At 44.2% G+C, this 72,089-nt stretch overlaps 1 protein-coding gene across 2 annotated transcripts; it reads left to right on the plus strand.

Moving 5' to 3' along the window:
- Positions 1 to 11,772: 11,772 nt before the first annotated feature.
- On the plus strand, positions 11,773 to 52,915 carry LOC122941300 (C-type lectin domain family 2 member A-like). Of its 2 annotated transcripts, XM_044298420.1 has the most exons (7): positions 11,776 to 11,953; positions 16,794 to 16,844; positions 24,965 to 25,021; positions 36,158 to 36,241; positions 39,364 to 39,584; positions 40,484 to 40,593; positions 51,179 to 52,915. In XM_044298420.1, the coding sequence occupies exons 1-7, from the start codon at positions 11,896 to 11,898 to the stop codon at positions 51,285 to 51,287; spliced, it is 690 nt and encodes a 229-aa protein (XP_044154355.1). In that variant the 5' UTR covers positions 11,776 to 11,895; the 3' UTR covers positions 51,288 to 52,915. The 2 variants fall into 2 exon arrangements, with proteins under 2 accessions (XP_044154356.1, XP_044154355.1); XM_044298421.1 differs by lacking the exon at positions 16,794 to 16,844 and having other exon boundaries at positions 11,773 to 11,953.
- The last annotated feature ends 19,174 nt before the right edge of the window (positions 52,916 to 72,089 follow it).

The raw sequence follows: 72,089 nt of genomic DNA on the forward strand, positions 1-72,089 counted from the left end.
TTTGGGAGTAATGGGTCTTTTGTGTATGTAGAAAATGTTTCAGATCTTTGAGTTCAGCTCATGCAAAATGGGAGCAAAAACGAAAGTGTTACGTTTATATTTTTGTTCAGTGTAGGTTACAGCTAGTGATGAGCGAAGTATTTAAAAATTTGATTTGGCTGCTTTGCGAAATTTTACAAAAAAAATTGATTTGTGACAAATTACTTCATCACGACATTTCTCTGTAAATAGGGGGTGCAATGATAGGGAGTGGAAATTACACCGCTCCCCGTTATTATACCACTCAAATGCTGCATTCATAGCTGATCGCAGCATCTGACAGTAATACAGTAAAAAAAAGATCATACTTACCCTCATCCATTTGAGTGCGAATAGTCAGTGGCCACCATCTTTTGTGGTGCTAGCATGATGACATTATACGTCACCGCACACTGGATTTCGTACAAGATCTTTAATCAAGATGGAAACTGCCGTCTCTTTGCGATCAAACGGATGAGGTAAGTTTTTATTTTTTACCACCATTCTGGGAAAATTGATTTGCTACTACGAAGCCCGAGGAAATTCGGCCTTGCGGCAAATCGAATTTTCCCTGAAATTTGGATAGAATTTTACTTCGTCCGGATCAGTTCGCTCAACGCTAGTTACAACCACATTTTTATTACTTGAAAACAGTAACATGTTTTTAAAGGGTTAACTCCTTAAGGACACAGCCTTATTTCACCTTAAGGACCAGGCCATTTTTTGCAAATCTGACTTTAAGTGGTGATAACTTTAAAACGCTTTGACTTATCCAGGCCGTTCTGAGATTGTTTTTTCGTCACATACAGGGAGTGCAGAATTATTAGGCAAGTTGTATTTTTGAGGATTAATTTTATTATTGAACAACAACCATGTTCTCAATGAACCCAAAATACTCATTAATATCAAAGCTGAATATTTTTGGAAGTAGTTTTTAGTTTGTTTTTAGTTTTAGCTATTTTAGGGGGATATCTGTGTGTGCAGGTGACTATTACTGTGCATAATTATTAGGCAACTTAACAAAAAACAAATATATACCCATTTCAATTATTTATTTTTACCAGTGAAACCAAAATAACATCTCAACATTCACAAATATACATTTCTGACATTCAAAAACAAAACAAAAACAAATCAGTGACCAATATAGCCACCTTTCTTTGCAAGGACACTCAAAAGCCTGCCATCCATGGATTCTGTCAGTGTTTTGATCTGTTCACCATCAACATTGCGTGCAGCAGCAACCACAGCCTCCCAGACACTGTTCAGAGAGGTGTACTGTTTTCCCTCCTTGTAAATCTCACATTTGATGATGGACCACAGGTTCTCAATGGGGTTCAGATCAGGTGAACAAGGAGGCCATGTCATTAGATTTTCTTCTTTTATACCCTTTCTTGCCAGCCACGTTGTGGAGTACTTGGACGCGTGTGATGGAGCATTGTCCTGCATGAAAATCATGTTTTTCTTACCTTGCAGACTTCTTCCTGTACCACTGCTTGAAGAAGGTGTCTTCCAGAAACTGGCAGTAGGACTGGGAGTTGAGCTTGACTCCATCCTCAACCCAAAAAGGTCCCACAAGCTCATCTTTGATAATACCAGCCCAAACCAGTACTCCACCTCCACCTTGCTGGCGTCTGAGTCGGACTGGAGCTCTCTGCCCTTTACCAATCCAGCCATCTGGCCCATCAAGACTCACTCTCATTTCATCAGTCCATAAAACCTTAGAAAAGTCTTGAGATATTTCTTGGCCCAGTCTTGATGTTTCAGCTTGTGTGTCTTGTTCAGTGGTGGTCGTCTTTCAGCCTTTCTTACCTTGGCCATGTCTCTGAGTATTGCACACCTTGTGCTTTTGGGCACTCCAGTGATGTTGCAGCTCTGAAATATGGCCAAACTGGTGGCAAGTGGCATCTTGGCAGCTGCACGCTTGACTTTTCTCAGTTCATGGGCAGTTATTTTGCGCCTTGGTTTTTCCACACGCTTCTTGCGACCCTGTTGACTATTTTGAATGAAACGCTTGATTGTTCGATGATCGCGCTTCAGAAGCTTTGCAATTTTAAGAGTGCTGCATCCCTCTGCAAGATATCTCACTATTTTTGACTTTTCTGAGCCTGTCAAGTCCTTCTTTTGACCCATTTTGCCAAAGGAAAGGAAGTTGCCTAATAATTATGCACACCTGATATAGGGTGTTGATGTCATTAGACCACGCCCCTTCTCATTGCAGAGATGCACATCACCTAATATGCTTAATTGGTAGTAGGCTTTCGAGCCTATACAGCTTGGAGTAAGACAACATGCATAAAGAGGATGATGTGGTCAAAATACTCATTTGCCTAATAATTCTGCACGTAGTGTATTGTACTTCATGACACTGGTAAAATTAAGTATAAAAAAAAATCATTTTTATTTATAAAAAATTACCAAATTTATCTTTTTTTTTTTAAATTGCTAATTTCCAAGTTTCAATTTCTCTACTTCTATAATACATAGTAATACCTCCAAACATAGTTATTACTTTACATTCCCCATATGTCTACTTCATGTTTGCATCATTTTGGGAATGATATTTGATATTTTGGGGATGTTACAAGGCTTAGAAGTTTGGAAGCAAATCTTGAAATTTTTCCGAAATTTTCAAAAATCCAATTTTTAGGGACCAGTTCAGGTCTGAAGTCACTTTGTGAGGCTTATATAATAGAAACCACCCAAAAATGACCCCATTCTATAAACTACACCCCTCAAGGTATTCAAAACTGATTTTACAAACGTCGTTAACCCTTCAGGTGTTGCACAAGAGTTATTGGCAAATGGGGATGAAATTTGAAAATTTCATTTTTTTGCCTAATTTTCAATTTTAACCCATTTTTTCCACTAACAAAGCAAGGGTTAACAGCCAAACAAGACTGTATCTTTATTGCCCTGACTCTGCCGTTTACAGAAACACCCCATATGTGGCCGTACACTACTGTACGGCCACACAGCGGGGCGTAGAGTGAAAGGTGCGCCGTTTGGTTTTTGGAGGGCTGATTTTTATGGACCAGTTTATTTACACCATGTCCTGCGGTTTTCTTGGGATTATTTTTATGGTACATATGATTTTTGGTTGCTCTATATTACATTTTTGTGAGGCAAGGTTACCAAAAATTGAAATTCTGAAATGTCATCTCTATTTGCCATTAACTGTTGAGGAACACCTAAAGGGTTAATAAAGTTTGTAAAATCAGTTTTGAATACCTAGAGGGGTGTAGTTTCTTAGATGGGTCACTTTTGTGGAGTTTTTACTCTAGGGGGGCATCAGGGGGGCTTCAAAAGGGACATGGTGTCAATAAAAAAGCCCATCAAAATCGGCCTTCCAGAAACCATGTCGGTCCTTTCCTTTTGCGGCCTCCCTTTTACTGATACAGCAGTTTACCACCACAAATGTGGCGTTTCTGTAAACTGCAGTATCAAGGTAATAAATATTAACTTTTGTTTGGTTGTTAACCCTTGCTTTGTTACCGGAAAAAACGGATTGAAATGGAAAAGTGCCATAAATAGCTGTTTGTTTTTTTTTACAGTGTTAATCTGGGGTATTTTTATATAGGAGATTCTTACGGACGTGGCGATACCTAATAAGTCTATTTTTTTACAATTATTTAGGTTTTAGACTATATTATCCTTTTTGACACAAAAAAATGTTTTTGTATCTCTAAAGTCTAAGAGTAATTTTTTTTGTTTTTTAGCCGATTATCTTATGTAGGGGTTTTATTTGCACTATTTAGGGGGCTATACGACTTTATGATCGCTTGCTATTAAAATTTTTGTTATGTAAGGTGACAAAAAAAGTTCTTTTTTTGCACCGTTTTTTTTTTTTTTTCGACCGTGTTAATCTGGGGCGTTAGGTCATGGGGTATTTTTATAGAGGAGATTATTACCGACGCAGCGATACCTAATTTGTATACTTTTTTTTATTATTTTAGTTTTTTGGGGTGTCTCAAATCTGAGATCCATTTTTTTTAATCCGATGTCAGTGATAAATTGGGATATCAATTTAGTACTCCATGGAAGTGTGGTACTCCCTGAAGCAACCGTCAATGCAGAGGCCCGGATGATCGGGGCACGTGTCGCACTGAGTAGTGGTGTCCTTCCGTATCCCCCTCCTGCGAAACACTCTGCACTTTTTTGGGGTTCGTCCCTTCTTTCCAGTATGGGGGACCACACCTGGAAAGTGTTGGCCAGGGACGATCAGGGCGCCTCCAGTTCCCGAGGTACTCCGGCCTGCTCTTTCCCAGCCTGAAAAGATCAGGGCCTTGAGGACTGCCTCATAGAATTTGAGGAATGTCTCTGTGCTGCCAGCGCTTCGGGATATTACAAAAGCGTTGTACAAGGCAACCTGTACCAAGTAGACTGCAACATTTTTGTACCATGCCCAGGTTTTGCGCATGGCGTTATATGGCTTGAGGACTGGATCAGAGAGATCAACTCCTCCCATATACCGATTGTAGTCGACGATACAATTGGGCTTGAGGACCGTTGCCGCGGTACCTCGCACAGGGACAGGGGTGATGCCGTTACCATGAATTGTGGACAGTACAATGACATCCCTCTTGTCCTTATATCTGACCAGCAACAGGTTTCTAGTGGTAAGGGCACGGGTCGCACCCCTGGGGATAGGTACCTGGAGGGGGTGGGCAGGGAGGCTGCATTGATTTTTCTGCACGGTCCCACAAGCGGACGTGGATCTGGCGGCAAGGGACTGGAACAAGGGGATACTAGTATAAAAGTTATCCACGTAAAGGTGGTAACCCTTATCTAGTAGTGGGTGCATAAGGTCCCACACAAGTTTTCCCGCTAACACCCAGAGTGGGGGGACATTCTGGGGGTTGAATACGGGAATCTCGCACCTCGTATATGCGAAACTTGTAAGTGTACCCTGAGGTACTCTCACAAAGTTTGTATAGCTTCACGCCATACCTCGCCCGCTTGGAGGGCACATACTGGCGGAAACTGAGTCTCCCCTTGAACACAATGAGAGACTCATTAACTGCAACCTCCCTTCCAGGTACATAGGCCTGTACAAATTTGTCCCCAAAATTATCGATGACCGGCTGAATTATCTGAATAATGCAGACATTTCCGGATGGCCTCAAACCGGGAGCACGTCATGGCCGTACTGTAAAGTGGGGCCTGGTAGAGGACGTCCCCACTCCAGTAATGCCTGACACTAGGTTTCTTGACCAGGCCCATATGCAGCACGAGGCCCCAAAATGTCCTCATTTCGGCTGCACTGACCGGCGTCCAGCCACCGCGCCTGGGTGTTGAGCGACGAACTGTTGGGCGTACAGGTTCGTCTGCTCCACCATCAGATTTACCAGTGGGTCACTGAAAAAAATGACAAAAAAAAGGCATATTCAGTGTAGCCCACTGTGGAAATCTGGATTCCTGATTGGCCTATAAAATCAGAAATCACGGGCTCGTATTGCTCTAGGCTACACCAGACAGGTTCACCGGCAGGGTGCTCCGGTGGATTTAACTGGTGGGCCGGAAAACTAGTACGAGCCCCAGAGCTGCTCATACTAGGCTGGGCCACAGGGTCCCTAGCATGGTGTGTGTGTCTGTCCCTGTGTGTGTGTGTGTGCGTCTGTCCCTGTGTGTGTGTCTGTCCCTGTGTGTGTGTCTATCCCTGTGTGTGTGTCTGTCCCTGCGTGTGTGTGCCCCTGTGTGTGTGTGTGTGTCTGTCCCTGTGTGTGTCTCTGTCACTGTGTGTGTGTCTGTCCCTGTGTGTGTGTTTCTGCCCCTGTGTGAGTCTGTCCCTGTGTGTGTGTCCCTGTCTGTATGTCTGCCCGTGTGTGTCTGTCCTTGTGTGTGTGTGTATGTATGCCCCTGTGTGAGTGTCTGTCCCTGTGTGTGTGTCTGTCCCTGTGTGTGTGTGTGTGCCCCTGTGTGTGTGTCTGTCCTTGTGTGTGTCTGCCCCTGTGTGAGTGTCTGTCCCTGTGTGTGTGTCCCTGTCTGTATGTCTGTCCCTGTGTGTGTGTGTCTGTCCCTGTGTGTGTGCCCCTGTGTGTGTCTCTGTGTGAGTGTGTGTCTGTCCCTGTGTGTGTCTGTCCCTGTGTGTGTGAATAACACCCCAGAGTTGTGTTACTACACTCTTCTACCCCGCTACTATCTGTTAAGAACCTTTACATTGTCATCTGATCTGATTTTACATTGTCTTCACAAATGTGCATAAACCATATTAAATATAAGTGTTTCCTTGTAATTTTCATGTTCACCAGCAGGTGGCAGCAATGGATTGGTAAGGATTTAGTTCTAGTTTAGTTTATCTAGCCTGGAATGGTTCATTCCAGCTTAGCTCCCCCTCTGTGAGCAAAGTGGGCTGCACCCACATCCTACAGCTTGGGAGGAGAAGGAAGTTAGTTGGTAGTGTAACCCACCCCCTGCTAGGGGTAGGGTGTGTGTGTAAGGAGTTCCCCTACATAGGGAAGAAATCCAGGATCTCGTCTCGGCTGGTACATTGATCAAACCCCCAGCCTGAGCCCTGCAGCCGCAGCTGGATGAAACAGCAGACAAACTCCATTTCCAGGAAGAAAGCATTCTCTGAGAATATAACTGTGAGTAAAGTCCAGAGCCCCAGGAGAAGCCATATTCCTCCTCAGCTAGAAAATATATAGAAGTGCAGAAGCTAAATTCCTGCCACAGTTATAGAGCTAACGTCCTTTCAGCTTAAGCAGACGTCCTTTCCTGCAAGCTCCAGGTTGACAGAGCAGAAGACTTATTCCTGTCAACCATTGCCAATACCTGCTGGGGCCCAAGACCAAAGTTGTACCTTGCTTAGAGGAAAGTTCCTTAGTAAAGACAAGTTTGAACTTCACCTAAAGGGTGGATATCAATTTCTGCTGCAAAGTTCCTCTATTACTCCTACTATCACTACACTCAATTTATTGCAAGTGAGCCAGGAATCCAGCTGTACCCAGGTAGGAGACACCATTGGCACAAATACCACTAACATACAAAGACTTTATAGGTTATTACACCACTCTGTCATTCCTAACCTGGGACATGCGTTATAACACCTTGGGAGGGCCCTGTAATACTACCCTGCGCATGCTGCAATTGGCGTCACGAACAAACTATAGATTATTAAATACCCGTATCCTGGCCCACTGCATTGGTGGCATCAGCGTACCCCGTTCCTGGCCATTGCATTAAAGTGGTGTCACTGTCACGGTAGGTAGGTAAGCGGGGAAACAATCAAACACAGGAAAACAAATAGAACAAACGACTAGGCCCAAAAGCTAGCGATCCCTAAAAGCTTTCCTTAAACTGCTGTGCCCATGTGCATACCCTAATGGTGGATATGTACATGCCCATTACCCACTGCTGGAATAAAGAAATCGTCACTCAAAGATTATAGGTGCTGGAATCCTTTCATTTGTTCACATGCCCTTGTGCCTAAACCTATAAACGCTGGGCAAACCCTAAGCAGTAGGGAAAAGGGAAGAGGCAACCTGCTTCTTCCAACCCGGAGGAAGCAAGTGTCTCCCTAAAGGCCTAGATAAAAGACAAAATGGGAAATAACAGAGAGGACTTATCTTAAGCAGAGCTGGAGCAGACGATCCACCACACATGCAGAGCTCACAGGAAAGAACTATAACCCGCACAGGCCACTGGGGGAAGGAGGGATAAGACTGACGACATCTGACCCCTTACAGAACTAACCCTGTCTGTCTGCCCAAAATAAAACACAGCAAGCTGTTTTTGTGGGTGGAAAGTCGGTCACAGATTTATTTATTTCTCAAATTTTTTTGTTACTCTTTAACAACCATCCAACTGTTAAATGCCGGAGAGCGAGAAGCACTATGCCGCACCAAACATTGATGCGCTAGTCCGCCTTCTCCTCCGCTGTACCATTTTCTTAAACCACCGACCTCCAGCTGTGACTTAATTAGAAAAGCAATAAAACATCAAACAAACAGCACATTCTGCATAACGGGAGGGAGGGCGGGAAAGCTTCCCACTGTTAGGTGCTGGAGCAAGAGGACAAAACACAGGAGACCCTCCTTTTTATTATCTCTGAAGGGGAAGAGGAGGGGCGCCCTGGAAACCTTTACACCCTTTACTGCCCTGCACTAACTTGGTCAGCCAGCCAGAAAGACAATATAAAAAACCCCTGCTGCCTACACTTCATCCTCAGTCTGAAACGCCTGCACTATATGCTATGGCGTTTTATAATAGCCTCACTAACAATCAAACCCAGTACACCTGAGGGAAGGTGGATCCAGCTCAAACCCAAACCAAAACAAACAGAGAAGTCAGACGTGCAGTCAGTCTGACAGACCTCCGCACATTCACAGGGCAAGGCATGACAGTCACTGGAACAGGATTGGATCGAACTATGTGCCTACCAGGATCGGATTGTGTGCCCATCCCTGCTACAAGGCCTACAGACTGTGCCAAAACCCTGAAAATTTACTTTGTTGCTTTATTGCGGTGCCAGCCAGCGCTAAACTGTCCGCACCTGCACCTCAGAGGTTAATTCGCCATATTCGTGTAAAGGCGCCGTTTCTTCATGCCCTTTGGAAGCGGAAAAACGCAAGAATGCCCTCTCAAAAGCGCGAAAATTATGTCTACGCCCCTCTAGAAGCGGGAAAACTAAAGACTACCCACCAAGAACTCTGTAATGTGAGCAAAGGGAGTGAAGACTCCTCCCTCTGGACTCCACCCTCATTCCCTGTACTAAGTGAGAGAGGAGATGCAAGAAAAATGATGCTCCCATCACCCAAGTGGAATCAAATGGCGTTCCGGGGAGAACCAGTCTATGAGATTTACCTGCCAGCGATCTGGGTCTCCCAGCTTGTGAAGAGAGCTGGCCCCAGCACTTCATCAAGATGGCCGCCGTTCCTGAACCAGCTCCCGCGGATGATGACGTCCTATCTACAGTCCGGACCCCGGAGGCTATGGATCCCTCCGCGATGGCTGCACAGATGGGCAAGACATCCCCCAAGATGGCCGCCAGCGATGAACCTGTTCCCGCCGACCAAGTCGCCCAGGCCCTGGACATGCCTGACGGCATCTGCAGTCCCAGAGACAGCCACGATCAGCCCAGATGACCAGCAGGAGGAACCGTAACTGGCCGCCCGGCCGCGACACCAGGTAGGAGCAGTCACGCTCCCTGAGGCCCCGGCCCCTGCACCATGCACGGTGGACTCTGACACCCCTCACAGGCCCGAACAGGCTCAACTATGCACACTTGCTGGTGCGGCGGAGGCGACCGAAGTTTCCACTCCGCCACCCAGAACTGACACCCCTGGGTCAGGACGCCTCAACCCTGAGGTCATGGTCGAGATCACCGCTCACGCCCAGAACGTGTGGGAGTACAAATCAGCTATTGAGGAGTGGGTCAAACAAGTGCTAGATGACCCCCAGGCAGGTGACCCAAAAGTAGTCTGGCGCACAGGGATGGTCCTGTGTTTTGCTGTGGAGAGAGGAGTGGGCTTTCTCCAAGACAGTCATCCAGGGGCCGAGATATTTGTGGGCCGCCGTTCTGTCAAGCGTTCTTATTTGCCCCAGGCATGTCACAATCTATATGTGGGTGACCAAGTAGAGTACACCCCAATGCGCTCTATTCAAGGCCCCTTCACCGCGGGAGTGACTGTACTCGCCAATCCCTTCCCCTGCCTTAACACCAGAGACCTGGCAGGAAGACCCAGGCTCTGCAGGGAGAGTTTGCTGCCTACAGGAGACCCCAGGCGGCAGGATGAGGTTCAGGGAACAAACCCAGCCAGAGCCCCTCATCCCTGACCTGGCCGCACCACCAACACTACGGGTGGGACAGATTAACAATTCGGTTTTGACATTCAACCGCAGGGTGCAGCCATACGTCCTACCCTGGAAGCTGCCCCAGACACCATCCGGAACCTTGCCCTTACGCTACTTGGCCCTGTTGTGCCCTTAGCTGTGTATCAGGGAGCTATATATCAAGAGACCTCCCTGCAACCCATATTGCCTTATATCTTTTGCATTAGTCCTGATACCTAATGGAGCCCACATTATGGGCTACCATCTGTATTTGATGTAAGTGTCCTCTGCTTTCACATCTGAATATCCTCAGTGTTAACTATTTAATTATCTGGATTAACACTATGTTATTCATGCCCTGCTCGATTGCACAATATTCCCTTGATGATTGTTACATGAAACATGCATGTAGGGATCAGCTGCACTAGGGCACAACAGGGCCAAGTAGCGTAAGGGCAAGGTTCCGGACGAGGTCGTTCTTCTCAGGATGGGTGCTCCGTGGTTAGGACGTTAGGGTCATGGTAGCACCCCTATCCTAGGGTGATATAGGGACTTAGAGCCCACCATCACCCCCGTTTTGTTCCTGCCATTTTTTTCAGCAAGATCAACATCTACTGAATATCTGTAAATACCGGAAGACACTTGGGTTACGGTAAGACAACCGGTTATATTTTCAGGTGCCGCCGTGTACCAATAATTTAATGTGTTAGTGTGCACTAGATTGATTATATGTGTTAAATTTAGGGATTTTTTCTATCTTTATACCAATTAAAAGTTACATTTTAATCAAGATCACCACTCTAACGTTCTTTTGTACTTTATAAATATAGGTGACCTAGCTCTAGACTATCCAATACCTTCTCTTTCATTAAGTAGATGAGGTGAGTTTAAAGACAGGCATCCTCAAAATGCGGCGTGTGTCATGATCTGTACAGCGGCGCCCAGGGATCTCACTGCACTTAATATTATCCCTGGGCGCCGCTCCGTTCTCCTGCTATGCCCTCCGGTATGTTCGGTCACTTGGTTATAGTAGGAGGAGACTCCCCTTGTTCTTCTGGGCGTCTCCTTCTCCTAGGCTGTAGCGCTGGCCAATCGCAGCGCAGAGCTCACAGCCTGGGAGTTTTTTTTTTAGAAGGAGACACCCAGCAGAACAAGGGCAGTCTCCTCCTACTATAACCAAGTCCCCTAAGTCTCCGCCTACTATAACCAAGTGACCGAAGATACCGGAGGGCATAATGGGAGAACGGAGCTGCACCCAGGGATAATAGTAAGTGCAGTGAAATCCCGGGGGCGCCGTTGTACATATCATGATACTTAGTTAACAATGTTTTGCCAGATGAAAGGTTCTCTTTAAATATTTTTTTCGTTTTTTTAACCCCTCCATTCCTAATTTACTTAGCATTCTGTAGTAAGAATGCTATTATTTTCCCTTATAACCATGTTATAAGGAAAAATAATAATGATTCGGGTCCCCATTTCGATTGTCACCTACAAACCATGCGTGAAAATCGCACCGCATCTGCACTTGCTTGTGGATGCTTGCGATTTTCACGCAGCCCCATTCATTTCTATGGGGCCTGCGTTGCGTGAGAAAAAACGCACAATATAGAGCATGCTGTGATTTTCACGCACAGCACAAGTTATGCCTGAAAATCACAGCTCATGTGCACAGCCCCATAGAAGTGAATGGGTCCGGATTCAGTGAGGGTGCAATGCGTTCACCTCACACATTGTACCTGCGCGGAAATCTCACCAGTGTGAAAGGGGCCTAAGGGTTGCCCTGCTGTCACTGACAGCCAGCAACCTGCTCTGTAGCTGCACGATTAGCGTAAAGCTGCTATCTCTGAATAGACGTTCCAGAACGTCCATTAAGAGTTAAACATCCACCCATAGGACGTTTATATCCTAGGGGCGGATGTGAAGTGGTTAAAAAAAAGCAGCTACAGTTCTGAAAACAAGATTGTAAGAAAAGACGTCACGTGAGGCGTGGTGCTGACTGTTTGTGTGTGAAACGAAACCTATGCACTCCGTCTGGATTCTTCAGCAGAGAGAATCGGGGAAATAAGCATACTCTGTCACTAGAAGACGGCAAAATCATAAACTATGGCAAGGATTGAAGACAAAAAAGCCGATGTGAATTCTCTCATAGGAGACAATGCCGGTGAGACTCACTGAGTGTGTGTATGAGTGTGTGTATGAGTGTGCGTCTGAACAATAGATCTCTCTATACATTTCTGTCCGTCTCCTCAGCCTTCACTCAATCTCTAGCTCTACGGTGTCTCCAGAGATGGCCGTACACATTAGATAGAAGGCGGCTGAGGGTTATACAAACACAGAGAAGAGAATGGTTGGCACTCCACTGGGTCGTGTGGTGGAACATACAGATGTAGCAGGGGTAACATACACACTCTTAACTCAAATTTCTTAACTCGTCGCGTTATCTTGAAACAAAAGCCATTGAAAAGCAATTGCTTAGTTGCATTTAGTTTAGATAACATGTCTCATAAAGCATGTGGGTTAACCCTGCTACATCCGTACATTGCCATACGAATTACCCTCTATATTGTCATACGTGTCCAATGATATCAGGAGACTCCTCATCTTTCGGGAATTGTTCTTTGATGGAAAGATTGTAGAATTGTGATCAGACACATATGACGGTCTGTCATCAATTGGCTAAAATGATTGGTCACTAATTAATATCACCCAAGGGACATTTGTTAAAAAGTGTAAATTTTTATTAACTTTAGGGCTCATGGGCACGACCGTTGTTTTTGTCCAATCTGCATTTTTTCGCTGATCGTATGTGGACCCATTCACTTCAATGGGGCTGCAAAAGATCCTGCGTTCCACAGATGTAATAGAACATGTCTAGTGTTGAGCGAACTTGTGTTTTAAGTTCGGCGTCTAAAGTTTGGGTTATCGAAGAATCGCGTTATGGATTCCGCTACCACGGACCATAACGGCATTTAGAATCCATAACGCGATTCTTTGATAACCCGAACCCAATCTTTAGACGCCGAACTTAAATCACAAGTTCACTCAACACTAAACATGTCCTATTCTTTGTCTGTTTTGAGGACGGCAAAAATGGCTACGGCCGTGTCCATGAGCATTTAGTAGAATGGGTTTGAGTACCTTTAGTTTACTTACTCTCACGCTCTCTTTGTGCGTTTCCTCTCTTAACCCTTACAACTCCCGTGGACTACATACTGAATCTAGACCCCGCTATTGCTTGATATTCCCTATCACTATTTTTTATTATGTTGAAATAGCTTTTTAAGATCCAACTTGATGTGGACGTGCGGCTTACATAAATAAAAGGTTGACTGCAGTGTTCCTTGAGAGGACGATGGACAGAAAGTCCAGAAAAGTTTCCAAAACCAAGATGACTTCTTTATGTCATGTATCTCCTGATAAATGTATAGATGAGACGGATATGAGCTGCTGCGTTTTACTAACTGCTGTTCCTTTAATGGATTCCGGGAATTCAGTACTTGTGCTTCCGTGAAATACAATTCCTCTTTGTATCCGCCCTGTTCTGTTAACCCTTAGCTAGTCACGTACAGCATTTATATAAGCAGCTTTTGGCCAATATCTGACGCCCATAATAAAGGCACATTTTACGTCCCCTTTATAGCTGCAAAACACTTCCCTTGGTTCAAATGAATGAGACTAACGCTGGGTTCACACCTGAGCGTTTTACAGCGCGTTCCTACGCGCTGTAAAACGCACAACAGGCAAGAACCAATGATTCCCTATGGGAAGGGTTCACACCTGGGCGTTTTACAGCGCGTACGATCGTGCTGTAAAACGCCCGACGCTCAAACAAGTACAGGAGCTTTTTTTGGCGCGTTTGACGCGTGTTTGGGCCATAGACTCTTTGGACAACACTGCTGTCAATCACCCAAACGCGCGTCAAACGCGCGTTCACTATTAAAAAAAACGTGCATAAAACGCGCGACAAAAACACGCATAGAAACGCGCGTTTGAGAAACGCCTAGGTGTGAACCCAGCGTTAGACCATAGAAGCAGTGATGTCCAGTTCACATAAACAGTGGAAGGTCCTAATGTTTTTACAGATGCAAAAATGGGCCCATATTCAGACGGTCTGATATTCACCTCGGGGTATGTGGGGTACTTAGGGGGTTTGTTTAATGAAAAAACAATAGACAAAAGGTAAAACCACAAAACCTGAAACTAAAGAGAATGAAATCTGATCACTTTACTATAACATATGTTACTAAACGTCAGAAAAGACAAGAGTCTGCAGACCATCCGGTGTAAGTTTTCTTCTGGATCTACTGCAGCATTCTCCAACCTGTGGTTCTCCAGCGATATTGGACATGTTGAGAGTTGTAGTCTTACAGCTGCAGAGCATTAGGTTACAGAACACTGATACCTGGAAGGACTTTGCCCTTGTTATATTGTCCTAAGGGCAGGAACAGTCAGAGCAGCTGAGACCCTGTGGTGGCAATGGCTGTACAATATAGTACTTATGCTTTACTCACAATGCTCTGCACCCATTGACTACCACATGTGGGCAGGGTCTCGGCCTCGTGGCAGCTGCTCCATCTAATTTTATCATCAGGGAACAAAATTCTGGAGAGAAGTCTACCAGCTGCTCACCCCTCCAACCACAGTAGAAATGAAACTGGATTAATTCACAGTTTTTTTCCTTTCCACCATTTTTCTCTACATTTTTTTATTATTTTTTTTGTGTTGCCCAAAAATGCTGTGGTCAGATGTTTCTTTAAAGTCTGTAGTAAAATATGAGAATGGCTATATTAGCATGGTTTTATTTTTGGTCTTTTTGGTGCTTTTGTGTCATTTTCCCCCTATTTTGGGCTTTTTTTTAAGGCTGCGTTCACACGGGCGAGATTTCCGCGCGGGTGCAATGCATGAGGTGAACGCATTGCACCTGCACTGAATCCTGACCCATTCATTTCAATGGGTCTGTGTACATGAGCGTTTTTTTTCATGCATCACTTCTGCAATGCTTTAAAATCGCAGCATGTTCTATATTCTGCGTTTTTCACGCAGCCCTGGCTCCATAGAAGTGAATGGGGCTGCGTTAATAACGCATTGCATCTGCAAGCAAGTGCGGATGCAATGCGTTTTTCACTGATGGTTGCTAAGAGACGTTGTTTGTAAACCTTCAGTTTTTTATCACGCGTGTGAAAAACGCATCAAAACGCATTGCACCCGCGCGGAAAAAACTGAACAACTAAACGCAATTGCAGACAAAACTGACTGAACTTGCTTGCAAAATGGTGCGAGTTTAACTGAACGCACCCTGAACGCATCCGGACCTAATCTGTCACGCTCGTGTGAACTCAGCCTTAGACAGTATGGCTAAGGCTACATGCACACGGACGTATTTTGTTTTCCGCGTCCGTTCCGTTTATTTTGCGGATAGGTTGTGGGCCCATTCATTTTTATTGAGCTGTTAAAAATGCGGATAGTCAACCGTTTGTTTTCCGTGGTTCAATTCCACAAAAAAAAATAGAGCATGTCCTTTTCTTGCACACGACCGTTGTGTGTTTTGCGGTCCACAAATTGCGGATCTGCAAAACACGGATGACAAATTGCAGAACGGCACGGACAGCCATTGATATAACTGCCTTTTCTTGTCTGCAAAACGGCCAAGAATAGGACAGGTTATATTTTTTGGGGCGGACCATGGAACGGAGCAACGGATGCGGACAGCACACGGAGTGCTGTCTGCATCTTTTGCGGCCCCATTGAAGTGAATGGGTCCGCATCCGAGCCGCAAAAACTGCGGACCAAAACAACGTCCGTGTGCATGAGGCCTAAGGCCCCTTTCACACGGGCGAGTTTTCCGTGCGGGTGCGATGCGTGCGGTGAACGCACTGCACCCGCACTGAATCCTGACCCATTCATTTCTATGGGACTGTGCACACGAGCGGTGATTTTCACGCATCACTTGTGTGTTGCGTGAAAATCGCAGCATGCTCCTCTTTGTGTGTTTTTCACGTAACGCAGGCCCTATAGAAATGAATGGGGTTGCGTGAAAATCGCATGCATCCGCAAGCAAGTGCGGATGCGGTGCGATTTTCACGCATGGGTTCTAGGTGACAGTCTATTCACTGTATTAATTTTCCCTTATAACATGGTTATAAGGGAAAATAATAGCATTCTGAATACAGAATGCTTAGTATAATAGTGCTGGAAGGGTTAAAAATAATAAAAAAGTTAACTCACCTTCTCCTCTTGTTCGGGTAGATGCCGGTCTGTTCTTTAGCTGTGGGCTGAAGGACCTGTGGTGATGTCAGATCACATGCTCCATCACCATGGTGATGGACCATGTGATTGGAGCATGTGATCTGACGTCACCTCAGGTCATTCAGCCCACAGCTAAAGAACAGACCGGCATCTACCCGAACAAGAGGAGAAGGTGAGTTAACTTTTTTATTATTTTTAACCCTTCCAGCACTATTATACTAAGCATTCTGTATTCAGAATGCTATTATTTTCCCTTATAACCATGTTATAAGGGAAAATAATACAATCTTCAGAACATCAATCCCAAGCCCGAACTTCTGTGAAGAAGTTCGGGTTTGGGTACCAAACATGCGCGATTTTTCTCACGCGAGTGCAAAACGCATGACAATGTTTTGCACTCGCGCGGAAAAATCGCGCATTTTCCCGCAACGCACCTGCCTCTTATCCGGGCAAAAAACATGACGCCCGTGTGAAAGAGGCCTTAGTCGGATGTGTTTGTGTCCCTTTAGTTTACTTCTCTGCCTGGTGCAGTCTTTCTGTATATGTCTCTCTCACTCTCTTTGTGTCTTTCCTCTCTCTGATCCGTTTCTTCTCTCTCCACACTGCCTCGTCCCGACTAGATGTTCCTCACAGCGTTAACCCTTACATCTCCTGTGGACTGCATACTAATTCTAACCCTGCTATTACTTAATATATTCTATTACTATTTTTTTCTATGTTGCTCTTTAAGATTTAATTTTACATTTTTTTCCCAGGTTATACAATAGACACACAGAAAATGCCTTGGTCCTCATCACCTTACAGAGGTACAAAAATACATGATGCACCGATCTAATTGTATGTAACCTATTGTGTGAGTTGAATTAAACAAAGGTTGACTAGAATGTTCTTTGAGGGGGCGATGGACAGAAAGTCTAGAAAACTCTCTAAAAACCAAGGTGACATATTTATATGCTATGTAAAACAAAAAGAGGAGCGCAACGGGTGTGACTGGGCGCGTAAGGGTTAAATGCCAAATGCCGTCTCACATGGATCCAGTGCGGTACCAGCATACAAAGCTCTGTGGCTGCAGCTTGTCTCGGCCCCTGGGAAGCGTCAATTTTGACGTAAATTTGTTTTCCCTTAGTCCTAACAGCAGCACAAGTGGGGTATTCGCCCCTGTGAAGCTGGTCAGGACAGGCGGAATTTTTGCTGAATAAAATTCTGCATCCCTAGTAATTAATTAATTAATTAGCTCCCCCCTCCATATATAGGCCGCCCTACACAGGGCTAGTTGCTTTTTAACAAGTAATCCTAATAGCATAGAGGGAGGGATATTTGTGTGCTGCTGTTAGGACTAAGGGAAAACAAATTTACGTCAAAATTGACGCTTCCCTTTCGTCCTAACCAGCAGCACAAGTGGGGAAGTAGCAAGGAACCTCACACAAATCTTGGGAGGGCAAAGGACTAGCACTAAGTAGCTAATAATCCCACAGGAGTTAGAGAGCTGACCTATGGACGAGCAGCATCTAACACGGACCGTCCAAAGGCTGTTCCCTCAGAACGCCTATTCTCTAGGCGGTAATGGGCAATAAAGGTGTTTTGCGTGCTCCACGAGGCAGCCGCACAAATTTGCTCTAAGGGGACTAGTTTCCTCTCCGCATATGACGCAGACACTGCCCTTGTGGAATGGGCAGATAAGAAGGATGGCGGTAGTAAGTTTTGGGACGTAAAAGCCAGCTTAATAGCGTCCTTAATCCATCTGCTCAAGGTGGGCTTGGAAACCTTGAGCCCCTTATTGTTCCCCGAATATGAGATCAGCAGATTTTCTGATCTCCTGAACTCTTCCGTTCTATTCAGATAAACTCTAAGGACTCTTGGGATGTCCAAGGAAAGTAATTTCTCCTCCTCAGGAGAGTTAGAGGTAGGAGACAACACCGGCAGTGTTATTGTCTGATTGGTGTTCGCAAATGAAGGAACCTTGGGTAGAAAGGTAGGCAGAAATCTTAACAGGACCTTGTCCTGCAGAAACCTTAAATATGGTTCCGCTGCCCCCAGAGCCTGGAGCTCCCCAACCCTCTTGGCTGAGGTTATGGCCAAGAGAAAGGAAACCTTGAGGGAAAGGTACTTTAAGTCTACCTGTTCCAAAGGCTCAAAGGGGGGGGAGCACAACCCCCTTAGGACCACTGGCAGCTCCCACTCAGGGATAGGTCTCTGGATGCTGGGCCTAAGCCTCTGAGCACCCTTAAGGAACCTTTTAATTAGGGGGTCCTGAGAAATCGGCTTACCAAGGCATGCTGACAAGGCAGCAACATGAGCTCTCAATGTAGATGGGCTTAGACCCTTGTCTAGACCATCTTGCAGGAACTGAAGAATCTCAGAGAGAGGAGGATCTGAGGAAACTACCTCTCTATCCCTGCACCATCGCATAAATATTCTGAATATGCGGGAATACTTCTGATTCGTAGACTCCGCTCTGGAGTGAGAGATTGTTCTCAGGACCTCCACCGAAAGCCCTCTAGCTTCTAGAAGGGACCGGTCAGTCTCCAGGCTGTCAGACTGAGCCTCCTCAGATCTAGACAGGGACCTGTGTTCTGGTACACCAGGTTCTGTATTAGGGGAAGTCTCCAATAATTGCCCTGACTCATCTGCATGAGCTGGGTGAACCAAGACCTCTTCGGCCAGAATGGGATGATGGCTATCACTGAGGTCTGGTCTTGCTTGATCTTCATCAATACCCTTGGTATCATGGAAATTGGAGGGAATACATAGGCCAGCCTGAACCTCCATGTTATGGACAGAGCATCTATCGCTACCGGATTGTCCTCCTTGTACAAGGAGCAGAATTTGCTTACTTTGGCGTTCAGACGGGTTGCCATCAAATCGATCTCGGGAGTCCCCCAGCGTTGGACTATCCTGGAGAAGATGTTGTCGTTCAGGGACCATTCTCCTGGTACCGGAAGGCCCCGACTTAGACGATCTGCTACTATATTGAGATCTCCTCTGATGTGAACTGCCACTAGATGAGATAGATTGCTCTCTGCCCAAGATAAAATTAGTCCCACCTCCCTCAGGAGGGTCCGGGATCTCGTTCCTCCCTGTCTGTTTACATAAGCAACTACAGTCGTGTTGTCGGTCCGTACTCTCACGGCTTGACCCTGGATGAGGGGTGAGAAGTGATTGAGGGCTAATCTCACCGCCCTCAGCTCCCTCAGATTGGATGATAGGAGTCTCTCCTGAGGATTCCAGGTATTCTGAACTGTATTGTGTCCCAGATGGGCTCCCCAGCCTAGAAGGGAGGCGTCCGTGGTCAGGATCACCCAAGTAGGTTGGGCTAGAGGCATTCCATCCACTAGGTTCTTCCACCACCTGAGGGAGGAACGGACTTCTGCAGACAGGGAGTGATACCGATCTAGGTCTCTGGGTTTGCGATTCCAAACCGCTAAGACTTCCTCTTGTAGTGGCCGAAGATGCCACAAGGCCCAAGGTACTGCCTCTGCAGATGCTGACATGTGGCCTAACATCCTCATGAGAACCCGAATAGACACCCGTCTGGGGGGTAGGAGAAACTCTGCAGCTCTTATTACTTTGTCTCTCCTCTGGGGAGATAGATATAGGGTCATTAGTTGTGAATCTATCACAAACCCCAGAAACCCTCTTGTGGTAGAGGGGACCAACTCTGATTTGTCCCAATTCAGGAGCCACCCTAGGTTCTGCAGAGTGTGGAGAGCTAGTTGAAGCTGAGCTTGTAAGATGTCTGCGGATGCGGCTTTTAAAAGCCAGTCGTCTAAATAAGGGACGACTTCTAAGCCAAGGAGCCTTAGGTGGGCGACCACAGGAGCCACAACCTTTGTGAAGGTGTGAGGAGCAGAGGAGATGCCAAAGGGCAACACAGCAAACTGGTAGTGCTTCACTACGTCTTTTATGCAGACAGCAACTCTGAGAAATTTCCTGTGGGCCGGACAGATAGGAACATGAAGGTAAGCGTCCTTCAGATCTATCGTCACCATCACGTCTGCCGGGTTCAGGATGTTTAGGACTGAGCGGATGGTTTCCATCCGGAAACGCTTCTTTCTGATGAACCGATTTAGGTAACGCAGATCGATAATCATGCGCCAGTCTCCTGACGGCTTTGGAACGAGAAAGATGGGAGAATACACTCCCTGACCGAGTTCTCGAGGAGGAACCTCCTCTAAGGCCCCTTTGGTAATGTACTGGAGTACAGAATCTTCCAGGATCAGTTGTCTGCTGGGTGTTAGACGCCCTGTAAGGTTGGGAACTGAAGTCGATCCTGTAACCGGTGCTGATAACCTGCAACTAGCCCTGTGTGGGGCGGCCTATATATGGAGGGGGGAGCTAATTAATTAATTAATTACTAGGGATGCAGAATTTTATTCAGCAAAAATTCCGCCTGTCCTGACCAGCTTCACAGGGGCGAATACCCCACTTGTGCTGCTGGTTAGGACGAAAGGGAAGGTCCTGGTCCTACCATGGAAGAAACGCACAATGTTGTCCAACGCAGGAACAACAGAAGACACCCGTTTTCCCTTTGTCACTCTCTCCCTTCTGTGAGGGAACGCTCCTCCACTGACAAGAGAGAGAGAGTAACTCCAAAGGCGTTTTCTGTTGCTCTGGCGTTGGGCCGTTGGGCGTTGCCTCCCGTTTCTTCGCTTTTATTGCTGCTTCTCTGAAAGCTATATACAGCTGTGTATGTGTCTCTCACGCTCTGTTTGTGCGTTTCCTCTCTAGTCTCAGTTTCCTCTCTCTCCACCCTGTTTGCTCTGATGTTCATTGCTGCCTTAAAGGGCCCCAGTCAGCAGATTTGTACCTATGAAACTGGCTGACTTGTTGCTTGTGCGCTTGGAAGCCCTTTAACCAGGGGCATTGCTAGGGTCTCAAAAGATCATCATCTTCTCTGTAGATCTTCTCCACTCGGTCCAGACACTTCTCTCAGCCGCCTCGTCTCTGCAGTGTGACACACAGACATCTTAGCTTCCTCACATTCTATCATTATCCCCCAACTGGAGTCCCCACAGTGTTATCCTGCTGCTTGCTGTGAACCCCCCCCCCGGGGGTGTAGCTATTGGGGGTACAGAGGTAGCAGTCGCTACCAGGCCCAAAGACACTTGTGCCGCATAAGAAGACACACAAAGCACTGAGGGAAGGGGGGCCCAAGCTGAACTCTTGCACCGGGGCCCATGAGCCTTTAGTTACGCCCCTGCCCCCCCCCCCAATACCCCCAAATACTATCCTGAAGAAAGATTACTGCCCCCCATAGTAATAGTGCTCCTCATAGTCCCACCAATAGTAATTCTAGAATGCCTTCATTAGTAACACTGCCCCAACCGTGATAATGCTCCTCAACAATGCCCCCATTATTAGAAGAGCCCTCCCATATTAATAATACCCTCACAGAGTCCCCAGTAGAAATAAGGCCCCCTATTGTTCCCCCAGTGGTAATAAAGCTCCCTACAGACCCCTCAGTAGTAATAAGGCCCCCATAGTGCAGTTAGTAGAAATAAGGCGGATCTATAAGACCCTCCTATAGATCCCCCAGTAGTAATAAGACCGCCTATAATGTCCCCTGGATCTGCAGTGCCCCCTGCAGTTATACTCCTCCCTCCACCATACAGTCCCAAGTAAATAACATCACCTCCTCCCCAGCCGCCTCCAACGCACAATCCAATGTAAACATCACCCCCTAAAGCTACTTTCACACTTGCGTTCGTGCGGATCTGTCCTGTACTTGTACGGGGGACGGATCCGCACCGATATAATACAAACGAATGCATCCGTTTAGGACCGATTCGTTTGTATTAGATTTTAATTTCTAAGTCTCAATACGGATCCGTCCTGACTTACATTAAAAGTCAATGGGGGACGGAACCGTTTACAATTGCACCATTTTGTGTCAATGCAAAGGGATCCGTCCCCATTGACTTACATTGTAAGTCAGGACGGATACGTTTGGCCCTGCAAGGCCATGCGGACACAAAATCGCTGCGTGCAGCCGTTTTGGAGACGGACCCCAAAATGCTGCACGCAGCGTTTTTGTGTCCGCATGGCCTTTCAGGGCCAAACATATCCGTGTAAGTCAATGGGGACGGATCCCTTTGCATTGACACAAAATGGTGCAATTGTAAACGGTTCCGTCCCCCCATTGACTTTCAATGTAAGTCAGGACGGATCCGTATTGGGACTTAGAAATTCAAATCTAATACAAACGAATCGGTCCTGAACGGATACATTCAGAATGCATTGGGGTTAAACTGATGCATTTGGGGCTGCTTGTGAGAGACCTGAAACGGATCTCACAAGCGGATCCCCAAACGCAAGTGTGAACGTAGTATAAACAATAATTCCCATGTACATAAACATCATTCTCCCCCACCATCCACTTTTAACATACAGTCCCATGTAAATAACATCACTCCCTTCAGCCCTAACATACATCCCAGTTATATAACTACAACTCCCAGCATCTGCCTCTCCCTTAACTTACCTCTCCTCATGTACAGATGTCACCATTAGGCTCCTTCTCCTCTTCACTCTGGTCCAATCCTGCACTGGTCACATGATGGTGACATCATCCAGGTCATCCTATCACAGCCTGTTTTGCTGATCACATGACCTGTGATGTCACCACAGGTCCGTCGCCTCTTCCCAGTGTAAGATTCAATTGTATTGCCGTTCTGTGTACGGCAATACAGTTGTATCTAGCAGGCAGGCAGGACATTCGGGGCCTGGGACAAAACATCCGGGGCCCAGGCCCCGAATGTTTTAACCTTTTAACCTAGCGACGCCCCTGCCTTTAACCCTTACAACTCCCGTGGACTCCATACTGAATCTAGACCCCACTATTGCTTGATATTCCCTATTATTTTTTTTTATTATGTTGCAATAGCTTTTTAAGATCCAACTTGATGAGGACGTGCGGGTTTACATAAATAAAAGGTTGACTGCAGTGTTCTTTGAGAGGACGATGGACAGAAAGTCCAAAATCAAGATGACTTCTTTATGTCATGAATCTCCTGATAAATGTATAGATGAGACGGATATGAGCTGCTGCGTTTTACTAACTGCTGTTCCTTTAATGGATTCCGGGTATTCAGTACTTGTGCTTCTGTGAAATACATTCCCTTAGTCCTAACAGCAGCACAAGTGGGGTATTTGCCCCTGTGAAGCTGGTCAGGACAGGCGGAATTTTTAATGAACAAAAATTTCTGCCTAAGTATCCTAATTAGTAATTAACTAATTAAGCCCCTACCCCATATAACCCGGCCCCTAACTGGACGGGGTTGCTTTTTTTTTTTTTTTTTGTCCTGTGGACTCCAGGACAGGCTAGACTCCTTACTGGAGTCTCCCATTGTAATTTGTAGCGTTATAATATTGTTATATTATGTTTTAATTCTGCAGAGCTCACGTCGCTGCCTTATCGGCATGCCTTAGCAGACCGATAAGTCTACCCGGAACCCATTAAAGGAACAGTAGAAATGAAACTGGATTAATTCACAGTTTTCTTGCTTTGCCACCATTTTTCTCTACATTTTTTTTTTTTTTTTTTTGTGTTGCCCAAAAATGCTGTGGTCAGATGTTTCTTTAAAGTCTGTAGTAAAATATGAGAATGGCTATATTAGCATGGTTTTATTTTTGGTCTTTTTGGTGCTTTTGTGTCATTTTCCCCGTATTTTTGGCTTTTTTTAAGACAGTATGGCTAAGGCTACATGCACACGAACGTATTTTGTTTTCCGCGTCCGTTCCGTTTATTTTGCGGATAGGATGTGGACCCATTCATTTTTATTGAGCTGTTAAAAATGCGGATAGTCAACCGTTTGTTTTCCGTGGTTCAATTCCACAAAAAAAAAATAGAGCATGTCCTTTTCTTGCACACGACCGTTGTGTGTTTTGCGGTCCACAAATTGCGGATCTGCAAAACACGGATGACAAATTGCGGAACGGCATGGACAGCCATTGATATAACTGCCTATTCTTGTCTGCAAAACGGCCAAGAATAGGACAGGTTATATTTTTTTGGCGGACCACGGAACGGAGCAACGGATGCGGACAGCACACGGAGGGCTGCCTGCATCTTTTGCGGCCCCATTGAAGTGAATGGGTCCGCATCCGAGCCGCAAAAACTGCGGACCAAAACAACGTCCGAGTGCATGAGGCCTTAGTCGGATGTGTTTGTGTCCCTTTAGTTTACTTCTCTGCCTGGTGCAGTCTTTCTGTATATGTCTCTCTCACTCTCTTTGTGTCTTTCCTCTCTCTGATCCGTTTCTTCTCTCTCCACACTGCCTCGTCCCAACTAGATGTTCCTCACAGCTTTAACCCTTACATCTCCTGTGGACTGCATACTAATTCTAAGGCCTCTTTCACACTACCGTTTTTTTTTCCGTTTTGCGGTCCGTTTTTTGCGTTCCGTATACGGTCCGTATACGGAACCATTCATTTCAATGGTTCCGCAAAAAAAACTGAATGTGTTCCGTATGCATTCCGTTTCCGTATTTCCGTTTTTCCGTTCCGTTGAAAGATAGAACATGTCCTATATTTGGCCGCAAATCACGGTCCGTGGTTCCATTCAAGTCAATGGGTCCGCAAAAAAAACGGAACACATACGGAAATGCATCCGTATGTCTTCCGTTTCCGTTCCGTTTTTTCTGAACCATCTATTGAAAATGTTATGCCCAGCCAAATTTTTTCTATGTAATTACTGTATACTGTATATGCCATACGGAAAAACGGAACGGAACAACGGAACGGAAACGGAATCACAACGGAAGCAAAAAAACGGAACAACGGATCCATGAAAAACGGACCGCAAAACACTGAAATGGACATACTGTAGTGTGAAAGAGGCCTAACCCTGCTATTACTTAATATATTCTATTACTATTTTTTTCTATGTTGCTCTTTAAGATTTAATTTTTAATTTTTTTTCCCCCAGGTTATACAAAAGACATACAGAAAAAGCTAAAGTCTTTCTTTACATCACCTTGCACAGGTACAAAAATACACGATGCACCGATCTAATTGTATGTAACCTATTGTGTGAGTTGAATTAAACAAAGGTTGACTAGAATGTTCTTTGAGGGGGCAATGGACAGAAAGTCTAGAAAACTATCTAAAAACCAAGGTGACATCTTTATTTGTCATGTTAAACAAAAAGAGGAGTGCAACGGGTGTGACTGGGCGCGTAAGGGTTAAATGCCAAATGCCGTCTCACCTGGAACTGTTGTGCACATGGATCCAGTGCGGTACCAGCATACAAAGCTCTGTGGCTGCAGCTTGTCTCGGCGCCTGGGAAGGTCCTGGTCCTACCATGGAAGAAACGCACAATGTTGTCCAACGCAGGAACAACAGAAGACACCCGTTTGCCCTTTGTCACTCTCTCCCGTCTGTGAGGGAACGCTCCTCCACTGACAAGAGAGAGAGAGTAACTCCAAAGGCGTTTTCTGTTGCTCTGGCGTTGGGCCGTTGGGCGTTGCCTCCCGTTTCTTCGCTTTTATTGCTGCTTCTCTGAAAGCTATATACAGCTGTGTATGTGTCTCTCACGCTCTGTTTGTGCGTTTCCTCTCTAGTCTCAGTTTCTTCTCTCTCCACCCCGCTTGCTCTGATGTTCATCGCTGCCTTAAAGGGCCCCAGTCAGCAGATTTGTACCTATGAAACTGGCTGACTTGTTGCTTGTGCGCTTGGAAGCCCTTTAACCCTTACAACTCCCGTGGACTACATACTGAATCTAGACCCCACTATTGCTTGATATTTCCTATCACTATTTTTTATTATGTTGCAATAGCTTTTTAAGATCCAACTTGATGTGGACGTGCGGCTTACATAAATAAAAGGTGGACTGCAGTGTTCTTTGAGAGGACGATGGACAGAAAGTCCAGAAAACTTTCCAAAACCAAGATGACTTCTTTATGTCATGTATCTCCTGATAAATGTATAGATGAGACAGATATGAGCTGCTGCGTTTTACTAACTGCTGTTCCTTTAATGGATTCCGGGAATTCAGTACTTGTGCTTCTGTGAAATACAATTCCTGTAAAACAAGTTCTCCTGCCTTCCTGCCTCTCTCTTGCAGCTCTGCCCTGTTAACCCTTAGCTAGTCAATTTCTGATGGGAATAAGCAGATTTTTACTGCAAAACACCTCCCTTGGTTCATCTGAACTAAACTTAGACCACCATAGAAGCATCAGTCCAGTTCCGATAAACCATGGAGGGTCCCAATGCTTTTACAGATGTAGAAATGGACCCATATACAGACGGTCTGAATCTTACCTTAGAACATTTGGGGTACCGAGGGGGGTTTGTTGGCTCTGAGATGTCTTGAGATGAGTTCTAGTGAAAAAACAACAGCTAAAAAGTTATGGCCGGACTGGGAGCAAAGCTTAGGGGAGGCCAGCATAACGGGGGTTTGGCTCAGGGAGACCCCAGTAGTAGTGATAGGTTAGTTAGTTAAAGGGGGGCGGATTATGGAGATCAGGGGGTTAGGGATTGGTTAAGTGGAGTTTAGGGGTGGGGGTTGAGGGGATAAAAGAAGGAGACAGGGAGAAGAAGGGTGCCATTTTAGGTGAGGAAAAAAGAGAGTAGTGAGTCCACGTTATTTAATCTAAAAAGCGTACTGATGGAGCAACTGGATGTCACCATAAGGTGTCTGCGGGAGGCTGCGGAGGTTCGGGGTCTTGGCTAGGTCCAAGAGCAGCTGCAGCATCTATTCAGGGGGGGGGGGCGGCTGAGGCTTCTGCACCGCCTCAGCACTTGGCGTCCCAGCCGCGGTAGACCAGGCCGCCGGCGCGCTTTAGCCCATAGTCCTCCACCCGGGCTTAGCGCAGATGACAGAGCACTACCTAGGACCCTCCACGCCGGGGACCAGCGGGGACACTATCCTCCCGCACCCCCCCGGCGTGGGAGGAATCCGACCTGCAGGCGGAGCCTACGAGGTGGCCGGGCCCGGTCACCTCCTTCATCTGGATGTGGCATCGATGCGGGACCAGGAGCAGTAGGCACCTTCTCATGTCCTGGTGAGGGAGGTGCCCCCCCACGTGATCATGGTGGCAAGAGACACAGGGCTGCTGTGGTGCCGGTGGAGGTGTGCAGCAGGCCCCCATCACTATCTTCCAGCCTGCAGCCAGGGAGAAGCTCCGCCCCCTCTGTCCTGTCCATGGAGGAGAACAGCCCTAACGTTCCTGGTAGGAGTGGAGCCAGGGGGGACAGCGTCAGGATGAAGTTGAGCGGTGCAAAGGACTGGACATCTGGACTTAGGATTTTTGGATGGTGGGGTCACAGCACCCAGGTGAGATTTCTTGGGGACCCTTAGCGCAGGTAGCGGCGTTTAGTGTGTGAGGTGGTGGGCCCCAGGCGGATTTGGGTAGGGGCTTAGGGCACATGCTGGGGGGATTGGCAGGCCTACTGGCGGGTTGGGGTATGGCAGGGTTGTCCCCGTTACCGGCGTGGGGGGTGACAGGGGACCTGAGGGGTCTAACATGGGGTGAGGTGGTAATGTAGGGTCAAGGAGCACTGTGGTGTCGGTGCAACCACAGGCAGGCTGGGGAGCGGACAAATAAACGGTGCGGTTGGATGATAAAGCAAAGATGGAGGTATATGTCTGCTTTGAGGGTCCATTGGGGGCTCATTTAAAGCAGGAGGTAAGGGAGCGTATTTGGAGGGGGGAGTATGTGGAGATTTTTTCTTTGCTTCCATTGGATAAGTTTAACCTGTATATGTTACGGAAGGAGGAAGAGAAGTGTAGATATCGTATGATACCGCTGACTTTTCAGAACTGGCTGCAGGCGTTTGCGATATTAGAAAGTGTGATAGGGGAGAAGGCGCCGGAGTGCTGTTCAACGTTGTTTTGTTATCTGGACACGATCAGGGAGGTGTATAGGGTATATGGGGGATAGCTTGGCTGAGATACAATGAGCAGTTTAGGCACAGAAAGGCAGTACGTCAAGAGATAAGGTGGGACCACAAAGATATAGCTTTGTGGCTGAAGGGGATGGCACCTGTTAGGTCAGGGCAGTCCTTTGGGGGGAAATCGGGGGGCAAGCCAGTATCGCTGTTGCGTCCGCAAAGGGCCTGTGCTTCTCATTCAATGATGGGAACTGTAAATTCGGAGCTAAGTGCAAATTTAAGCACAAATGCTCCACATGTTGGGGATCTCATGCAGCGGCGCGGTGCTTTAGGGGTAATGGACAAAGAGGGGGGATGGCAATAGCAAAGGGGGAGACGCCGGTCCGCCTGGAAAGGATGGAGCCGTTCTTAGATAGATATCCAGATAGGGAAGGGGTGGCGTTGTTGCGGGAGGGGGGGGGGGGTTTGTGCAGGGTTTTCGAATTCTGTTTGTTCCCGGGGAGGCGCTGTTGTTAAAGAAGAATTTTAGGTCGGCCAGGGAGCATCCGGACGTAGTGGCAGAGAAACTTAGTAAGGAAGTTGCGTTAGGCAGAATGGCGGGTCCTTTTGTGGATCCGCCATTTTCGAATTTGCAAGTGTCTCCGCTGGGAGTGGTTCCGAAGAAGGAGGCGAATAAGTTTCAGCTTATTCACCACCTGTCTTTTCCAAAGACTACGGTTTTGCATTGGGTAGTTCAGGTTAGTATTCCAGAAGGAGGTGTTTTACATTACTTGAACTTGATTTTCTGTTTGTAGTTTTTTTTTGGTTCTCAGTTGTGTTCTAAGTTGTTACAATGTTTTATTGGTATGTCTAAGCAGTTTGGTATCCCTATTGCTGAAGCAAAAACTGTTTACCCTTGTGTTTGTTTATAATTTTTAGGTATTGTTATTGATAGTGTCAAGATTGAGTTTCGTTTATCTAAGGTTAAGTTAAATTCGATTAGATCATTATAGTGAAGTTATTAGCCAAGAATAAATGCACCTTGAGGGAATTGCAATCTCTTTTAGGCTCACAGAATTTTGCTTGTAGAATAATTCCAATGCGTTGTGTTTTTTCTGAGTGGATGTACTTTGCTACAAGAGGTTTGCGTTCCCCTGCAGCACATGTTAGATTAACTAGACCTCATAGGGCTCATTCACACAACCACGGTTTGGTTCCGCATCCGAGCCGCATTTTTTGCAGCTTGGATGCGGACCCATTCACTTCAATCGGGCCGCAAAAGATGGTGCTGTCCGCATCCGTTGCTCAATTCCGTGGCCCCACAAAAATTATGAGTCATGTCCTATTTTTGTCCATTATGCGGACAAGAATAGGTATTTCTATAATGGCCGCCAGTTCCGTTCCGCAAATTGTGTAAGGCACATGGGTGGCATCCGTGTTTTGCGGATCCGCAATTTGCAAACCGCAAAACATGGCACGGTCGTGTGAACAAGCCCTTAAGGAGGATATGTCTATGTGGCTGGAATTCTTTACTAAGTTTAATGGTAGGAGTTGTTGGCAGGAAGAATTTAGATTCTTTGAAGTTATTTACTGATGCAGCAGTGAACTTTGGTTTTGGAGCCTTCTATAATAATAAATGGTCTGTAGGAACTTGGCCAGATTTTTGGGTAGAAAAGAAATTTACTTCTAATATTGTGATCTTAAAATTATTTCCGGATTTAGTTGCTATATTAGTTTGGGGTTCGTTTTTTAAGAATAAGAGGATTTGTCTTTTTACAGATAATAAAGGTGTGGTTTTTGCCATCAATACACTGTCTTCTAAATGTGAGAGGACAGTGTGATTGTTGAGGTATTTGTTGTTGTGCTGTATGCCCTGTAACATTTGGTTGAAAGCAAAGCACATTCCTGGTAGAAACAATGATATAGCCGGCTCTTTTTTTCAGTGGAGGAAATTTCAGGAGTTGGTTCCATCGGCAGAGCAAGTAGGGACCCATTGTCCTCCACACTTATGGGACCTTCTGCTGGATTAATAGCTGATAGTATCCTTAGTTCTGTTGCACCTAGAACATGGGCTTCTTATGCAGCCGCATGGAGGGATTGGTTGTTGTTTAGTCAATCAGTTCAAGAAAAACCGTCAGGTAATTTTGAAAAGTTAGGTCTGCTTTTTGTTTCATCGCTTATGTCCAAAAAGTTTTCTTGCTCTCATATTGCTAGGATAGTGGCTAGAGTGTCATTCTTTCAGAGGTTATTTGGTCAGGTACCTCTCTCTAATTTATTTCTAATTAAGCAGATGTTGAAAGGATATCACAAGGCTAATGCAGATTTGAGACCTCCTATTTCTTTGGATTTGTTAGGAAAAATGTTGGTCATTCTTCCTAATGTTACTAAAGATCAGTTTGAAGTGATTTTGTTTAGAACGGTTTTCATCTTGGCATTTTTGGGGGCTTTCAGGATCGGGGAGTTAGTAGCTAGTTCTAGGTCTTCTGATTAGACGTTCTAAGATGGACCAGTTGGGCCGGGGTCAATTTGTCTAATTTGTTTTTGTGTCCAGTCAGAGCTGTGACAGCTTGGCTGAAAATTAGACTGTTATTGGACATTGGGTTATTGGACATTCGTTCATATATTGGGCTCAGAAGAGAGCCGGGAAGAGACTTTACTCTGAGAACTTATACTTTGAGTCCAATAAAATGCATATTTTTTGGTTCGGTGTAAGGGGTTTGAAATAGAAGGACCTTCTAAATGAGATTAAAAGACTAGCTGTTAGAAGGCCTGCCCCGTATGTTTTAGTTTTGCATCCTGGGGGTAATGACATACATAGGTCGTATTAAAACTTTGGATTTAATATGGGAAATGAAAAAAGACATGGCCCTGTTGAAATGCTTATTTCCGGATGCCACTCCGTTTTTTTTCTGAGATCGTCCCGAGATTAATATGGTCTTGCTAAAGATGGTTTGGTTTTCAATAAGATTATAAAGCGGATCAACAGTACCATGTCAACATTTTTACCAGTTTTAGGAGGTTTTAGTTATAGACACATTGATTTGGAAGGCTCTGTTCCAGGACTATACAGATCTGACAATGTGCACTTGTCAGAGGTGGGTCTGGATATTTTTAACTTGGTCTTCAGAATGCGATTGAGAAGTGGCTGTGTTGCTTTTTTTGGGGGGCCATGCTCTTTTAGAGGCATGGCTTGTGGGAATTTGTCGCCCAGGGTGGACTTTGCTGGGTGGACTTTTGTTCAAGATTCATTGGTTATTTATGAGATTATCTATTTATGGTTATTTATTCTTTATGGATTATTAATTAAATATTTATTGGTGCAATTTTATGGGTAACCTCAAAATAAAGCAACACGGCCTTATTTATCCAAATAAAAGTGTTATTTATTTAGAGTATTTAGTGTGTCACCATGGAAATGTCATTGGAAAAACAAAGCTCACTATTCCCATCCCATATCTTCTTCAAGCTGGAAGATTTTCTTGAGCTAGACACTTAGGGGGGGGGGGGGGGGGGGGTCATTTACTTTCAGAAATACATCTAAATTAGGCGTCTTTCTGGCGCAGCAATCTGCGACTTTTTCTCGCTCGCACCAGGTCTACACTAATCATTTTCTACACCTGTTTTAGGCATAGAAAATAGTCTAAATCTACGCCAGTTAATTAACGTACCCCTTATTATGTAAGAAAATAAACCAGAATTAACATATGATGAAAATTCACGTAGTGTATTAAAAGTAACACTTGTAACTGCGGTACTGAGAACAGCCTCTAGAACATAAGAACACCGATCTGTCAGTAGGAAAATTGTGCTCACGTAAGAAACAAGATCCATTTTAAATAAAAGTGTTTGTTCTATTTATTCTAAAGGAACGTAAACTGATCTTGAAATGAGATACTAGATCTGAGGATAGGTCATCAGTATAAGTCTAGGAAAACCCTTTTAATGATATAGGTGTTGGGTAGGGTTACCACCTTTCCCAACAAAAAATAACGGCCAAGTTAAGCCACGCCCCAAAAGGGGTGTGGTTGTGGGGGGTGGCTTAACACGGGGCATTAAGTCACTATCATACTGTGGCTCCCAATAATATTAATGCCCCCATTATTGACTCCCAGAATTAATACTGTCCATATTAATGCCCCAGTAATATTAATGCCCCATTAGTGCCCCTCATTAATGGTAATGCCCCCATCCGTGCACCACAGAATTAATGTCCCCATTAAGAGTAATGGCCCATTAGTGCTTCCAGTAAAAATAATGCCCCCATTGTGCCCCCCAGTAAGAATAACGCCCCCATTAGTGCACCCCAGAATTAATGCCCCCCAGGAAGAATAAAGCCTCTATTTGTGCCCCCCAGGAATAATAATGCCCCTCATTAGTGCCCCCCAGTTAGAATAATGCCCCCATTAGTGCCCATAGTTAAAATAATGCCCCCATTAGTGCCCCCCAGTAAGAATAATGTCCCCATGAGTGCCCCCATTTAGAATAATGCCCAGCATTAGTGCCCTCAGTTAAAATATTGCCCCCATTAGTGCCCCAGTTAGAATAATGCCCCCATTAGTGCCCCCCAGTTAGAATGCCCCAATTAGTGCCCCCAATAAGAATAATGCCCCCCACTAAACGAGATAGACGAGGCGGCAAATCATAATGAGGTGGTTATTATGGGGGACTTCAACTACCCAGATATAGACTGGGAAACTGAAACTTGTATATCTCATAAAGGAAACAGGTTCTTGGCAATAACCAAAGACAATTACCTCTCCCAACTGGTTCAGGACCCGACTAGAGGGACGGCCATACTGGACTTAGTATTAACCAATAGGCCGGACAGAACAACAGACGTGCAGGTTGGGGGACACCTGGGAAATAGTGACCACAAAGTAATAACCTTCCAATTATCATTCAAAAGAGCGTTTCTACAGGGAGGAACAAAAATACCAAACTTCAAAAAAGCTAAATTTAGCCAACTAAGAGAGGCCATAGGCCAAACTAACTGGGACAAAGTCCTCAAAAATAAAAATACAGCCACAAAATGGGATATCTTTAAAAACATCCTAAAATCTCATTGTGAGAGGTACATACCGTATGGGAATAAAAGGTTAAGGAACAAAAAGAAACCAATGTGGATAAATAGAACTGTAAAGAAAGCAATAAATGACAAAAAGAAAGCATATCATTCACTGAAACAGGAGGGGAGCACGGAAGCACTGAAAAACTATAAGAAAAAAAATAGAACATGTAAAAAACAAATAAAAGCGGCCAAACTAGAGACCGAGAGATTAATTGCCAAAGAGAGTAAAACTAACCCTAAAATGTTCTTCAATTATATAAATGTTAAAAAGTATAAATCTGAAGGTGTCGGCCCGTTAAAGAGTAATGAGGGGGGAGTCGCAGAGAGCGATGAGGAGAAAGCAAAGCTGTTAAATATTTTTTTCTCCAATGTATTCACTGAGGAAAATAAATTGTCAGATGACATGCAGAATGCAAAAATAAATTCCCCATTAAAAGTGCCCTGTCTGACCCAGGAAGAAGTACATCAGCGACTTAAAAAGATTAAAATAGACAAATCGCCAGGACCGGATGACATACACCCCCGTATCCTAAAGGAATTAAGTAATGTCATAGCCAGACCCTTATTTCTGATATTTACAGACTCTATACTGACAGGGAATGTCCCACAGGATTGGCGCATGGCATATGTGGTGCCAATATTCAAAAAGGGGCCAAAAACAGAGCCTGGAAACTATAGGCCGGTAAGTTTAACATCTGTTGTGGGTAAACTGTTTGAAGGTTTTCTGAGAGATGCTATATTAGAACATCTCAACAGAAATAAGCAAATAACGCCATATCAGCATGGCTTCATGAGGGATCGGTCATGTCAGACTAATTTAATCAGTTTCTATGAGGAGGTAAGTTCTAGACTTGACAGCAGCGAATCAATGGATGTCGTATATCTGGACTTCTCCAAAGCATTTGACACTGTACCACATAAAAGGTTAGTATATAAAATGAGAATGCTCGGACTGGGAGAAAACGTCTGTAAGTGGGTAAGTAACTGGCTCAGTGATAGAAAACAGAGGGTGGTTATTAACGGTACACACTCAGATTGGGTCACTGTCACTAGTGGGGTACCTCAGGGGTCAGTATTGGGCCCTATTCTCTTCAATATATTTATTAATGATCTTGTAGAAGGCTTGCACAGTAAAGTATCAATTTTCGCAGATGACACTAAACTGTGTAAAGTAATTTACACTGATGAGGACAGTATACTGTATATATACTACAGAGGACAGTATACTGCATATATACTACAGAGGACAGTATACTACTACAGAGGGATCTGGATAGACTGGAGGCTTGGGCAGATAAGTGGCAGATGGGGTTTAACACTGATAAATGTAAAGTTATGCACATGGGAAGGAAAAATGCAAGTCAACCGTACATACTAAATGGTAAAACACTCTGTAACACTGACATGGAAAAGGCTCTAGGAATTTTAATAAACAGCAAACTAAGCTGCAAAAACCAGTGTCAGGCAGCTGCTGCCAAGGCCAACAAGATAATGGGTTGCATCAGAAGGGGCATAGATTCCCGTGATAAGAACATAGTCCTACCACTTTACAAATCGCTAGTCAGACCGCACATGGAGTACTGTGTACAGTTCTGGGCTCCTGTAAACAAGGCAGACATAGCAGAGCTGGAGAAGGTCCAGAGGAGGGCAACTAAAGTAATAACTGGAATGGGGCAACTACAGTACCCTGAAAGATTATCAAAATTAGGGTTATTCACTTTAGAAAAAAGACGACTGAGGGGAGATCTAATTAATATGCATAAATATATCAGGGGTCAGTACAGAGATCTCTCCCATCAGCTATTTATCCCCAGGACTGTGACTGTGACGAGGGGACATCCTCTGCGTGTGGAGGAAAGAAGGTTTGTACACAAACATAGAAGAGGATTCTTTACGGTAAGAGCAGTGAGACTATGGAACTCTCTGCCTGAGGAGGTGGTGATGGTGAGTACAATAACGGAATTCAAGAGGGGCCTGGATGTATTTCTGGAGTGTAATAATATTACAGGCTATAGCTACTAGAGAGGGGTCTTCCTCTGGATCAACTTGCAGGATAACAGGCCGAACTGGATGGACAAATGTCTTTTTTCGGCCTTATGTACTATGTTACTATGTTACTATGTTACACTAGTAACCCCTTATCTGCTTCTGCAACAAAAAAAAAACTTTCACCTCTTCCATTTGATGGCGCCGCTGTGAACGCTGCCTGCTGACTGGATGCTCAGGACAGGACCTGCGCTACAGCGTAATGACGTCTCACAGGTCCTGTCCTCCAGTCAGCAGCGAGTGTTCACCGCGGTGCAATCAAATGGAGGAGGTGAGTTATTTTTTTTAAATTAACACAGGGGGAGGTAAAGGCTGCAATAATGAGCGCTCCACAGTGGAAGCGCTCATTAGTAGCAGGCCTTGTAGGAAAATACCAGCAATTAACATTGCCGGTAGAAAAAAAATCACCGGCACCGGCAGGGCCACTAAAATACCAGCCTTGCCGGTGAGATACCGGCTGGGTGGCAACCCTAGTGTTGGGCCTTAATAATTTCCTCTGGTGGGTCCTAGGAACCCCATTCTGACACTGCTCAGAAGCATTGACTACAGATCTGTCCTCGCCATTACCTTAGTTAAGAACTTCAATTTCTCATGGATCCAATTCAACAACACATTGGAATATGCTAGAATACCCTTCAGGGACTGCAATTCCCATCACAACCACTGGGTGGCAGCACACACACTCCTACAGAATAGAGATCCTGTGACACAATATTGCAATGGCATGTTGTTTTAAAATGCCGGCCATGCTGTTACAGGTAGATGCATATTAGGACGTGTCTAGTCATGAGGACAGGTAAGGGAGAACACATCTGTATACTGTAGTTTCATGAAAACTTTTAGTAGTTGCCTTTTGACTGGAGTACTTTACATTAATATTTGAGCCCACAAAAAGGCCCACTCTGTTAATAAATCATCCATCTTTAAGGAATCCTCTTCGCCAAGATTGTTTTCTTGACACTTTTCAAAATGATTGAAGAAGGTACAAAACGTGCCGTGTCATACATAACTGGTACTAGGATTCTAGCGTTTAATATTTAGGTAATACAAGGAGAAGGGGCTGAGAAATGATTTGGGCTGTAATCTCATATACAATCCACACGTACTGTGTCTTCAGTGACATCTGGAAATGATGCTGTAAGTGTAATTGTCTTCTCTTCCACAAGTATCAATCAGACATGTTCTTCTATGCAGTGCGCTTCCTGGTTGTCCTGATTCTTATCCTGCTGTCTGTGATAACCGTATTGGCCGTCCAAGTCTGCCCTGTCAGGAATACTGGTAAGTACAACCTTTAGCTAAAGTATTAAAAACATTTGAGATTTTTTACTTCAACATATTAAGCATCTTTTTCAGTGATGGAGAACCTGCCTATGTATATTAGTTAACCAGATTCGCCAGAATACCTGTGTAATGTGCATTAGAAAAATGGCTGCAGTGACGAGTGCCAGTCCTTTTCTTAAACAGAATATTGGCATAATGGTATGACTGCCACGACTGTACTAATAGCACCTTCCATATGAATGTGGCTGGTACTGCAGCTAAGTACCATTCTCTTGAATGGACCAGTACCAGGCGCAGCTGCTTCTACAGAGGTGTAGCTAGACTTTCCAGCACCTGGGGCAAGGATTTAGCATGGCATCTCCCCCAAAGTCCCCCCCACCAGCTACAAACACAAACACCTTCCACCCAATTTCACAGAAAGAGGGATAACCTCGGCGGCGCGCACAGTGCGCCACAGCAAATTTGTTTCACACTAAGCCGCGCCTATAACTTCGCCCAATCCATGCCTGTTCTCAAAGAGTCCCACTCGCCTGATAAAATCTGTCATAGGGTACAGGGCGGTGTAGTGATAGAGGGATCCAGATGTTAAAATTATTGTTAGGAGTAGCCAACCCCTCCCTTTCCATTCCTGTAGGGGGTCATCACCTCTTCCATGTCCTGTCCAGAGACCGGTCAGGTGAATGTAGCAATAAAAAACAGTAAGATGGTCTTTGTGCCCTGAGAGAAGGAAGCCCAGGAGAGGTCCACCTTTATCACTCCTTTTGGGCTCTATGAATACGTAGTAATGCCCTTTGGCATGAAAACTGCACCTGCCACTTTCCAGCGCTTGGTTAACCAGCTGCTCGAGGAGTTTGAAGGGTTTGCCGTAGCTTACCTGGATGACATTGTTCTGTTCAGTCACACCTGGGATGATCACCTGACCCACCTGTCACAGGTGCTCCGGCAAATCCAAGGTCTGACAATCAAGCCTGGGAAGTGTCAGCCATGGCAGAGGTATATCACTGGTGTGCTCATATAAAAGATCCTCCTGCTTTTAAAAAAGATCTGCAGCATCTGAGGTGTATAATATGTTCTGCAGCAGCTGGGGCACAGCACTGTATAAAGAGCAGGACTCCTCCAGGAAAAGATGAGCGGCACCAATATTAATTAAGATACAATATATTTCTTTATTTTAGCAGGTGAGAGAATATGCCTTTTATTCTTCCTTTCTTATAGGTCGGGATGTTGCCAATATATTTATGTGTACAGGTTATGTGTATCTGTTTTTCATTTTTGACATAATCATGGATTTGTATTTGTTATTTTTTGTGTTTTTTTTATATTTTAAATATTTTATTAAGCCTTTTTTTGCTTTTTCTCTAAACTCTCACTAGGGGACTTAACATGTTTATTGCACTGTACAGGGAGTGCAGAATTATTAGGCAAGTTGTATTTTTGAGGATTAATTTTATTATTGAACAACAACCATGTTCTCAATGAACCCAAAAAACTCATTAATATCAAAGCTGAATATTTTTGGAAGTAGTTTTTAGTTTGTTTTTAGTTTTAGCTATTTTAGGGGGATCTGTGTGTGCAGGTGACTATTACTGTGCATAATTATTAGGCAACTTAACAAAAAACAAATATATACCCATTTCAATTATTTATTTTTACCAGTGAAACCAATATAACATCTCAACATTCACAAATATACATTTCTGACATTCAAAAACAAAACAAAAACAAATCAGTGACCAATATAGCCACCTTTCTTTGCAAGGACACTCAAAAGCCTGCCATCCATGGATTCTGTCAGTGTTTTGATCTGTTCACCATCAACATTGCGTGCAGCAGCAACCACAGCTTCCCAGACACTGTTCAGAGAGGTGTACTGTTTTCCCTCCTTGTAAATCTCACATTTGATGATGGACCACAGGTTCTCAATCGGGTTCAGATCAGGTGAACAAGGAGGCCATGTCATTAGATTTTCTTCTTTTATACCCTTTCTTGCCAGCCACGCTGTGGAGTACTTGGACGCGTGTGATGGAGCATTGTCCTGCATGAAAATCATGTTTTTCTTGAAGGATGCAGACTTCTTCCTGTACCACTGCTTGAAGAAGGTGTCTTCCAGAAACTGGCAGTAGGACTGGGAGTTGAGCTTGACTCCATCCTCAACCCGAAAAGGCCCCACAAGCTCATCTTTGATGATACCAGCCCAAACCAGTACTCCACCTCCACCTTGCTGGCGTCTGAGTCGGACTGGAGCTCTCTGCCCTTTACCAATCCAGCCACGGGCCCATCCATCTGGCCCATCAAGACTCACTCTCATTTCATCAGTCCATAATACCTTTGAAAAATCAGTCTTGAGATATTTCTTGGCCCAGTCTTGACGTTTCAGCCTGTGTGTCTTGTTCAGTGGTGGTCGTCTTTCAGCCTTTCTTACCTTGGCCATGTCTCTGAGTATTGCACACCTTGTGCTTTTGGGCACTCCAGTGATGTTGCAGCTCTGAAATATGGCCAAACTGGTGGCAAGTGGCATCTTGGCAGCTGCACGCTTGACTTTTCTCAGTTCATGGGCAGTTATTTTACGCCTTGGTTTTTCCACACGCTTCTTGCGACCCTGTTGACTATTTTGAATGAAACGCTTGATTGTTCGATGATCACGCTTCAGAAGCTTTGCAATTTTAAGAGTGATGCATCCCTCTGCAAGATATCTCACTATTTTTGCCTTTTCTGAGCCTGTCAAGTCCTTCTTTTGACCCATTTTGCCAAAGGAAAGTTGCCTAATAATTATGCACACCTGATATAGGGTGTTGATGTCATTAGACCACACCCCTTCTCATTACAGAGATGCACATCATCTAATATGCTTAATTGGTAGTAGGCTTTCGAGCCTATACATCTTGGAGTAAGACAACATGCATAAAGAGGATGATGTGGTCAAAATACTCATTTGCCTAATAATTCTGCACTCCCTGTATTATGCCTGTCAGCGAGATGCCCGCAGGCCTTCTATTAGGTCCTGCTTCTGGCCAAATTCATCAGAGTTAACTGACAAAATAGTGTCCATAGAGTGTTACAGTCTACAGAAAGTGATGACGTATCTGTCTGCCCCCGCTAAATGGTGTTATTCTAAACAGATGAACGGATTACAGATTATGAACGGTTAACAGATGATGAACGGATAACTATTATAAATGAAGCCAGGAACCAGAACCCTGTCCCATGTGAAGATGACTGGATCTGGTACCGGGGAAAGTGCTACTACTTCACTAACAAAACTGATACATGGGACAACAGCCAGGAATTCTGTATGTCACATAATGCATCACTGGCGCTTATAGATAATCAGAAGGAACTGGTGAGTAACTGAAAGCGAATGTATAGCACACACACAGATTAGTGAAGTAAATAGGTTTTCTAGTTATCGTAGGTTAATGAAGCTCAATCACTGTATAGTAGACACGGGGGGAATTTACTAACTGGTTTAAATCAGATTCCCGGTGTATAAAAGCTCCACATTTTGACGCATGCCAAAAATTGCAACTTTTTGTTGACTTGTGCTTCCCTTGCTACTTTTGAAAAGTGATGGTGCTTAAAGAGGCCCCGTCCCCTCTCCTGACAGGCCTGTTTTAATATATACATGCATTCCCAGTGTAATAACAGTTCTGGAGCCTCTATTCTTATGGCTCTATGTTGTGCCATTCCTTTGTTATTTCTACTAGAAGCTATGAATGAGTTGCTAGCAGTCTGCAGTAAGGGTACAGAGGGGAGGTAACCAGTTGGGGGGTGAGGGGGTGTACCTGCACAGTCTGACTCTATCCAGTCAGTGCTGCCATTGTCAGACTGTGCGTTTTTGTGCGTCATGGGACACTGAGCAAGGCGGATCCGGCATGAAACATAAGGTAAGTCAATGGTGCCGGATCCATTTTTTCAGACACAAAACCCCCTAGATCCGTCACCTATTGACTTACAGTGGTTTTAGTGCTGGATCTGTATTGTTCATTTTGGAGATAATACGACCGGATCTGTTCTGAACCGATGCAAACAGTTGTATTATTGACCGGATGCGTTTTTTCTGATCCCCTGACGGATTAAGCAAAAGCGCAGATGTGAAGGTAGCCTCACACAGCTAACAGCCGTCCATAGAAGCCAGAACTGGAGACAACTCTGACCTTGGTCCTGAAGGGGATTCTGGAACTAGTTTATGTTGAGATAAAATTAAGTGTAATAACTAAGATCTGTTTCTTATTATTGCAGGATTTTTTGGTCTGGGGTAAATGTTTAGACAATTACTGGATCGGTCTGAGACGTACAGAAGATAATAAAGCCTGGATTTGGACAAATGGAACATTATACAACGAAAGCCTGTAAGTCACCTTATTAAAGTATATATATCCACTCTATTACTACTATTACATCTATGGCAAGTTCTCAGAACATGAAGTCTTAGATGATTTAGTGATTGAAACGGTATGAAAATTGCTATGAACCGATCTACATTCTATGATACAAGATTGAGTGGCCGATAGTCTGCGATAAAGGCACGTCTGTGTGTTAAGTTGGGGGGTGTCCCTGCATAGTCTGACATAATCAGTGCTGCCAGTGTCAGACTTGCAGGGACACCACCCTTTGGCAGGAGGAATAGTAATGCCCTGTTATCAATTTCTTCAAAAATATTCATGGGGAGTAACAGAGGAATGGCGCATAGTAGAGATGTAACAGAAAAGTCTCCATAATCCATAGAAGTATCTTCCATTTTGTATAAAATAATGAAAATAGATATTAATATTTTGTTTTCAAGAGCAGATGATTTAGTAAAAGAATAGATTGATTAAACTATTGTTCCTGACTGGATTAAAGATACCGTATTATGGGCCGACAATTGAAATGATCATTGCTAACCAGCATTACTAGTAACACTCGTTAGTGATGATCTGGCGGTGTAAATGTGCAACACGCCAGACCTGCAGGGTATGGCGAAGTGAGGTCACGGTTATGGGCAAACGAGGGTACTCACTGTATTGGAGAAGCCTGGGCAGGCATGTGGCAGTGAAGGAGAGGTAGACACGGTTCCTCTGGGGCACACTCTGTATGTAGGGACCAGGCCTGATGGTGGATGAGGTGCCCTGGATGTTACGGGTATTTTGAGTGCCTGGGGCAAGGTCCCTTTAACCACTTCAGCCCCGCTAGGTGAAACCCCCTTCATGACCAGAGCACTTTTTACACTTCGGCACTACACTCCTTTCACCGTTTATCGCTCGGTCATGCAACTTACCACCCAAATGAATTTTACCTCCTTTTCTTCTCACTAATAGAGCTTTCATTTGGTGGTATTTTATTGCTGCTGACATTTTTACTTTTTTTGTTATTAATCAAAATGTAACGATTTTTTTGCAAAAAAATGACATTTTTCACTTTCAGCTGTAAAATTTTGCAAAAAAAACGACATCCATATATACATTTTTCGCCAAATTTATTGTTCTACATGTCTTTGATAAAAAAAAAAATGTTTGGGCAAAAAAAAATGGTTTGGGTAAAAGTTATAGCATTTACAAACTATGGTACAAAAATGTGAATTTCCGCTTTTTGAAGCAGCTCTGACTTTCTGAGCACCTGTCATGTTTCCTGAGGTTCTACAATGCCCAGACAGTAGAAACACCTCACAAATGACCCCATTTCGGAAAGTAGACACCCTAAGGTATTCGCTGATGGGCATAGTGAGTTCATAGAACTTTTTATTTTTTGTCACAAGTTAGCGGAAAAAGCTGATTTTTTTTTTTTCTCTTTTTTCCTTACAAAGTCTCATATTCCACTAACTTGCGACAAAAAATAAAAAATTCTAGGAACTCGCCATGCCCCTCACGGAATACCTTGGGGTGTCTTCTTTCCAAAATGGGGTCACTTGTGGCGTAGTTATACTGCCCTGGCAATTTAGGGGCCCAAATGTGTGAGAAGAACTTTGCAATCAAAATCTGTAAAAAAATGACCGGTGAAATCCGAAAGGTGCACTTTGGAATATGTGCCCCTTTGCCCACCTTGGCAGCAAAAAAGTGTCACACATCTGGTATCGCCGTACTCAGGAGAAGTTGGGGAATGTGTTTTGGGGTGTCATTTTACATATACCCATGCTGGGTGAGAGAAATATCTTCGAGCGATCGCCGCTGGCAGGCTGGAGATCCACTCGCTTACCTTCCGTTCCTGTGAGCGCGCGCGCCTGTGTGCGCGCGTTCACAGGAAATCCCGGCCCTCGCGAGATGACGCGTATATGCGTCGTTGAGCGCAGGGCTGCCACCTCCGGACCGCACATCTGCGTTAGGCGGTCCGGAGGTGGTTAAGGTTCGTGACGCCAGTGCCTGTGACGGTGGCACACCGGTTGATAGTTGGAATAAGTGAGGCACACAGGTGGTATAGTGAACCAAACGTTGCTTTACTTAACAGTCCAACTTTATACATACAGATGGTAATACAGTCCTTTAGAGCACAAGCTTCACAAGCAGGCTTATTTCACAAGATGGCAGGTATTGATTATGCAAGATACTCAGAGGGTAAATCCACAATGCACTCAGAATCAGGTGGTACCTTTCCTCAGAAATAGCGTACACTGTTCTTCCTAGAACTCCTGTCTGGTTTCAATCCCAAGGCCCGGATGCCTAAATGGTGGCTTAAATCCTTGGTAAAATATATATCTTCCTCTCGTATTAAATCCTTGCTTTGCTTTCTAATGCCTCTGCCTATCAGTGTTACTTATCTGTGCTGAGGACACTGTCTCTGCTTCCGCTGACAGGTGACTGCAGGTTGCTCCCAGGAGGTGCTGTCCTACTACTGGGGTATCTCAACTGAGCTATCCTTAGCCTCAGGAGCTTCAGGCTGACGAGGTAACTCCTCTAGTCCCCTGGAATACACTACTACTCCCCTGTCTGGGCCTTCCTATATGTATCTAGGGCTCTCTAGCTCCCTCTAACGTCTGGGAGGCTAAACTGCACCCTGACAGGCCTGACACCCAGTTAACACAGGGAAAATACACAAATGCAATAAAACACATTTACTTGTGTAGTGCCCACCTTTACCTAGTGGGACACTACAAATGCACTGCCAAGTACCCGATGAATGGGTAATTGTATCTTTTGTACAGCACAAAAAAATTATTCCCGGTGGCAGATCGTGCTGTGTAAACACAATCTGCTGCTGGGAAACAACAGTATGCGGAAGAGCAATGGCATTAGCAACAGATCCTCCCCATACTCTGTACATGTAAATGCACTGATCTTCTCCGCTAGCGATCAGCAGATTGCTGGGAAAGAACGCTTCCTTCCCGACAATCTGCTAGATCAGTGGTGGCGAACCTATGGCACTCAGAGCCCTCCCTGTGGGCACCCACATCCTGGAATAAGTCTGTGGTGTACCAATATGCCATAGACTGTTCCTGCCATTCATCAGCTCAGGGCACACTATGAACAGCACAGGCAGCGCACTGACTGTAGGCAGCTATTTTAGCTAAATGATAAAGTACAGGGAAGATACACTATACTGGACTGTAGTATTCAGGGTGAATTACCGTGTCGGCACTTTGCGATAAATAAGTGCGTTTTGGGTTGCAGTTTGGGCACTCGGTCTCTAAAAGGTTCATTATCACTGTGCTAGATCATCGTCCTCTTTAAGGGGGCCATTACCATACCAGAAGACGCCCTTTTTTTTTTTTTTTTTTTTTACAAAGGGTTACTTTATATCAATCATTATATTATACAAAGCTCATACTTTACATAATGCCAATGATTGTTCTACAAATAATGGAGATTTTACATCTCAGTTTCATTTTCCACTCATGTGATCCATCAGAAGAACAGGAAAAAAAAAAAAAAAGGATTCTGTAAAAAAAACTTGTGCACTAGGCAGGGTTTACATCATGTTATTGGCTTTCCCTCAGAGGTATACGCCAGGAGGACGGAGTTATGATGCTATATAACCCTTAGAGGTCTGGAATGTATTGTATACCACTGACCAGAACTGTAAGGGTTACATAGCATCATAAGTCAATATAATGCCATGCGACCCCGGCAGTGCTGGGAGGTCAGGACGGGAGCTGCTGCAGACATACGGTGCGAGTTTAATGTGTTGGAAGTCGCTCGTGTAAAACCAGCCTTATGGGCCGAAAAATATAGTAATTTAAAAAACGGTTATCAATCTACTACCCTAAATAAGAACTGTGTTTTAATTTAACAAAACATACAAGGAAATATTCAGAAGATAAGCACTAAAATTAAAGGGATTGTCTCACTTCAGCAAATGACGTTTATCATGTAGAGAAAGTTAATACAAAACACTTACTAATGTATTGTGATTCTCCATATTGCATCCTTTGATGGCGGGGTTAATTTTTCCATCACATTATAAACTGCTCGTTTCCTGGGCTTACGACCACCCTGCAATCCAGCAGTGGTGGTCGTGCTTGCACCCTATAGGAAAAAGCTTTGGCCTATGCACTCTCCTGTGATCCTGGCCACTAGAGAGGCCAGCGCTTTTTACTATAGTATGCAAGCACGACCACCACTGCTGGATTGCAGGGTGGACGTAACCATGAAAATGAAGAGTGTATAATGTGATGGTAAAATTAATCCAGCCAACAAAGGAGGCAATATGGAGAATCACAATACATTAGTAAGTGTTTTGTATTAACTTTCTCTACAGGATAAATGCCATTTGCTGAAGTGAGACAATCCCTTTAAAGCAGGGATGCTTAACCGGCGGCCCACCAGCTGTTGTAAACCTACAACTTCCACAATGCCCTGCTGTAGGCTGTCCAGGCATGCTGGGAGTTGTAGTTTTGAAACATCCGGGCATCCCTGCTTTAAATTATACCCTTGAATGCAATTTTTATTATTGCACTGTACTTATTTTGGTGTAAAACATTTTGCCGGTAGGTCAGCATTAAAAATGTAGCTCTGTTTTCGATACATTGAAGGCTGTTCTGTGCCGTACAGAGTCAAGACCAATGAAAGGTGCAATCTGTTGCTATGGGATACTAAACCAGTTTTAATAAATCTCCCCTAGTGTTAGAAAGTGGGTCTGATGATAAATTTCCTCCTGAGTCTCCAGTCTCTCCCTCTTTTTTTCTCCTTTTTTAAAACAATTGATGACCAAATCAAATTTGAATTTAGATTTTGTCATAAATTTGCTTAGAAGATGGTTGGGGAGAGAAGAGGCTGTGGCTGCAGACAGTAGGGGTACATAGAGAAGTAAGGGCCCCATAGCAAGGATCAAACCGGGCCCCCACACAGGACAGAAGGGTTTCTGCCTAAACCCCTTTCAGTGACCCTCGGGCCATTTCTCCACTGCCTCATTTGCTAATAGTTGTTCCTTTAGAAGAGGGTAGAGTCCTGACCACGTTTTCACCCCCAGTAGAAGAGGAGATAATCCCAACTAAGGCCCCATGCACACGGCCGTGTTTCACAGCCGTGTGCGGGCCGTGGAACCGCGGCCTGGATCCCTCCTGAGAGCAGGAGCGCACGGCGTCACTGGTTGCTATGACGCCGTGCGCCCCCTGCTGCCGGCACAGTACAGTAATACACTGGTATAGATCATACCAGTGTATTACTGTATTGCGGCAGCAGCAGGGAGTGCACGGCGTCATAGCAACCAGTGACGCCGTGCGCTCCTGCTCTCAGGAGGGATCCAGGCCGCGGTTCCACGGCCCGCACACGGCTGTGAAACACGGCCGTGTGCATGGGGCCTAAGACTGGGCCCCCTCCTGCCCTGGGCCCCATAGCAGTCGCATGGTCTGCCGCTATGGTAGTTACGTCCCTGGCTGCAGACCAAGCAATAAGAGAGTTTGTCTGACAGAAGGAGCTCTGAGCAGTTTGCACTGTATTGTAAAACAGGTCAGTTATGTACGGAAAGCTATCAAAAACCTATTTAAAATGTTTTTTTTTCTTCATGAAATACACACATTTTTTTAAAGGGACACTGACAGGCCCAATAAGCATAATTATCTATACATATGCATGCACAGGTCTTCTAATGTGTATTAAAAACATATAAGTATAACCCCTGTCCACCATTCACTTCGCTGGGCGGCTTCTGCTGTCCCCGACGTTCCGAGATCTCGCGCATGCCCAGTAGAAAGTTGTGGGATCTCGGAACGTCGGAGACAGCAGAAGCAAAAAGCGGCGGTTGGGGCGCGGCTGGCTGGGCGCAAGTGAAGCTAAAACCCCGCCCCTTACGCTGGGTTCACACCTGAGCGTTCGCGATGGAGCGCTCTGTATGCGCGATTGTACCGGCGTTTGCAATCGCGCATACGGAGACAAGCGAACGCCCATTGTCGCGCGTTCCCGGAAGTCTATGTACGGGAACGCGCGACAAGACACCCCAAAGAAGCTCAAGTACTTCTTGGGGCGTCGGGCGTTTTACAGCGCGATCGTACGCGCTGTAAAACGCCCAGGTGAGAACCATTCCCATAGGGAAGCATTGGTTTCTCCTTGTTGAGCGTTTTACAGCGCGTAGGAACGCGCTGTAAAACGCTCAGGTGTGAGCCCAGCCTTAGGCAGAAAGAAGAGCGATTACATCAGGGTATTAAACATGAGTTTGCTGTATTTATAAGGTGGACAGGGGGGATACTTATATGTTTTTAATGCACATTAGAAGACCTGTGCATGGATATGTACAGCTAATTATGCTTATTGGGCCTGTCAGTGTCCCTTTAAGTCTTTAAAGGCTTGCATAACCTTTTCAATCTTCCCTATCTTCCTTGAGCCATATGTTTTTGATATTTCCGGTCACATAGCTGTATGAGGGCTTATTTTTTGTGGCACAAGTTGTACTTTCTAATGTCACCATTAATAATGGCATACAATGTAGTGGGAAGCGGTAAAATTCCAAATGGGGTGAAATTAGAAAAAAAATGCAATTCCTCCACAGTTTTCTTTTTTTTTTTCCCCACAGCGTTTCGTTTGCTGCAAAACTGACCAATGCCCTTCATTCTCTGGGTCAGTACGATTACAATGATATCCCATATATATAGGTTTTTTTTATGTCTAAATAGTGTAAAAAGAAATGTAAACTTTGAAAAAAATCTTTTTTACACGACCTTATTCTGACCCCCATAACTTTTTTATAATTAGAGTTGTGTGGGCTCATTTTTTGTTGGACAATCTGAAGTTTTTATTGATACCATTGACTTTTGATTGGTGATTTTGACCCTTTTTTATGATTTTGAAGCTCATATACAGTATGAGCCTATAAAACCAGTTTTTTTATTTTCATAGCGCCAAGATACACTGCACAAAGTGGCGTGCAGAGTAATGTAATGCTACATGCTCTATCTATCTGATAACTTCATATCTGCCCCTGATGAAGTGCGGGTTCACCACCAGACGGAAACGCGTTGAGCGGGAGAGAGACAGACAGGGCTGGCTTGAGGGGGTGGGAGCAAAATGAAAAGGTGTTGTTACAATAACGCCAAGTGTATCTAAACTGATCAAATAGAGTCAAGATACAAATCCTATTAACCCCTGCAACCAGCTCTAATAGGCAGTTACTGCATACATAACTATCGGCCGGTTCTGCATGTTTGCAGACTTTTAGTTTTATGTGCTATAGTAACACTGTAGCCAATATGTGCGAGACAGTGTTACTGAACCTTTAATAGGGTCTAGGGAGGTATCCCTTCTGTGCTTTACCTATTGAGCTGGAGATGGGAAGTACAGACACTTAAAGGGAACCTGTCACCTCTACTATGTTCCCCTCACTGAGCATTTCTAAATGTTCATTGTGTTCCCCTAAACATATAAATTACACTTTTAATTTCATTTGCAGACAAATTCAATAAGTATTATGCATTTTTGTACTTCCAAATTAACATAAAAGAGTCATATCTTACTTGTGTGACCAGAGAAGAGTCATATTTTCATGCTCGGAGACATCTCAGGTAATTTTCATATGTATCAAATCGTTTTTTTTACACAATAAAAGCACACAGAGCTATGGGGACTGGGTATTGTGGATGTGCTAGCGGCCATCTAGCAACCCATGTCCTCAGCTCTATACCCAAAATCCAGGTGACAGGTTCCCTTTAACCTGGAATACCTCTCCCCCACCACTAGGGGCTACACCCCAGCCTGAGTCGCTCTAGACAAGAGTAAGAGTTGTTGATTCCTGGTTTTAAACAAGTATAAGGCTAGGTCTACACGACGACATTTGTCGCGCGACCTATGATAGGGCGCAGCATTTGTCGCACCAATGTTGCGTGACAATTTTTATAATGGCAGTCTATGGTGTCGCACTGCAACATGCAACATGCTGCGACTGCGACGCAACAGTCACAGAAAAATCCATCTCGAATGGATTTCCTGCGACTGTTGCGTCGCAGTCGCAGCATGTTGCAGTGCGACACCATAGACTGCCATTGTAAAAATTGTTGCACGACATTAGTGCAACAAAATGTTGCGCGACAAATGTCGTCGTGTAGACCTAGCCTAATACATTAAAGATTTTTAATTTTAACGTTCCATTCAGGCAAGTTTCTTAGTTTTGAGGCAAGTGACGTAATCAATATCTACCAATTTATTACATCAAAAAGTCAAACACACTACAAAATGGTATCAATAAAAACTACAGATTATCCTGAAAAAATTATCCCCCACACAGCTCAGTAGATAGTTATGGGGGTCAGAATATGGTTGTTTTTTTTCAAAGTTTAACCCCTTAAGGACGGGGCCATTTTTTTTTTCTGCGTTTTTGGTTTTCACTACCCACCTTCCTATAGTCCTAACTTTTTTATTTTTCCATTTACGGTTGCATACCATGTAGTGGGAAGTGGAAAACAAAATCCAAATGGGGTAGAATTGGGAAAAACGCAATGTTATGTGTTCGGGGCTCTGCGAGGGCTCTATAGCTCTCACCCGCGGATTTTATATTGTATATTTTCTGTATAATGTTGAGTTGATATGATTATGTGTAATAAAGATATTTTTCCATACTACATGTGTGGTTCTATTTAGTGGGTTTAGTGCTATTTAAAATAGCAGAAACCCTGCAGCCATGGTGCCCCCTGCACGCGCGAGCGGGCGCCATGTTTAAAGACCGGACCGATGACGTACATGTACGTCATCGGTCCTTAAAGGGGTTATCCGAGTTATTTTTTTGTTCTTTCTATGTTCCTAACTAAGCAAATGTAACAGCTTTCCAATTTACTCACTTTATCTCCAGGGGCTGGTTTCTCATATTTCACTGAGGGTCACATGACCTGTGATGTCAGCTTCTCTCCCTGCTCTGATAAAAGTCGTTTACAAGCCTGTAAACGAGACTTCACTGTGCTGGCCACCCCCCCCCCCCCCCTTCACTGCCGGCTGTCTGCTCTCTCCTAAGATTCTTAACCCCCTCAGCTGCACATACTGGCTAGCTGCAGCAGTGACAATTCTGGGCTCAGGATCTGAAGGACTAGAGAGAGCATTGCACAAGAAGGTAGGGGGAAGATCCTGTGTGTATTAGCAATGGCACTTTACAGCTGGGACTTGTAGTCCTACATATACAACATGCTGCAGAGTCTCCCAGCAGGCAGACATGTCACTCAGGGCAGCTCTTGTAGTCACTCCCTTAGCAGAGTGGGGGAGGGGCAGAGAGTGTTGCATGTAAACAAAAAGCCAGAAAAGAACCAGGGAAATGAGGAAATATATATATTTTCTTTTGGATAAAACTTGCTTAGCTCAGTTATATATCAGATTTTCCGTGCTATATTCTTTTCTTTCATAACTCGGACAACCCCTTTAAGGGGTTAATTTTATTTTTACAATATTTAGACATAAATAAAACCTATACATATGTGGTTTCGTTGTAATAGTACTGACCCAGAGATTGAAGGGCACAGGTCAGTTTTTTTGCAAACAGAATGCCGTGGGAACAAAACCCGTAAAACTGTGGAGGAATTGCGTTTTTTTCCCCGATTCCCACTACATTGTATGCCATATTATATGGTGCCATTAGAAAGTACAACTTGTCCCTCAAAAAATAAGCCCTCATACAGCTATGTGAATGGAAAAATTAAAAAAGTTATGGCTCAAGGAAGATAGGGAAAAACTCCGGTCTTCATCGCTCAGTAGAACTGAAGACAAATTCTCCTTAGCAATGCTCACGTCCAGCTTGGCTAAGAAGACTCTTTAAATTGAAATGACAGTTCGGCCTCTTTCACACAGCTGTAGGTGTCCTGTGCCCCTGTAGCGGTCCGCAATTCACGGGCACCGACCGTGGGGCAGCAGCAGCGGATCGCGGACCCATTCACTTCAATGGGTCAGTGATCCGCCCGTTCTTCAAAAAGGTAGGACATGTTCTATCTTTTTGCGAGACGGAAGTACGGAACGTAACCCCACGGAGGCACTCTGTAGTGCTTCCGTAGTGTTCCGTTCCGTATCTCCGGATTTGCGGACCCATTGAAGTGAATGGGTCCGCATCCGTGATGCGGAATGACAACGGAATGGTGCCCGTGTATTGCGGATCCGCAATACGGGAACGGGACACCAACGGTCGTGTGAAAGGGGCCTGACACTTTAACATCTGCATGGAGTTTGTATGTTCTCCCCGTGTTTGCCTGGGTTTCCTCCAGATTCTCTGGTTCCCTCCCATACTCCAAAGACTAACTGATAGGGAACTTAGATTGTGAGCTCAGTAAATGAAGATAATGTCTGTAAAGTGCTGCAGAATAAGTCAGCGCTATATAAGTGCGCAAAATAAATACATGAAAGTGAACTGCTGTGCGGCTGTTTATCAGCCTCCCATAGATCCCACTAACTACCAGTAATACCTTCATAGCGTTAGCCTGTCTTCTTCAGAAAGATATGTCTGTGTACAGTAACTATGTTCTGTGAGGTGTGGAAATCAGACAACAGTGAAAGACGTTTATAATACCACCGAATACTGCAGTTTGATAAAAGCATTCCTTGTATAACAAAATGCCTTCTATTCTAGATTCAAAATCGAAGGATCATCACAAGAAAATGAATGTGTTTTCTTAAATCATGATGCTGTAAGAAGTAAGACAGGAACTGTGAAATACAGATGGATATGTAACAAGTAGTGTGCCCTCTGGATAATGCAAAAGCACATTATTGGATGGTCACAGCTGTCAATGGCTTTTTAAAAAAAATTATTATTATTATTATTATCATCTGTTATCAAAATATCAGTATTTACAGTATTACTTTTTTTGTCGTCTTAAAATATAAGCTGTTTTCACAAAATGAATTAAATATAAAATTCCATAAAGTTGACAAATGCCTTTCAAGTAAGGTATCCTGGTCGACATATTAAAGAAAGCAAAGCAGTACCCGAAACAGTGTCCAAGGATACTAATAGGAAAATGAAAAACATTAACCATTTATGACCTAGTGAGGAACTTCACACATATGAGACATATATTGAACATTACCTGTGCCTCGCCGGACTTGTGAAAAAAGATGGCAGCCTGGATATGTTCGCGAGCAAACAATGCGAACTGGCCACCACTGGTCCTGAGTTCTGTGTCAGTTTGGTGGATGTCTCCAGTGCTATTACCTGCCCTGTTTGAGCAACTTTCTTGTCTCTCGTCTCTTTCTTGTTTGTTCTGTTTGGAGTTTGTCTGTGCCCTAGTTATAGTCATTGTCCTAGTCCATAGATTGTGTGGATTGTTCTGTTTGTCACAGTCTGAATTATGTCTTGGTTCATTTGTCTGATCTGTGTCTCAGTCTGAATTCTGTTCTGTTCCGTGTGTTGTCTTGATTCCATCCTAGTTCTTCTCCGATCAGTCTTGCCTAGTTTCTGTATGTGTCTGCTGTTTCCAAAGGTCCAAGTTCCTGAAGTTTGTCCAAGTGCATGACGTTCATATGTCTGGGTTCCTGATCTATTTGTCTGCCTGTGCTCTGTGTCTTGTCTTATGCCTGTGATTTGAGTTTGCCTTGGATTTTCCTGCATTGAATCGTACAAAGGCTGTGTCTCTGGTGCTTTGCACTAGTATTTATGACCCCAGTAGGTCAGCTGCCCAGTACACTGGGACCATCCCAGGAGGTAGCGGTCTGGTCACTAACTCACAGTGAAGTCAACATCTCTCTACAAGAGTTAAAGAATAAATTTGCTTTCCTTTAGTCCAAATGCAGCACACACAAAGGGTTAATGTCTTGCTCCTTTCATCTAGGACAGAAGACAAATCATTAGTAAATCACCCTAATTAACTACCCCTATAAAGTAGTGCACACCCACTAGGACTAGGAACACATGTTTTTTCCAAGCAATTCCTTTATTAGGGATGGATATCTGTGCTGCCTTTGGACTCAAGGAAAGATCCATTTCAATAAGCAAATTTATTCTTTCCTTATATTAAGAAGGATATTAAGAAGCAGAGTTAAACAAGAGGCGGATTAGAAGTTGCTGCCTTAATAAGCCCTTGTCTGTAAAAAGGCTGAGTCGCAAGCAGCAGATACATCTAGTTTGTAATGTTTTTGGAAAGGTGCTTGGAGAAGACCATGTAGCAACCCTGCAGATTTGATTGAATGACACTTTCTTTTTTTCTTGCCCAAGCGACTAAGTGGACCGAGTTGAGTGTGCTGTAACTCCACCTGGTAACTGGAGTACTTCAGATAAAAAAGTAGACTTAGGCCCCCTGCACACGAACACAGTCCGGGCAGCCACAGCGGATCGCGGACCCATTAACTTGAATGGGTCCACGATCCGGCCGTTCTGCAAAAAGATAGGACATGTTATATCTTTTTGCGGAACGGAAGTACGGGACAAAACCCCACGGAAGCACTCCGTAGTGCTTCCGTAGGGTTCCGTTCCGTGCTTCCGTTCCGCACCATTCCGCATCTCCGGATTTGCGGACCCATTCAAGTGAATAGGTCCGCATCCGTGATGCTGAATGCCCACTGAACGGCACCCGTGTATTGCGGATCCGCAAATGCGGTCTGCAATACGGCAACGGGGTGCACACGTTCGTGAGCAGGGGGCCTTAGTAGTATTCTTGATCCAATCAGTCAGTGTGACCCTGTTGGCTTTTATGCCTCTCTATAAACAGCCAGTCAGCCGACCTGAAGGACCCCGGACCTCTAATGACTAATAAATGAAGCTTCTCTGGTTTAGCTGATTGAGGATTCTGAAAGAAGAAAGAATAATTTCTTGATTTGCATTCATGTCAGATGAGATCTTTGGTAGGAAATAAGGCATCAACCTTAAAATGAAGACTTCTTGATGTACCTTTAGATAAGGCTCTTTACATGATAGATCTTGCAACACTGACACCCTCTTGGCTGATACAAGTTATGAGACTTGTATCTGATTTTCCTTAGCACTCGGGATTAGACTCCATTCACATGTCTGCAATTCTGTCCTGCATTTTGCGGAATGGAATTGCGGACCCATTCATTTCTATGGGGCCACACTATGTGCTGCCCGGATCTGGAAATGCGGATCTGCACTTCGGGGTCCGCAATTCCATTCCCAAATAAAATAGAGCATGTCCTATTCTTGTCCTCAATTGCAGACAAGATTAGGCATTTTCTATTATAGTGCCGGCAATGTGCGGTCCGCCAGTGTCCGTGTTTTGCGGATCCTTGGATCCGCAAAACACATACGGATGTGTGAATGGACCCTAAGAAAGGAAATAGAGGGAGACTTGGATAAAAATTCCTTCCTAACTGAAAGACAGGCCATCTATTCTCTCTGTGTGATCCCGGGATTCAGGGAGCAGAGCCTCTTGAGCTTGGTATTGGAGGTCACCATTATATCTAAGTGGTAATACACCATCTGCATACAATCTGTTTGAAAATACAGTCATTGAGACTTCAACTGTGACCTGCTTAATAGATCCACCTGAACCTTGAATGTGGATGACTGTCTACTGCTTGGTATTTTGCTGCACAAGTAATAATTTGACTGTACTGACTGTTCTATGGTGCAGAGCGAGTCCTGTCCAGAATGTTGATGTAGCATATGGCAGAGTAATTATTATTTACACCACCACTGACTGGTTCTTGTGTATGCTCTAAATAAAGAGCTAGATATATCACTTCCAGCTCTCTGATATTGGATCACAGCTACTTCTTTTGTGGACACCACTTTCCCTGAACTCAAAGAATACTGAAGTGTTTTCCCCAACCTGAAGCTGAGGCGTCCATTGTAAAAGTTACAGGAATGGCTAGAAATAATCAGCCCTGTTTGATATTTCTCGGAAGAAGCAATCAAGAAAGATCTTCCCGAGTTTCTGGCTTGATCATCACTAGACGAACCAGAGTTGATATGATGCTGGTTTGCAAAGGCACCCCTGAGGAAGCCAGCAGAGTCTGGCGATACGCGTTGGGCTTGTTACCCGACCACCACACATACCTCCACTTTGTCATCTTTAATGATAAGTATTTGCTTTCCACAAATTTCATTGTTGATGGATTACATGCATTATATTCTTTTGTTCATCTGTATGTGTGGGGGTTTGCTTACAGATTTGTGGTGAGTCAGGTAGGGCATGTTACATGATTCATTTACATGGCCCAGATTCATTGTATACAATGTTTTTAATCTAATCTTTGTTGTGTCTGTTGTCTCCAATAAATTTGATACTGTTATAGATGTGCGGCTTTTATCTCAGTATTCTTTCTCTTTTGAATTCATACAGTGCGTTTTATACCGTGTGCCGGAACTCTTACTTTAATCTTGATGTGCCCCCGTTCTTTTTGATTATATAGCTGGTTTGCAATGCGCAGATGTGCACTAATGCCCATGGTACAGCTTCTATAGATGAGGTCAGACATCCTAGAACTTGTTATCGCAACTTAGGCGATTCTCATCTTCTTTGTGTCGTGCCAAATAAATTAGAAGTATGTACGTACCATACTGCTTTCATAATGAGACCAGACACACAAGTTGGTTTTATGAAAAGATCTACTCCCCATGAGCAAGAGAACTTTATTCAAGATACATTCACTTAAATAGCAGACATGACATCACAAAAGGGGTGTTCCTTAAGAAAAGACTATTGGCTCCTTAACTTGATAGGAGTGGTTTTAGCAACTTCAACTCTGAGTTCATAGGTAGATTTGAAAAATGCAAATAGCATTCAGCCTTCTCCCTGAAGTTGAATAGAACAAAGAAATGTACAGAGGCTCACACAGCTGGTTAGCTGCCACCTTGTGGACAAAAATGTGTACTACTGGATGTTCACATTATATATAAAAACCTATCTCTCACAAACTCTCCTAGAGGTCCTGACTGGCACTTGGCGATGAGACCTTACATCCACCTTGATTTCCTGGATCTGCTCCTGTGAGAGTTTAAGCAACCAGTCTCTAGAGTCTAACTGGAAATCTTTAATTTCTTATGAGAAGGTACAAACCGGATTCCAATAAAGTTGGGACACTATACAAATCGTGAATAAAAACTGAATGCAATGATGTGGAGATGGCAAATGTCAATATTTTATTTGTAATAGAACGTAGATGACAGATCAAATGTTTAATCCGAGTAAATGTATCATTTTAAAGGAAAAATACGTTGATTCAAATTTTCACGGTGTCAACAAATCCCCAAAAAGTTGGGACAAGTAGCAATAAGAGGCTGGAAAAAGTAAATTTGAGCATAACGAAGAGCTGGAAGACCTATTAACACTAATTAGGTCAATTGGCAACATGATTGGGTATAAAAAGAGCTTCTCAGAGTGACCGTGTCTCTCAGAAGCCAAGATGGGTAGAGGATCACCAATTCCCACAATGTTGCGCAGAAAGATAGTGGAGCAATATCAGAAAGGTGTTACCCAGCGAAAAATTGCAAAGACTTTGCATCTATCATCATCAACTGTGCATAACATCATCCGAAGATTCAGAGAATCTGGAACAATCTCTGTGCGTAAGAGTCAAGGCCATAAAACCATACTGGATACCCGTGATCTCCGGGCCCTTAAACGACACTGCACCACAAACAGGAATGCTACTGTAAAGGAAATCACAGAATGGGCTCAGGAATACTTCCAGAAACCATTGTCAGTGAACACAATCCACCGTGCCATCCGCCGTTGCCAGCTGAAACTCTACAGTGGAAAGAAGAAGCCATTTCTAAGCAAGATCCACAAGCTCAGGCGTTTTCACTGGGCCAGGGATCATTTACAATGGAGTGTGGCAAAATGGAAGACTGTTCTATGGTCAGACGAGTCACGATTCAAAGTTCTTTTTGGAAATCTGGGATGCCATGTCATCCGGACCAAAGAGGACAAGGACAACCCAAGTTGTTATCAACGCTCAGTTCAGAAGCCTGCATCTCTGATGGTATGGGGTTGCATGAGTGCGTGCGGCATGGGCAGCTTGCATGTCTGGAAAGGCACCATCAATGCAGAAAAATATATTCAGGTTCTAGAACAACATCTGCTCCCATCCAGACGTCATCTCTTTCAGGGAAGACCCTGCATTTTTCAACAAGATAATGCCAGACCACATTCTGCATCAATCACAACATCATGGCTGCGTAGGAGAAGGATCCGGGGACTGAAATGGCCGGTCTGCAGTCCAGATCTTTCACCTATAGAGAACATTTGGCGCATCATAAAGAGGAAGGTGCAACAAAGAAGGCCCAAGACGATTGAACAGTTAGAGGCCTGTATTAGACAAGAATGGGAGAGCATTCCTATTTCTAAACTTGAGAAACTGGTCTCCTCGGTCCCCAGATGTCTGTTGAGTGTTGTAAAAAGAAGGGGAGATGCCACACAGTGGTGAAAATGGCCTTGTCCCAACTTTTTGGGGATTTGTTGACACCATGAAATTCTGATTCAACATATTTTTCCCTTAAAATGGTACATTTTCTCAGTTTAAACTTTTGTTCCGTGATTTATGTTCTATTCTGAATAAAATATTAGAAGTTGGCACCTCCACATCATTGCATTCAGTTTTTATTCACGATTTGTATAGTGTCCCAACTTTTTGGGAATCCGGTTTGTATTTGTTTTGATATGTCAGATCTATTATCAGCCTCCATCTCAACTGTGGCTTCAGCACTGCATACAGTTGAAAGAAAACGTATATGAACCATTTGGAATTATATAGATTTCTGCTCAAATTGGTCATAAAATGTGATCTGATCTTCATCTAGGTCACAACAATAGACAATCACAGTCTGCTTAAACTAATAACACACAAAGAATTACATGTTACCATATTTTTATTGAACACACCATGTAAACATTCACAGCGCAGGTGGAAAACGTATGGAGGCCATTTTGGCACCAAAAATGACAGAAATTAAAGCAGGCCCAGCATGCATGTGGAACCTACACTCGCTGAATTATATGATAGCCGTCATGGCACATAACAGGTAGAATTTAGTGTTAGGAACCCGTCTAACAGAGATCGCCTTGACGTGCGGCAGACGGGCTCAAATAATTTTGTACAAAATAATTTGCCAAGCATCTCTAACTTATTAGTATAGCACTTGCAATTATTATGCAATTTTGTACTTTATTTGGTTTGCAGTGAGCTGTTGTATTGCATGTTTTGTTTTACAGTGGAAAAAGTATGTGAACCCTTGGATTTAATAACTGGTTGAACCTCCTTTGGCAGCAATACCTTCAACCAAACGTTTCCTGTAGTTGCAGATCAGACGTGCACAACGGTCAGGAGTAATTCTTGACCATTGCTCTTTACAGAACTGTTTCAGTTTAGCAATATTCTTGGGATGTCCGGTGCGAATCGCTTTCTTGAGGTCATGCCACATCATCTCAATCGGGTTGAGGTCAGGACTCTGACTGGGCCACTCCAGAAGGCGGATTTTCTTCTGTTTAAGCCATTCTGTTGTGTTTTTTTTTTTTTTTTTATTAAATTTTATTTATTGTGATACAAAAACTTAAATATGTATTACATAATTAACATTATAAGATCCATAAGTCCGCCAATTCTAATCTGTGAACGTGGTTGACAATAATTTCATACGAATATACATAATAGTGTCAACATTTGAACCTTCACATTCTACATCTATAGAATAAATGCTGAAAAGCCGGACAGATAGCATTTTCCCCATCTCTTCCCACCAACCCGCCACCCCCCCCCCCCCACCCTGCAGGGAGGAAAAAAAAAAAAAAGAAGGGGATCCTAATTAATTAGCTGTGTCCCAATCTTTCCATAGACTATTCCACTTTGAGTAGGATCCTCTTTGTTTGTACAGGATCCTCTCATAGCTTTTCACTTTCTCCACCAAACCCAGCCAGTTCTTACAATCTGGGGCAGAAGGAGCAAAACCAGGATCTAGAAATCAGAAGCCTCGCCAAGAACATCACCTTGATCAACAAGTGACTTTTTATGGGTTGATGATTGACCTCAGATAAATCTCCCAGGACCCATATCCTAGGAGACAGAGGAACAACAATTTTAAGTTTACGCGTCAGATTTTTTTGGACCAGGCTCCAGTACCTCCTCACCATTGGGCAGTCCCAGAACAGATGTAGATGATCTGCCCCGGGATCGCCGCAGCGGGGGCAGTTAGAGGAGGTCCGGAGTCCTCTTCTGTATAGCCATATAGGTGTCGCATAAATTTTGTGCAGAATATTAAATTGAACAACAATGTGATTAGAATTGTGTGAAACCAATTTTAAGCTTTCCCCTATATTCTCCCAGTTTGGGGGACCCTCCTCTGAAAGAAGAGAAGACCAGGCTCTCTGTCCTGGAGAAAGAACATCCCGAAAAAAATTATCCATTAAGTGTCTATAACAGTAAGATAGTTTAATTCTCGTGGCAGTTTTCTTACAAATTAAATCCTGTAAAAATAAAGGAGTGTCTATAATAAAAAGGTGACTGTTCAAAGTGCTAAAGAGTGCTGACCTCAATTGAAAATATGCGAACCAGGCCACCTCACCTAATTTTGCCCTTAGTTCCATAAGGGGCAGAATTTGTCCACCGCTGACTACTTGATGTAAGTACTGCACATTTTTAGTCCTCCAGTACTGACTGCAACTTAAATCGTTTAGATTAAGAAGTTTCGGATTGTGCCATAATGGGGTGCAGATAAGCGATGCCTTAACTGCGCACCAAGCCCTTATAACCGACCAGGTCTTTATAGCCATTCTGCAGAAAAGTGTGTACCCGCTCAGTATATTTAATAGGTAATCGGATTCCAGTACAGTGAAGAAATCAGAAAAACCTGCCTCCTTCACCACTTTACTGCAGAAAGGACTATTTTCCCAGTCACTAAAAAGGCAGAGTTGGGAGGCCACAAAATAACCCCTAAAATATGGGAGATTAAGACCTCCCCGCCTATAAGGCATGGAGAAATAAAGTGCCTTCAGTCTCACACGCTTCCTCCCCCATAGTAAGTCATTAAGCATCCGCTCTATCAATCTGAAATGCTTGTCTGTAATCCATATAGGCGAGTTGCGCAGGACATAAAGAACCTGGGGCAGCACTACCATTTTTATTAATGAAATTCTATCCGCTCTTGCTTGCAGAATTTTCTGCCATATCTTAATTTTTGCTCTCAACTTCATCAGCAAGGGGAACAGGTTAAGCTGTAGATATTCCTGAGGTTTGGCGGAAATTATTATCCCCAGGTACTTTATTGAATCAGAGATCGTTATCTGATTATTTAATTCGCCTCGCAGCTCGTCTATCGGGAGAAGTACGGTCTTCTCCCAATTGATCTCAAGTCCGGATATGTCGGAAAAGTGACCGACCAGATCCATTATGCGAGGGAGGGTGGTATTTGTTTGATGAATAAAAACCAGAATGTCATCTGCGTAGAGGGACACACGGTCATGCTTCCCCATTATGCCAAAACCGGCCACCTCCGGATCATGTCGTATCATGGCCGCTAAGGGTTCGATATAAATATTAAATAAAAGAGGAGAAAGGGGACAGCCTTGGCGGGTGCCTCTTCCCAGAATAAAGCTCTCTGTCATCAAATCATTGATCCTAATCCTGGCGACTGGGGAGTTATAGAGTAGCTGGACCATTGCCATAAATTTTGGGCCGAAGCCCATTTTTTTCATTACCTCCCAAAGAAAAATCCACTCCACCCTGTCGAAGGCTTTAGTAGCATCCAACGACAGGATGGAGCGGGCGCCGCGCCCCGGGGATTGAATATTCATAAATAGCCTATGCAAATTGTGATGGGTGCCCCTGTTTGGCATAAAGCCGTTTTGATCCGGATGAATAATCGTAGGGATAACCCGCGAGAGCCTCCTAGCAAGGACTTTTGATAGTAACTTAGCGTCTGTGTTTAATAGGGAGATTGGTCTATAGGAGCTCAATTCGGCCGGATCTTTATCCTTTTTTAGAATTAGAACAATAAGGGCCTCCATCATAGAGTGTGGTAATCTCCCTCCCTGTGCTGCTTGGGAAAAAACCTCCAGCAGCTGGGGGAGGATCACCTCACTATGCTTGCGATAGACCTCATATGGAAGGCCGTCTGTTCCTGGCGATGAGTTCCCCGAGACGGACCCAAGGGCCTCCTGCAACTCAGCAAGAGAGAGCTCCTCCTCCAGATATTCTTTTTGAGTTTCATTTAACGTAGAAAGTGGAATTTTCTCCAGGAACCGCATCACCAGTTCAGACGACAGTCCAGGGGAAGATCTATATATCTGAGCAAAATATTGTAGAAAAATATTCCCAATTCCCTCTGGGTCTGTTATGGTTTCGCCCTCTACATTACGAATTGAGATGATAGATTGTTTTTTCTTATCTTGTTGCGAAATTATTCTAGCTAGAAGCTTGCCCGGACGTCCAGACTCGATGAAATAATTGAGCCCCTTGAAGAATACCCTGTGATTTGCTTTCTCTGTTACATATTTCTCCAAGGAGCAACTAGCCTTCTGCATCTCTTGCCTATTGTGCTCAGTGGGATGGCTAGCGTATCGCTCAGCTGTGAGTGCAGCGATCTTACCCAGTTCCTCCTCTTTCTTCCTAAATGTTCTCTTTACTGCGGCAATCTCACTTATAAAGACCCCCCTCAAATATGCTTTCAAGGCATCCCATACTATGTTGATATTAGCAGAGGGAAGGTTAACCTCCCAAAAGGAGGATATCAGTAGTTTAATCGTCTGCAGATTGTCCAGAATAGTGAGCCAATATGGATTTAGCTTAAATCCTAGCCCCCTAGTATCCTTATTCTTCCCGCTGCGAACCTCAACCAGTAGGGGTGAATGGTCCGAAACTGTTCTTACTCCGTATCGCATCTTACAGATATTACTCAGATTGCTCTCATTAGTAAATGCTAGATCGATCCTAGACATTGCTCTGCCCCCCCTACTGACACAGGAGTATACTCTCTTTCCTCCACCAAGATGTTCCCATATATCCACCACTCCCACCTCAGAGCAGAATTGAGGCAGCGGGGAGTTACAAGGATACCTCCCCTTTTCCACATCAAGTGAAAATCTGTCTTTATTAGGATCAATGACCGCATTAAAATCCCCTATCAGGATTAAACGGCATTCTGGTCTCTTTTCAGAAAAGAGCATTAACTGAAGCAGTGGGTACATTGAAAATGGCGGAGGTATATAGAAAAAGGCTAGGATATAACTATCACCATTAAGCTTGCCATGCAAGAAAATAGATCTGCCCTGGGCATCTATATGAGATTTTATAAGGGTGAAGTCTATGGAGTTATGAATAAGAACCAAAATACCCCTGGAGGAGCCACTAAAGGTAGAATGATACGATTGGGACTGCCATCCCGTTGTCAGGCGGAACAAGGTTTCCCTAGTTAGGTGAGTTTCTACTATACAGATAATTGCTGGAAGATATCTTTTTAATGCGTCCATAATCGCTTGCCTTTTAACTCTTTCCCCAAGTCCTCTGACGTTCCAAGCTACAATTCTAGTGGACATCTCTCACAAAAGGGAAGAAAAAAAAAAAAAAAAAAAAAAAAAGACCATTCCTGCAAGGTGGGTCCCCCCCCCCCCCCCACTCTTGATCCTGCCCGAACTAGTCAGCGAACCTCTAACCTCCGGCCGTTCTCCCCCAGCCTGGCCCCCCCTCCTATCCCTCCAATCATAGTGAAGCACAATTTCAGATGCCCATTTGATCCATCCAGTCTGATGCCTGTTGTGGTGACTCAAAAAAAAGGGAAGACCCATTATGAATTACTCTTAATTTCGCTGGGTATTGTAAGGAGTATTTAACCTCCTTAGCCGCCAAGCGTTTCTTTATCTCTATAAAATTTCTTCTTTCCTGAGTCTGCCGCGCAAAATCAGGAAAGAAGAGCAGTTTGTACCCTGATATTCAATAGGTGTACATTCTCTTGCTCTCCTCAAGATACTATCTCTATCCGCGGACAGTAATAATTTAATTAAGACTGCACGCGGGGGTCTCCCTGGGATGGGTTTCCCTCCCGGAATTCGGTGGGCTCTTTCTATTTGAAACATAGAGGAAAAGTTATCGCTGCCAAAGCTATTCATAAGCACATCTTTAAGTTGTTCCTCTAGATGACGGCCTTCAACTCCTTCTGGGAAACCGATTATACGAACGTTGTTGCGCCTTGATCTATTTTCTAAGTCCTCTATCTTGTTTTGAAGTGCTTGATTTTCTGAAGCAAGAAGCAAAGTTTTAGATTTTAATATGCCCATGTCAGTTTGCAGAGAGTCAACGGATTTTTCCATGCTATGGACTCGATCCCTGAATCTTTACTAGATCTTCTCTTATTAATGAGATATCGCTCTGCACTGACCCCAATTGAGTGGACATTCCTTGCACTAAAGTGCCATTATTTTCCACAGCACTTAGGATTCTGTCCAAGACAGCTGGGTCGTATTCGGTTCGCATTTGTACAGAGAGGCTTTCCTCGCCTACCTCCTGATCCGCGTCCTCTAGACCATCCTGGGAGAGTTAATCGTTTTGGGAGGTTTTAGCGGATTTTTTCGTCTTAGCAGGGAGTTTGGTTTTAGCAGGATTTTTATCATTTGGAAAGGGCGACTTCAAAAACTTGTCGATTTTGTTCTCTGGGGTCTTTGCCCCAGGCTTAATTGCAGAGGAATCAACTGAGCGTCGTTTTGGGGCCATTCTCCCAAGGTTTCCCCTTTTTTTTTTTCTTTCTTTTTTTTTTCTGTTGCCCCTTTTTTCTTTTCCTCTCCTTCCTTCCTCCTTTGATTTGCCACAGCTTTTCCCCCTGGTTGTTTTTTTTTTTTTTTTCCTTCCCCCCCCTGCCTCCCCTATATCCTCGCCTCTGTCTTTTCTTTTACTTTGTACTCTCCTTTATATTTCTTTTGATTCTTTTCACGCCGGCTGCCTTTTTTTTTTTTGCGTAACGCAAAGTTTCGGCAATAAACTACACCCTCTTTGCTGCCAGTACACTACTAAACCCTCTCTTCACCAATAGCGTAGAAATCAGCAGTACTGCAAGTGTAGACTGAATAAAATGGAATACTTATTTCTCACGTGACCAGAGTGTGATGTCCAGAGCCTTAGTCCCAGTACACGCTGTGGCTAACGGAGGAGAGGGGCGACGGCGATATAAGGTATAACGGCAGCAAGATATCCGGCAGAGTGACAGTCCAGCATCCGCAGAAGGCAGCAGGGTGAAACCAGACAAGCGAGGCAGTTCGGCCACAGGGAGAGGAAGACGGCAGGCAGGGCAGCACCAGCAGAGCCCATCAATCAGAGCCAGTCAAGGGCCCAAGCAGAGCAGCCGCAGCGAGGACAGCAGACAAGAAGCGCCGAATGGCAGACAGCAGGCAGAGGAGCGGGGCAGACGAGGAGGCAAGGAAGCACGACCGAGGGACAGAACACCCAGAGCAGGACGAGAGAAGCAGCAGCAGTACACGGCAGCAACAGGAGAAGCGATCAGCGGCCAGACCAGGTAAGATTCAGCGTCTCAGAGCACGAGTCTTGGCATCAGCTGTTTGGCTTCAGCTGGTCAGCATTAGCCTGGAGGGGAGAGACCAGCACTGGGGAGGATCGAGACGCGCTCCCTCACGTCATCCCGCCCATTCTGTTGTTGATTTCCTTCTATGCTTTGGGTCATTGTCCTGTTGCAACACCCATCTTCTGTTGAGCTTCAGCTGGTGGACAGATGGCCTTAAAGGGATTCTGTCACCTCCCCTCAGCCAAAAAACGATTTAAAAGCAGCCATGCAGCACAGCTTACCTGGATTAGGCTGTGCTGTTTCATCTTGAAATCCGTCCAGCAGTTACTTTAAAAAACGACTTTGATCAATAAGGAAATGCGTCCTGAAGGTGCCCAGAGGGGCGCTTTTTTCTTCCTAGTGAGCCCAGTACCGCCCCTCTTTCAGTGCCCAGCCCGCCTTCCTTGTATTTTCTAACTGCCGCCCCCAGCCTGCCACAGCCTCTCCTGCCTCTCCTCCCCCTCCCTCACGCCGAACGAAGTCTCGCACAGGCGCAGTACCCACTGAGGGCTGCGCCTGTGCGATCATCAGGAGACTGAGGGCGGCAGCTTCATCTTCGTCACTGGGCATGCGCCGAGCCCAGTGAAGTCCGATGCTCGCTCTTCCCTGACTGAGGGAAGAGCGAGCATCGGACGTCACTGGGCTCGGCGCATGCCCAGTGACGAAGATGAAGCTGCCGCCCTCAGTCTCCTGATGATCGCACAGGCGCAGCCCTCAGTGGGTACTGCGCCTGTGCGAGACTTCGTTCGGCGTGAGGGAGGGGGAGGAGAGGCAGGAGAGGCTGTGGCAGGCAGTTAGAAAATACAAGGAAGGCGGGCTGGGCACTGAAAGAGGGGCGGTACTGGGCTCACTAGGAAGAAAAAAACGCCCCTCTGGGCACCTTCAGGACGCATTTCCTTATTGATCAAAGTCGTTTTTTAAAGTAACTGCTGGACGGATTTCAAGATGAAACAGCACAGCCTAATCCAGGTAAGCTGTGCTGCATGGCTGCTTTTAAATCGTTTTTTGGCTGAGGGGAGGTGACAGAATCCCTTTAAGTTCTCCTGCAAAATGTCTTGATAAACTTGAGAATTAATTTTTCCTTCGATGATCACAATCCGTCCAGGCCCTGAGGCAGCAAAGCAGCCCTAAACCATGATGCCCCCACCGCCATACTTCACAGTTGAGATGAGGTTTTGATGTTGGTGTGCTGTGCCTCTTTTTCTCCACACATAGTGTTGTGTGTTTCTTCCAAACAACTCAACTTTGGTCTCATCTGTCCACAGAATATTTTGACAGTACTGCTGTGGAACATCTAGGTGCTCTTGTGCAAACTGTAAACGTGCAGCAATGTTTTTTTTGGACAGCAGTGGCTTCCTCTGTGGTATCCTCCCATGAAATCCATTCTTGTTTAGTGTTTTACGTATTGTAGATTCGCTAACAGGAATGTTAGAATATGCCAGAGACTTTTGTAAGTCTTTAGCTGACACTCTAGGATTCTTCTTCACCTCATTGAGCAGTCTGCGCTGTGCTCTTGCAGTCATCTTTACAGGACGGCCACTCCTAGGGAGAGTAGCAGCAGTGCTGAACTTTCTCCATTTATAGACAATTTGTCTTACTGTGGACTGATGAACAGCAAGGCTTTTGGAGATACTTTTATATCCCTTTCCAGCTTTATGCAAATCAACAATTCTTAATCGTAGGTCTTCTGAGAGCTCTTTTGTGCGAGGCATCATTCACATCAGGCAATGCTTCTTGTGAAAAGCAAACCCAGAACTGGTGTGTGTTTTTTTTATAGGGCAGGGCAGCTGTAACCAACACCTCCAATCTCATCTCATTGATTGGACCCCAGTTGGCTGACACCTCACTCCAATTAGCTCTTGGAGATGTCATTAGTCTAGGGGTTCACATACTTTTTCCACCTGCACTGTGAATGTTTACATGGTGTGTTCAATAAAAACATGGTAACATGTAATTATTTGTGTGTTATTAGGTTAAGCAGACTGTGATTGTCTATTGTTGCGACTTAGATGAAGATCAGATCACATTTTATGACCAATTTGTGCAGAAATCCATATAATTCCAAAGGGTTCATATACTTTTTCTTGCAACTGTATACTCCTGAAAATTTCTGGGAAAGTGGTAAAGATTTTTCTGTGAATTTCTTAAACAACCACCGTGTGAGGCTTTTTGAAGGGTTGATTCCTATTTGTCTTGGGGCAAATTCTTTAACCTGAGGGATTAACTTTTCTGAATATAAGATTTTATCCAGGTTTCTGATACGAAAAAAGGTTTTGTAAACTTGCTCCCACTGGAAGCCTGGCATCCTAAATTAGATATTTTTTCTGTTTCAGGGTTCTATTTTGTAGTGCTAGGAGAGCCTGAACACTGAGAATTAAATCTCCTCTGTTTGTCCTCTTTGAACCCCTCTGATATTTGTAATGACAAGAACGAATCTAGACCTAGAGGTATATTGCAGAAAGGAGACGCTTTTGAAATAAATATTGACTCTAAACAGTATTAATTTGGGGACCAGACATACTAGACACATGAAAAAGTAAGGAACAAAATGGTGCTTAACCAGAATGTCCCTCTGAAACTCTGAGAGTGTCTATGGGGATGACATGAAACTCAGAGGCACATTCAGGTTCCATTCACAGGACTGTATTTTTCTTTCCGCACCCATCCCACAAGTTATGCAGGTTGGATACATACCCAATCATTTCAATTGGACTGGAAAGATGTGGACAGCACAGTGTGCCATCAGTTCCATGGCAGAACATGACCCATTCTTGTTTGTTTTGCGGAAAAGAATAGGCATTTCCATCATAGGGCAGGATGTTCCGAACTGCAAAATGTGGGGCACACAAGGCCGGTATCCATGTTTTGTGGATCTGCAATTTGTGGTCTGCAAAAATGGATGCGGCTGTGTGAAAGGACCCGAAATCTTAGTGACTAAGTAAACATTTCTGGGGAAGCTATCCTCTGTGTCCCTAGACAACTGAAGCAAAAGCTGCTTTGCGCTCTGCTGTAGCCAAGGAATAGCTATGTTTAGGCAGGGAAACAATCCTCCTGACCATAGGGTCCCTAAACAGGAAATCACCTACTGACATAAAAAAGTCTTCCCAGCCAAACTGGCCCCTGGGATATTTACCTTAGTTCCCCACTAAGCTGAAGATCTGTAACAGACACTGCTATAATCTAGCTCCCACATCATGTTCCCTATCTGGTTGGGACCACATTCCTGACATACATGCTTTTTAATATAGAATGATCAGGCATCAACCTAGAGTTTTTTTTTGAAAATCTATCCCTTTTGGGCTTATTCTATCTAGATTCAACCATTTCCACTTTAGTGTCCACAGCTTCGAATAGTGAAGACACACTATCATTATGAAAAAAACATCTACAGAATCTCCCTGATCCGAGACAACCGATCACAGAGACAGAGTCCACATCCAGAGAGATGAGGTGAGGCAGGAGATAAGGTAAAAGGAGTTTTAGATATCTTATAGATATATGAGCTGAAAGGGCTGGAGTGAAAGCTTCTGATGCTGAGATCTAAACCATTCCACAACCTCTTCTGTGGAGGAACTTCACCTGGGAGAAAATGGTGCAGACATTGTGACGGACTGAACCGTAACTGGGGCTGCTGGAGAAGCCTGAGGGCCAGCCTCCTTCCTACAGACTATGGACCGAGAACTATGGAGACCCCCTCAGACCTTTTGGGGTTACAAGGAACTATGAACCCTGATTTATGTGTGTAATTTATATGTCACATATTTCCTATTGCCCATTAAAAAGGCATGGTGTGGATTCAGCAACACAAAAAGGGTTAACTCTGCACTGAGACTCCCACTGATTGTGTTAGTGATGGGATTAAGATAGTTGATTATAATAGCAGCCGACTCCTATGATACACTCAGGAGATAATCCCATCACATGTGTGCCCTCTTCCCATTCATTCATTATGGAGGGGGTGAAGATATCTGTTTGCATGTTCATTGACAATCCCAGTGTGTTTGTTAATTGCGTCACAGACAATGCCATTGTGTTTGTTGAATAGGGTTAGTTTTGTGTTTAAACTGTACAGGATTGGCTGCTATGTCATGTCCTCAGTACGTCATGTGTATATAAGTCAATGCTGTGTGTTCAATAAAGAGTTCCTGTTTTACCCTTCATCATGATCAGGCTGGTGTTTGGGTAACTGATCGACACTGGGAATTGCTATACGCTGAAGATTTGCTATACTCCCCTGGCTATACTACTAGCTCTTGTAAGAGCTGTTCCTGGTTCCTGTGGTGGTTTTGGTGTAGACCGGAGTGCTTGGAGTCCTCGGGAAGCACTAGGAGCATCTATCAACAGAGGTACCCGGTCGGGGTGCCAGGAGATCGGTTACAGACATCTTCTACATTGTCTTCAGGAACAGGCTGTCCAAAGTTGCTGCGCATACTATGATTAGCTTTATGGGATTCTTTGCAGAGTTCTATATATGTAACATTTTAATTTGCTCACACATACATCAATAGCTGCATATGAGCCATTCAAGGACACAGGATCCTTAAAGAGGACCTGTCACCACTCCTGACATGTCTGTTTTAGTGACTACTTGCATTCCCCAAAACAATTCTGGAGCCTCTATTCTTATGGCTCTATGTTCTGTCATTCCTTTATTATTTTTACTCAGTCTGCAATAAGGGTACAGAGGGGAGGTAACCAGTTGGGGGTGTGTACCTGCACAGTCTGACTCTATCCAATTAGTGCTGCCATTTTCAGTCTGTGAATGGACCCCCCCCAACTTGTTACCACCTTTCTGTACTCTTACTGCAGACTCCAATTAATTCATTCATAACATCTATTAGAAATAATCAAGGAATTGCAAAACATAGAGACATAAGAAGAGATGCTCCAGAATTGTTATTACATGGGGAATGCTTGGAGCTATTAAAGCAGGCGTCAGGAGAGGGGACAGGTCCTCTTTAAAGCTGCTGTGATTCCGCTGCTTGGAATGTGCACAAAACACAAGCTGAAAGTCGACATTCAAACACTGCAGCAAGATCTCGCACCTGTGCACAGCTACACTTCTTTATTGAGATCTACACCAAAATGGCTGCCTCCTGAGATGGAGACTCTGCCTGCAGAAGGTACGGTACAATATTTGTAAGTATTTTAGTAGAGTTTTTTCAATTTGTTACATTTCAAAATCCAATATAGTTTCTAGTCCATTTTATATGTCACTATAGACTTTCTTGTAACATCCGGCCACACAATTTTTGGGCAAGGAAAACACATGCAAAAAAAAGGATTTTTGGTAAAACCCCTGTAAGGCGTTATAGAATTCCGTTATAGGAATAGAACGAAATTCTAGGATGAAATGCAAAATGGAAGCCTTTAACCCCTTAAGGACTCAGCCCTATTTCAACTAAAGGAACAGGCCATTTTTTTAAAATCTGACCAGTGTCACTTTAAGTGCTGATAACTTTAAAACACTTTGACTTATCCAGGCCATTCTGAGATTGTTTTTTCGTCACATATTGTACTTCATGACACTGGTAAAATAAAGTAAACAAAATACCAAATTTACCCAAATTTTTTTAAAAATTGCAAATTTCCAAGTTTCAATTTCTCTACTTCCATAATACATAGTAATACCTCCAAAAATAGTTATTACTTTACATTCCCCATATGTCTACTTCATGTTTGGATCATTTTGGGAATGATATATTTTTTTTGGGGGGGGGGGGATGTTACAAGGCTTAGAAGTTTAGAAGCAAATCTTGAAATTTTTCTGACATTTTCAAAAACCCAATTTTTAGGGACCAGTTCAGGTCTGAAGTCACTTTGCGAGGCTTACATAATAGGAACTGCAGCACGCCAGACCTGCAGGGTATTGCGATAGTAAGGTCACGGTTATGGGCAATCGAGGGTTACTCACTTTTTAGAGGAGAACCCTGGGCAGGCATGCGGCAGTGAAGGAAAGGTAGACACAAGTTCCTCTGGGGCACACTCTGGATGTAGGGACCAGGCCTGATGGTGTGTGAGGTGCCCTGGATGTTGCAGGTATTTTGAGTGCCTGAGGCAAGGTCCCTTTAAGGATCGTGACGCCAGTGCCTGTAACAGTGGCACACCGATTTATAGGAGTAGTAATTGAGGTACACAGCTGGTATGGTAAACCAAACGTTGCTTTACTTGGAAAACAGTCCAACTTTATACAGACAGTTGATTATGATGCAGTCCCCTGAATCAGATAATTCACAAGCAGGTTTACTTCACAATATGGCAGGTCACAATCTTGAAAGATACATGGAGGGTATACAGTTGATGCTTCGCAGAACTAGGCTGCACTATCCCCTCAGCTATTCTGTCTGGCTGGATCCCAAGGCCCGGATGCCTAAATGCTGGCTTGAATCCTTGGTAATAAATCTTCCTCCAGTATTGACCCTTGCTTCTATCTTACAGTACCTCTGCCTCTCAACTTACTTCTCTGAGCTGGTTGTACTGTTCCTGATGTCAGGGAAGCTGCAGGTTTCTCCCAGGAGGTTCATTCCTACTACTGGGGTTACTTCTTCTGTGCTTGTTGGATTACTGGTCTCCAGGCAGGCTGTACGCCTTCACTAGCCTCCTGGGGCAACTAGAAGCCTGGACTATCCAGCTGCATGAAATACTGACAGTGCCTGTCACGACCTATGTGGTCTGGCAAGCTGGTGGACGTGAGGCGCAAATCACAACCGGTTTTGACAAGTACGGGTTTATTGAGAGACAACGCGTTTCGGGGTGCGCATGACCCCTTTATCAAGTCTACAAGAGACATAAATAATAACAAAAAAGTATATACATGTACAATTTGTACTCAAAGGGGGGGGAAATTTTTTGCAGGTATTAAAAGCGAGGGTTTGATAAAATTCATAATAATAACGATAGTCGAAAATAAGGGATAAGAATAATATAAAGAGTGAAAATATCTTTCAATTAGGTTGGTAAAATGGAATAAGAAGTGCTATGTTCAAAAGAAAAATACGATATAAAATATATATAATGGCCTTCTGGGTAAAGACTATAGAGAAGAGGCCTATAACGAATAGGCATCAAAGAGAATGAATGCGTAGGCGTATCGTTAATGGTTCACAAAAGCACAACAGTTTGATAAAAAGATTCAGTTCTCATATGTCGTCATATAAAGTTGTGTATTTAAGCCTGAGTTCATACATAAATATATAAATAAATAAATATGTAGAAATCGGTCAACTCATATGTATTGCCATGTTAAATTACATGGGTAAGATAGGATGTGGTTAACAGTTGTTAGGTAGATAAATACATAAATGAATAAAATGATCTCTTCAAAAAAGATAAATAGATTGATAACATTAAATAATGGAGTCAAGAGCTGTACCTAGTACCTGCGGATGAACGTGATTGGTCGGTATGTGATGAATGGTGACATCATAAGTAGATGTCAGTGCATTATTTTGGTGGTTGGAGGCTATGGCAATAAATGTATGTGGCTCTGGGTATGGACTTTGGATGGGGGGATTGTTACCTGGTGTGCTGCAGGTGCAGCTGGATGTTTAATGTTTGTTTAATGCTCCCCGGTCACTTTTCCTGACAATGTACAATGCTGTGTGACAGAAATAATTTAAGAGTCATTAAAAAGTGAAGGGTGAGTGATAAAGGAGTTGTGGTGATGTTGAGAAATGGTTAATATTGTTATTACCTTTGCCAGAGATGAATTAGACGTGGCCGAAGCGCTGTGGCTTTTCTATTATACTTGGTTAGGCAATGCTGTGTAATAAAATACAGTTAAGGGTAATTGAAAAGGCAGTTTGTATATGATAAGAAAGTTATGATCATCTAATTAGATTTGTATTCTTGTTACCTGTTGCGGTGGTGAGGCTGATGTAGCTGGGGTATTGAGACCCGGCTACTGCACGTGGTGCGTGCTGTAAGGACACAGGGAGCAGTGAAGCGCGCGCTGGAGAGGGGGAGGATATCGGAGTGTGGTGGGCATGACCAAATAAGGTGGGCGTGGCCAAGTGCGGTGGGCGTGGCCAAGTAGTGCTAGTAC

Source organism: Bufo gargarizans, chromosome 6 (assembly GCF_014858855.1).
Source record: "Bufo gargarizans isolate SCDJY-AF-19 chromosome 6, ASM1485885v1, whole genome shotgun sequence".
Taxonomy (NCBI): domain Eukaryota; kingdom Metazoa; phylum Chordata; class Amphibia; order Anura; family Bufonidae; genus Bufo; species Bufo gargarizans.

Coding starts and splice junctions, on each gene's coding strand:
- LOC122941300 (XM_044298420.1), top strand. CDS start 11,896: ATGGCAAGGATTGAAGACAAAAAAGCCGATGTGAATTCTCTCATAGGA. Junction 11,954..16,793: donor TCTCATAGGAGACAATGCCG/GTGAGACTCACT, acceptor TTTTTTTCCCAG/GTTATACAATAGACACACAG. Junction 25,022..36,157: donor CTTTACATCACCTTGCACAG/GTACAAAAATAC, acceptor TCTTCTATGCAG/TGCGCTTCCTGGTTGTCCTG.